Source organism: Cimex lectularius, unplaced genomic scaffold, assembly GCF_000648675.2.
Source record: "Cimex lectularius strain Harlan isolate CLEC.00 unplaced genomic scaffold, Clec_2.1 scaffold407, whole genome shotgun sequence".
Classification (NCBI taxonomy): domain Eukaryota; kingdom Metazoa; phylum Arthropoda; class Insecta; order Hemiptera; family Cimicidae; genus Cimex; species Cimex lectularius.
In genome coordinates, this window is record NW_019392985.1 from 39,009 (window position 1) to 102,970 (window position 63,962).

At 36.0% G+C, this 63,962-nt stretch overlaps 3 protein-coding genes across 4 annotated transcripts; all 3 read left to right on the top strand.

The window, feature by feature from the left end:
- The first annotated feature begins 1,988 nt into the window (after positions 1-1,988).
- Positions 1,989-2,741, top strand: LOC106670991 (histidine-rich glycoprotein-like). Its single transcript, XM_014401715.1, has one exon. It carries the CDS (start codon positions 1,989-1,991, stop codon positions 2,739-2,741), a length of 753 nt encoding a protein of 250 aa, XP_014257201.1.
- A 23,281-nt stretch (positions 2,742-26,022) lies between these two features.
- LOC106671004 lies at positions 26,023-49,293 on the top strand. Its single transcript, XM_014401735.2, has 12 exons — positions 26,023-26,280; positions 28,492-28,617; positions 32,862-33,103; positions 33,181-33,354; positions 35,899-36,302; positions 39,834-40,252; positions 43,573-43,602; positions 45,772-46,047; positions 46,101-46,226; positions 46,485-46,726; positions 48,605-48,772; positions 48,824-49,293. Exons 1-12 carry the CDS (start codon positions 26,023-26,025, stop codon positions 49,224-49,226), a joined length of 2,868 nt encoding a protein of 955 aa, XP_014257221.2. The 3' UTR covers positions 49,227-49,293.
- Positions 49,294-54,639: 5,346 nt separating this feature from the next.
- Positions 54,640-60,084, top strand: LOC106671012. Of its 2 annotated transcripts, none has more exons than XM_014401748.2 (6): positions 54,640-54,739; positions 56,100-56,368; positions 56,422-56,547; positions 56,673-56,914; positions 59,343-59,510; positions 59,562-60,084. In XM_014401748.2, the coding sequence occupies exons 2-6, from the start codon at positions 56,114-56,116 to the stop codon at positions 59,962-59,964; spliced, it is 1,194 nt and encodes a 397-aa protein (XP_014257234.1). In that variant the 5' UTR covers positions 54,640-54,739; positions 56,100-56,113; the 3' UTR covers positions 59,965-60,084. The 2 variants fall into 2 exon arrangements, with proteins under 2 accessions (XP_014257234.1, XP_024085365.1); XM_024229597.1 differs by having other exon boundaries at positions 54,646-54,739; positions 56,103-56,368.
- Positions 60,085-63,962: the final 3,878 nt, after the last annotated feature.

The following is a 63,962-nucleotide window of genomic DNA, read 5'->3' on the forward strand; positions in this document are numbered from 1 at the left end:
TGCGGCCACCGACGCCCCCCTCCCATTGGCTTGTTGTAAGAAGGGAATTAATATCTCCTTGTTTATTTTCAATTATATTTTTATTTACTATTTTCTTTTTTATTTGATAATTTTTAAGGTTTCATCAAATGGGAACGTTACATCTGTATATAAAACATTCCTTGCATTGCTAGTATACCCCTTTTCTCGTTTATCGCTGCTCCAACGTAAACGTACCCTTATGCCGTCAGTAGGTTGCCGGAATATCCACACACATACAAATTGTTACATCGTCCTAGCGCTCAAGTTTCAGCTAAACTGAGGGGCAAAAAACGTGGCCACCAATAATATTTTTGATTAACTCTTAGACAATCCTCCATTAATTATATTTCGACAATATTTGGTCCGTTTTTGAAGGATTAGAAGTAAAAATAAACAGATAAAATCTCTCTCTACTTGTTTGTACTTACAATAGTATTTCGTAAATAAACCTTTGAATAGTCAATCTCATTTTTCTTGGTTTTTCTGTAAGGCTTCTTCCTAACGTTCAGGTGATTTGATTTTTTTAAGTTGAACCATCAAAATTTGTTTGAGTCGTTGTTCCAGATTCGGCCAGAACCAGAGCATTGTTGCAAGATGGTAGAAGTCATGCGTGTGTGGCCAGGTTGCTTAACATTCTCAGAACAACTGCCTTACATCGACCAAAATACTGGATGTTCTTAAGAAGGCATGGATCAGGTCGCCATCGGTCACATCAGAGAGATGAACGTATTATTTTTTCGAATGTACTCCTTAATCGACATTCTGCCGCACTGTAAGGCGAAGACTTTCAGAAGTTGGTTTACATGCGAAAAGGCAAGCCACTGATCTACTCAGTTAAGTTTCCCAAGAAATCTCATCAATTGGTTTGAGTGGAATCGGATTAAAAAGTTTTTTCGGGTGAGTCAGGGTTTTGTTTGAGGCCTTCTGACAGCCAAGAGATGGTTTGGAGAAGAACAGAATGTCCCCGCAACATTTTCTTTCCAGCGAAGCTTAGAGATGGTTTTATGGTTTGACAGGAATTTCTATAGAACGTTGCACAAACTTGATCTTCATCGCAGGTTCTCTAAAAGCTGCGCGGTACATTGAAGATGGTTATCAAAAGAATTTGTTACTTATATACCACTAATTGGCCACGTTTTATTTTTATGTATGAAAATTCAAGGCCCTACACAGCAATTAACGTTGTGATTAGGAATTCAATGTATAGCCAGTATGTATTCCCGACATAAACCCTGACGAACACCATTGGGATGAGTTATCCAAGGTGCAGTGGATTTGCAGGAAACGTGGGTTTTGGTTGCAATCCGAATTGTCCTCCGAAATATTATTCAAATGCATACTTTTTTAGATTTTTTTTTTTCAGAAATGTACAAGACGATCATACAATGTTTCGACAAAATTCTTGACAGCATTATTTTGTAATTGTTTCAACTTGGTATACACACATCCACTTAAGCAAATTAAGTAGCCTAATTGGGTTGCATGCAATTACTCGGTAACGATACGTTTCCCCTCTCATACCAAAAATATTCGTATCATTCAGTGGACAGGAGCAGAGGAGCTTTAACTAATTGGTCGTAGCAGACTAGCACCTGAATTTAAAGGGTTTAAGAGAGATTACACTATTACGAATTGTCTGTTTCTCTATTATTTAAAAGATTTCTCTCCTCTAATAATGGCTGTTTTATTATTTTTTTGTTTATTTAATTTTTGTAGTTTTCTCGTTTCTGATAATTTTATACCTTTCTTCACTTTAGTTTTTTTGTCAGAGTAAGGTACATTTAAAATAATAAAGATATAAGAGAACGTTCTATGGCGTAAAAGGCAATGGAGGTCACAGGTCCAATTGTGCAAAGCTCAATGAAGCGGCTATCACACTGGCCAGTGAGATGAATCCAATAGGAAAATGTTACAAAACTGAGAATATATAAAAACAGAATAGGACAAAGATCGATCAGTTAGTCGCGATGCGGTCTTTAAGTTCGGTTTTGTTCTTTTTGATTGTACTCGTCACTTGGTGCAACTGTGATTTATACCCGTACGTTCGCCGCTCATGGCAGGATGCACTGAGCCACCACGGAAACGCGCATCACGCAGATTCTGATTGGAGCAAAGGGGGAGGAAGCAGTCATCATTCAGACCACCACGAAAGCCAGGGAGAAAAAGGCGATTCCGGGCACAAAAAAAACTACGGTTTCGAAGAGGGTAAGAAAGGCCACCATGACAAAGGAGACAAAAAAGACAATTACGCAGAACACGGTGGACACAAACATAAGCACCACGATGAAGGCGGCTACTACCAGGAACACCACAAAGGCGAAAAAGGGCATAAAGGCCATGAATATGCCGACAAAGATTCATATCACAAAGGCCATTCGGTAAAAGGCAAACACGAAATACACAAATTAGACGAATACAAGAAGAACAAGGAGTTTTACGATGAACACCATGACGAAGGACACCACGAAAAACACGGCGGATACTCCCACCACCACGGTCACAAAAAAGGCGGGCATCATCACAAAGGACACCATCATGGAGGCTACCATCACGATAACAAAGGTAAAAAAGGCCACTTCTCCAAAGGTTCTCATCACCACAATCACCATGGACACAACAACGCCGGAGGCCATGACGAAAAATACAAACACTACGACAAACACGGGAAGAAGGGAGGACACGAGGAACACAAAAAATGGGGTTACCATAAAAAACATTAAATCCTGTCTCAGGACTTTAAAGTAATAAATTCATTTTACTAGTCTGCTAAAGTGTCTTCCTTTGTTGTTTATTTTTCACCTCCTTATTCTTTATTTTATAAACAAATGTTCATATAGCGAGGAAAAATTAATATGAAACTTAGGTGATCTGCGGAAAAGACATACACCAATAATTTTATTGGGTGCGTTTAGGCTTAATATAATGCTATGTGACCACTGTTCCACCTTGAACACGGCGTGAAGCGGAAACGCGTAAACGTGAACGATAGTAGCGATAATAGACGGACCCAGTAAAAATGTTAATTAATTATCCTTTATATGGGTCTTGGTTGAGATAAAAAAGTCAGTGTCACGAGCGGGATTCGAACCCACGACCTTAGGCTAAATAAGCCGCTACTCTACCACTTGAGCTATCGTGACTTCGATCCTCTCGGACACCAACACTCAATCTCAATATACGACCGTTCGAATTTTCCCCCATTTTTTTATGTCGTGTAATCGGATTGTATTCTCAGCGATTTATGAAATGGCCACGAGAGCTGTTTCGTGAAATGATACTTTTTAAATATTTATTCAGATATCGTGAGATGCGGTCGGGTGTGATGTAGGTTTCAGAAAAACATTTTCTTTATCGTGCCAACGTTTCGATCTTTTATTGAAATCATCTTCAGGGCCTGGGATTTACAAACAATGTTTACATTTAACAAATACATTTAGGATGTGGATAAGTGAATTTATACAATGCAAAATATATTTTATATTCAAACAAAGTAATATTAATTCATTTACGATTTAGTGGTCAATTGACCAAGTTACTTCTTTTAATTTAATTATTCTTTCTATGTAAGGTCTTGGTTGAGATAAAATGGCAAAAAGAGGAAAAATTCTAACGGTTGTAGGTTCAGGAGAGTTGGTGACCGAGAGGATGGAAGTCACGATAGCTCAAGAGGTATAGCAGCTGCGTATTTATACGAAGGTCGTAAGTTCGAATCCTTCTCGTAACACTGACTTTCTTATCTCAACCAAGACCTTACATAGAAAGAATAATCAATTAAAAGAAGCAACTTGGTCAATTGACCACTAAAACGTAAAAGGAAAAATATTAATGTAGATCATTAGAACGACGGACATAGTAACATGATTGCTGTTCTGTTTTTTTCAGTTCTACAAAGATGAAACGTAAAGTTTAAATGTGCTTGATTGATTTTATATACGAAGGCTAGCTTCTTTTTGAGATTGTGCTGGCTTAAGCAACAATTTGCCAATTGTACAAATAATCAATTTTTTGTTAGGGTCTATTTGGTGGTATGATATATTATTATTTTTAACAAGGTCGATGTTAAAATTAAAGATGAAAATAAGCAATTCCGCTCTTTATTTGTCATGCTGGAATGCGTGTCCCACAATGAGATAGCTGGTAATTAAGGCCAAAGATGACAAATACAGAAGCGGCCTTGCTAGTTATTTTGTCGGGTCGATTAAGACAGAAACGATGTCAATTGATCACCCGTTCCTAATTAAACATTATGAACACAATGTGTAACAGTACAATTTTGCAGTGATCAAATTACATGTTGGCCTGCACAGCTACAATTTTATTTTAACACCTCAGACAGAACGGTTAACGACATCGGCACTCACATAATGCTAATACTTTGTCAGCATAGAGTTAGTCACAAACAGTTACATCCTGAAATTTACTTTATCGTCAACTAATTGATGTTGAAAATAATTCATTAGATTGAGTGGTCCGATTGACCAAATAACTTCCCATCTCGACCCAACCTTTCGAATTTTCCCTCCTTTTTTTTCCATTTTTCAAATGTCCTGTAATATATTTGCTTCTCGGCGACAAATGAAAAATTGGCAAAAAGAGGGAAAATTCGAACGGTATTAGGTTGAGATGGAGAGTTACTGTCCGAGTGGATCGAAGTCAAGATAGCTCAAATGGTAGAGCAACGTCGTATTTACCCGAAGGTCGTGGGTTCGAATCCCGCTCGTGACACTGACGTTTTTATCTTAACCAATACCTTACATAAAGAAGAATTAATTGAAAGATGTTATTTGAGCAATCGGACCACTAAATATAATGAATGTAATAAGTTAAATGAAGTATATCTTCACTAATCCTCTCCGTGGCCATGTCATTTGTCGCCAAGAATCAAATAGATTAAACGACATTTGAAGAATGGCAAAAACGGCGGGAAAATTCGAAAGGTTGGGTTGAGATGGGAAGTTAGTGTCCAAGTTGATCGAAGTCACGATAGCTCAAGTGGTAGAGCAGCGGCGTATTTAGCCGAAGGTCGTGTGTTGCTGCAGTGCTCAGGAGTGAACTCCTCCAGTTACTGGTATCCATTATATTAAAAAAATATATATATAAAAAAATTTAAAAAAAGAAAACTGATGTTCCTAGATGTCTACAAATGCTTTTCGCTGAATCGGTTTGTATTATTTAAGGATATGTATTGAGGGATTCCTTCGCTTATATAAATGCACATGCTTCGTTGCATGGTCTATAAATGTAGGCAATTTTTGGAAAAATAAACTTTTTTCTCCAGATCGTCAGTAACCTTTTAAAGAATTTTTTCAAATAATTAAGATTTTAAGTTGAGATAAAACTTTGAAAAATGGCAAAAAGGAGGGAAAATTCAAAAGGACGGGTTGAGATGAGAAGTTATTGTCCAAGTGGATCGAAGTTACGATAGCTCAAGCGGTGGAGTAGCGGCGTATTTAGCCGAAGGTCGTGGGTTCGAATCCCGCTCGTGACACTGACGTTTTTATTTTTACCAATACCTTACATAAATATTAATTAATTGAAAGAAGTTATTTGGTCAAACGGACCACGAAATATAATGGTTGAAAATAACTTTTTGAATATTATTAAAGCGTGCAAAAAATTTAAATAAATGTTTCAAAGTCTGTTTAAATAGTTAAACAACTTATCATAGAATACCAGGTCTAAAATTTCAACACATGCCGTCTTCCTTTAATAATTCTCCATGGTAAAACCGTTTTAAAAAATTGTATTTTATTAATCCCCATTAATATGAAATGGGTATATGAATATTATACCAGAAGCAATAATGAATTTATAATAACCTATGTTTTTTAAATGTTAACACACGTTACTTTTGTTACAATATGTTCACCTATTTTAGGTTTAAATAATAATATATCTTATTTTGATCAACTTTACCTATAAAGTAGTTTTTACTTTTTTTTAAATTAATGTCGAAATATTTTTATGAAAATGTGATTTTCGTATTTCCGTCTGTAGAATAGAGTGGATCAAGATAAAAAATAAATTTTAATAACAACCTTTAGAATAAAACAAAAAAATATTTTCATCTAGGAGGATCTGAAACCAGCGATTGGATTGGAGATGCGGACAATTAAGAAAATCTGAAGTATCTATTCTCTTTAAGCCTTAACTAAAGTAAGCTTCTTAAGATTTATCCTTTCTATCCTACTTTCGAGTAAATGTCGATCTAATTGAATCATAAAACCTCTCTTAGAGTTGTAATCCTCAGGCAATAGAATTCTCATGTCATCCACCTTTCCACCTCTGAACGTACTGTTATGGGCCTGAAGATGATCTCAATAAAGATCGAAACGTTGGCATGATAAAGAAAATGTTTTTCTAAGCCATAAGTCACACCAGATCGCGCCTCACGATCTCCAAATAATATTATCTTTAATTTTATGTGTATTTCCTATCTCATAGTTACATGTTACCTAATTGAATGTAGTTATAATACACTGCCAATAAAATAAATTGATCTGGGTTTTAATATAAATCTGGGAATCTTCAAAATAAGGTTCTGGCTTTTTAATGTCCTAAAAGTTGGAACGATCTGTTTTGCATGAAATATCATCATGGAAATGAAAATGGGTCCCGATTCGGTGTTATCGGAAAATCGTAAGGACAAATTATGCCCTTCCGTATATTTTTATCGGTTGTGTTTTACCCCCTTCCATTGGATATTGGCTGAGTACCAATTAATACATCGTGGTTTTGGAAAACGGTGAAAAGGGTCAAATGACGTCGTGAAACTTTTGAAAACCAATTAAAAACAAACCTACATTTAACAAAACGACAATACGATCTAACATAAATATTGATTTGATTAATTGTAATTTCAGCGGGCTGGTAAGCCACTTCAAGAGGAACTGTATGTATATAGTTTTTTGTGCATATAGTACCGGTGGGTCAAATTCAGTGTGTGATTTGATTATTTTGACCACATAAATGGTCCGATTTTTTCGAAGGTGATGTAGCCCCCAAAACACGTCCAGAGAACGTAATATGTTATTTAGCACTACTGAACCAAATGACACAAAGTGATAACCTGTGACATAGAGATTCGCACTATCAATCTATTGTATCTTACCAGAAAGACAAAATGAAAATGAGAAAACAATGGAATTGACTCATTAGACACAAATAATCAAAGTACATACTAGTAAGTTTTGGAAGAAAAGAAGCAACACAATGCTTTAAAGGAAGCAGAAAATAACTTCGAATCTGAACGGGATTCTTAACAAGGCAATAAAGATTAAATGGGCTTATGATGAAAATTGGTATATTCATCAAAGCACGTGCTGAAGCAAGCAGAGAAGACACCAATGCACATAGTAACAAACAGTGGTCCTTCATTTGCCCGCAGGAGAAAATTTTTTGGAATGCACAATGTAACCGTAAACGGGATTCAACCCGTAAAACCGGGCTTACTAATTAAATTTCTTGAAGAATTAAAACTAATTGGTGTGCTTGAGGTACAGAATTGGGATACAATAGCTCGCAAGGGCGCTGTGCATTACTCACGGCGAATATTTCATCGTACATCTTAAAGTGGTGTTGATTAGATGAAATTGGATTTTAAAAATCAATTGATTAAACTCAATTTTTTGAATGTGCGACATGTTGAAAAAAGACAATAGGAAAAAGAGAAAATGAGTGAGATTTTCAATTCGGAAAAACCGTTGTAAAACTCGCGTCGTAATTGGCGTAAAAGTGATTTCAATAATTCGAGTCTGGAAAACACGCAAAAAATCGTTTGTGTTGGTGCTAAATGCAACATGATCTACGGAGATCCGGCATTGGTTTGTCTGGTCTGTTTGGCTTGTTTCGATCGAGTACTGGAAAAACATGGGTCAATCATTAAATAACTGTGAAAAGTCAGCTTTTTTTGGTTTTGTCATTTCGATGGTGAAAACAAGGCTTCAGAGAGATATTGTCCACTTGAAATCATATTTCCAATTTTACTTTAAACCTAGTTTACTAAGTTGTATAAACTAGTATGTTGATACCCTCTATGTCGTAGATAAATGCTCAATAGTGTTTTAAAGTGATGAGAAAAAATTGATACGAAATTATATGCCATTATCATGATCGTCAGTATTATCATTTTGATGTTTGACAGGTTAGCAGTTCTGTTGATGAAAAAATGTTCCCTCAATTAGAGAACATCTGAAGTGGAATGCCACAACAGGGGAAAAGCAATTACGTCCGCCACGAGGGACTCATACGAAATGGATTGCAGTGGCAAATTGTTCATCGTCAGGGAACAACACCACTGTGCAAATTGTTTTTGCTAAATTTGACGATAACAAAATTCTCTTCCATGCATTTGCACGTATATTTACGTTATAGACATTATACAGATGTCTAATTTGCCAATCATGATCTTCGTCTACTCATGTTAATCTCCCAAATTTTGTAAGAAACAAGAAATAGCTTATTCTATTAAATGTATAAGAATGTGGGTAATTTTAATATCAATATTACACAGGATGTTAATGCTATTATATATTCGTTCAATTAATTAATCTTTATGTAAGTATTGGTTGAGATAAAAAGTCAGTGTCGCGAGATTTGAACCCACGACCTTCGGCTAAATACTCTGCTGCTCTACCACATGAGGTATCGTGAATTCGATCCACTCGGACACCAACTTCCCATCTCAACCAAGTTATTTGGTCAATCGGACCACGAACTCTACTGGATTTAATAAGTAAAATGAATGTGGAGTTTCAATCTTCATGGAGGTCATTAGACAGGTGAAGAAAGAAAAAGACTAATTGTTGGGTTCACCAAGCTTTCGGCAACTTATAGTGCCATCATCAGGGCTTTCCCAGGAGTGCAGAAAACGATTAACATAGTAAAACTATTGTAAAAACGTCTTGGGTTTAAGGTTATGAAGCACATGGCCAGAAAATTTCATTTAACATGGTGAAAACAGTCATCTGGCTAATAAAAGTCCATATGATTGTGGTTCAACCATTTGGTTCTGACAAGCAATTTCTTGTTGGTAACACTTATGATCACAGAGTATTTTGACTAGAATTATAGCTATTTATATTAGTGACTAACCATAACAGTCCAATCTGAGGCGGCGGTGTTTGTCGCTCTCTCTCATTAATGTTAATCCGGAGTACATAGTCTTTATAAATAGGTATAATTCTAGTCAAAATACTCTGTGATCATAAATGTTACCAATAAGAAATTACTTGTCAAAACAAAATTGTTGAACCACAATCAGAGATGACTGTTTTTACTATGTTAAATGTAATTTTCTGGCCATGTGCTTCATAACCTTAAACCCCAGACGTTTTTACAATAGTTTTACCATGTTAATCGTTTTCTGCACTATTCGGACAGCCCTGATGATGGCACTATAAGTTACCGAAAGCTGGGTGAACCCAACAATTAGGCTTTTCCTTTCTTCACCTGTCTAATGACCTCCATGAAGACTGAAGCTCCACATAGACTATCTGCAGGTCGATCAACAAACGACATATCTTAAGTAAAATGAAGAATATCTTCCGTAAAGCTTTTCCATTTCATTTGTCGATAATAATCTATGATAATCGAATAGATTACACGACATTTGAAAAATGGCAAAAAAGGAGGGAAAATTCGAAAGGTGGGTTGAGATACAACGTATAGATGTATAGTCCTAAGTAACGAAGACTGTCTGTCAGGGGAAGAGGAATAAGATTGAGTATCCAGTAGGAAGGATTACTTGCCGTAATGTGAAATTGATGCACTGGCATTTATTAGTTTTATCCCCCACTTCTTTAGCCAAGGTTCAAGTTTGGTAATGTGACACTGTACGGAACGAACAGCAAGTACAGGATCATTGTGAGTGGACAGAATTGCGGTGTCATTTTCAAATGCCTCCAATTACTTAGCATCTGCAAACTTGCGCCTTTTCAATCTGGTTTTCCTCCCGGTTTCTACACGAATCCGGCTATTTGTTCAGATGGCTATGGGTCATGTTAAAAGGACTATTCTTGATATCCATGATTTTTCCATCTGCATTGACACCATAAACCGTACTATATTTCTTTCTAAACACAATTCCCTTTCCTTTTCCTACTGTGTTCTTCGATGATTGCATTCCTTCCACTCAGCCCGGTCGCAAATAGTACTCATCCCAGGCAAGCCTTCTCCCTCACTTTTGCCCATCATTTTATATGTTTCTCAAGGTCCTCAAGGTCTCAAGTCCTCTTGTTCTGCCTCCCTCTTTTGTTTATATATTAATGATTTTCCTAATATTCTTAAATATTGCACCTATCGTTGCGGGAGTCTTCCAAATATCTCTCCATTATCTCTAATTCTCTTGAATCCAAATGGATCGAAATGCGATCAGCTCTTGGGCCGTTGAAAACGGTCTCTCGTTCAATATCAATAAGACCCAGGCTATAGTGTGGATCCCACCCTATCTCCAATTCTTATCTCCTATTCCTCCGCTCTGTATTAATAACCAACCGATCTCCTTTTATCCATATGTAAAAAACCTTGTAATCATCCTTCATCCCAGGAAAGGGTCACTTACCCTACCTGGAAACTCCACATTTCCCAAATATTCCTACGACGTTTCTCCACCCTCCGTCAATTCCGATGAATGCGAACTTCTCCCAACCTTGGTGGGTCTCTTTCCTTGTGCTTCTTTGGTCTACGGCGGACTCAACTGCGAGCATGTTAACAAATTCAAAAAAGTCATGAATTACTTTATTAGGTTCATATTAAGTTTTCTAAAGAGATCTCACGTGTCCAATATGTATCGTGAATAGAAATGATCGTACCCCGCCTATCGAAGGCTGTACTTTCTTGGTTTCTTACTCTATCAAAAAAATTCTTACCATTTCTCTTCCTATATTTATATAAATATAAATTTGTTCTGTTAATGTTTAATTCTTCTATTTACACTCACAACACTCATTCATGGCGTTCTGATCTCTACCGTCTCTCAAACAAAAACAACACTTTTAGTCGCTTCTTACATATCCGTTTCTACAATCTCCGGAATTCCCTACCTAACTCGATCTGCTGTGCCTCATCCCTTTCCACAAATGCCGTCTTTTTGACTACCTCCTGGTCATACAATTTTACACCGGAGATGGTTTACTTTTTTGTTAATTTCCCCCTTTTATTTAATTTAGTACGTTTCATTTATTGTTTTTTGCTATTATATTTAAATATTTACTTATGCATTCATTTTGATACGAATCGTGCCAATTGTACTTTTCTATTATTCAAGGAGACTTCCAGCCCTAGAATAAACTCTTCTTTTCAAATGTGAACAAAAAAGTATCGGGTGGTTAGGTATGTCAGCCGTATAGCTAGGTAAACTAAGTCAAAGAACGTAAAATGTAAACTTTAGTGGAATGGTTTAAAAAAAAAAAAACTGTTAACTATGATCATAATTGGAGATCATGAGGTGCGGTCTGGTGTGACGTAGGGTTTAGAAAAACATTTTCTTTATCATGCCAACGTTTCGATCTTTATTGAGATCATCTTCATGGATCAAAGTGTTTGTTTTCTGCGTAATTGTACCATGGACACTCTCAACACTACACACAAGAATGACACAATTACGCAGAAAACAAACACTTAGATCTCTGAATATAATCTCAATAAAGATCGAAACGTTGACACGATAAAGAAAATGTTTTTCTAAAACCTACGTCACACCAGACCGCATCTCACGATCTACGAATTATCATTGACTAACGGTCACTAAACGCCAACATTTCTATGTATTATTTATTTTATAGTTTTACAACTGCATTCTACGACGAAACAAGTAAAACATATGATATTTAAATATAAACAATAATAACAGTAGCATGAAATTTATTTAGAAATCGTGAGATGCGGTCTGGTGTGATGTAGGTTTCAGAAAAACATTTTCTTTATCGTGCCAACGTTTCGATCTTTATTGAGACCATCTTCAGGGCCTGGGATTTACAAACATTGTTTACATATAACAATTACATGTTGGATGTGGAAAAGTGAATTTATACAATGCAAAATATATTTTTTTTATATTCAATCAAAGTATTTCTACTCACTCAAAGTGTTTGTCTTCTGTGTAGTAGAAATACTTTGATTGAATATGTAAAAAATATATTTTGCATTGTATAAATTCACTTTTCCACATCCAAAATGTAATTGTTATATGTAAACAATGTTTGTAAATCCCAGGCCCTGAAGATGATATCAATAAAGATCGAAACGTTGGCACGATAAAGAAAATGTTTTTCTGAAACCTACATCACACCAGACCGCATCTCGCTGTTTCTAAATAAATATCGATTAACGGTCACTAATCACCACACACAGTAGCATGAAAGCATGATCAGCTACCATATAGTGATGGTAGCCGTTAGTCCATCAATTCGATGAACGAGATGGACTCCGTCCTAGGAGACCGATGTCAAGTGTTGGGTACACCGATGTTTCAGTCTTCTCTTGGGATTATTACGTAATGGATACGTTTTTAATTAAAGGGTTCGGATGATAGGGTGGTTTGAAATGGAACGTTTTGTAGCTGCATAGGGCTAGCTCGGTAACAAGAGGGACATTTAGGTCGGTATGGACGGTGAGAATTAGATACATAGAAAGGTGCGTTGACTATTGTTCTGAGGATTTTGCATTGAAGGGATTGGATTCGACTGAGGTTCGAACGCTTAGCAGTTCCGTAAAGTTCAAGTCGGTATGTCAAAATGGGGGCCACGAGGGAAATGTAAAGTTTTCTTTTGTTTGTTACTCAGCGTTTTGATCGTCTTAAGGACAGTATTAAAAGAGTTCATTTTTTATTATACAATAGTATCAAACCAGCAAATAAGTTTTTGCTCAAATATAGGTAAAAAAGGTAAGTAAAGGTTTGAGGTAATGGATTGCACCTAGACCCTTTCCTTGGGGGATTCCTCCCTGGATAGGAAGGATGGGTGAATGGGAAGAAGCGTATGTTACCCAGTAGTCCGAACGGCAAAGCAATAATTTAAGTAGTAGGGAGGATGCCTTTGACGGCATTCCAGCATGCCAGACCCATTTTTGTCACATTTGTACCCTCGAACTGTCGTCTCGTCTGAGGGGATATGAGACATTTTTGTATTTCTTTATATGTCGAGTAGTGTTCCTTAGTAAGTTATTGGTTGTGTTAAATATGGCTGTGTTTGTAAGTTTCGTCCTTAATCTCTTTTTTTTTTTTTACTCTAAATGGTTGAGTTCCCGTTTAGCCTAAGGTAGTCCTTATTTTAATTTTGCCTTCTCTTTTCAGTAATAAGGTCGCGTAGATCAATTGGTAGGTAATAGTCGTTAAGCCTAGGAGTGTGTTGTCTATTTTCCGTGAGAAACTGTACAAAAAATAAAAGTGTACGAACCTGGTGAGTGCCCCCCTACAAAATATATATATATATATATATTTGACCCATTTGTGACATTTGTGTTTTATCTTATGCAGACATAATATTCTGATTTATGTATTTGTAATATCTTCTATTATTCATATGACACAATTTATTTTTTTAAATTAACCAAAAATTTCAACTACATATCGCATGTGTTATAAAAATATTTCTCGAATATAGGTTGAAAGTTATACTTTTTATTTGATATGAACATTTAACAGAGTGTAATACTTTTTAAAAGGCGAGGGAAAACGAAGCGTGACGCACATGATACAAAAGCACGGAGAGTGAAGCTCCTTTTACAAAAAGATAAAGTAGAAGAAAGTAATTGTTATCAACGTTAAATTCTATGGGTCATGTGCTGTAGAAATAACCAGGGAATCCTTTCTTTTTTCAAAAAACGAAACCGGCATGTCCGTTTTATCTCTCGATTTTCACAGGATTCGGTTCAAGCCGATGGTTCTTTTAATCCCGTCTCTTCGTCTGAGGTTTTTATTTTTTCGTGACATTCACAACGGTCTCTGGTCTGGTAAAAGAGAACCGGGCTTCTCCAAAATTGCCTCATCCTACTTAACCGGATGATAAGGTAGAATAGGATAATTTTTTTTTATGTATATCAAACTATTATAACCCGTTAAATGGAAGTTTTAAAAATATACAAAATTACAACAAAACAGTGAGAGGTACATAATCGAATTTTGACGCGCAGTTAAAAATTAATTCGTCTACCCTTCGAACAATTCACCAGCTTCCACATTGTTTTTTTTTTTTGCTATATTTTTATATGAATATTATTTGACTTGGCGTTTTTATAACTTTAGATTTATTATTGATATATATTTATTTATTAATATAGAAGGGCAAGAAGCCAATTTTTAAAAAGTCACAACATCAATAACTAACCTAAAGATATTAAAAATGCCAAGACAATCATTGTAAATATATATACGTCTATCCGTCTACTTAGGTAATCAAACATTTATCAATTTATTTATCAATCTACCTATCCATTTATATATCTATCTATTCATCTGCTTGTTCATCTATCCGTCCATGTATCCATCTACCAATCCATCATATATTTAACTTTTTGTTTATCTACCTATACATTCATCTGTTTTATAACTCAGTCCTATCCTCTATCCCTGTTCCATTATATATCTCCGCACCCCATCTCGTTCTCTGTCTATCTGTCTGTCTGTCTGTCTGTCTGTCTGTCTGTCTGTCTGTCTGTCTGTCTGTCTGTCTGTCTGTCTGTCTGTCTGTCTCTCTCTCTCTCTCTCTCTCTCNTCCAAAAGTCTCTCTCTCTCTCTCTCTCTCTCTCTCTCTCTCTCTCTCTCCACATCGCTGTGAATCTTTTAAAAGACAAACAATAGAACAAGGCAAACTAAAATTATCTGCAATGCCCTAATAATAGGTTTATCACTCAACAGACAAATAAGTCCCACAGCTTGAATACCAATCTAATAATTCGTATTTAATAACTGCAATTAATATAAACTAGAAACTATCATTTTACTTCTTTAACAAATAGTTAGAATTCTCCACAAAAGTTATTCTGTTTGAAGTTATATATTTATCTGATGATTTTTTTTTTTAATTCGGTAATACCATCTTGAGAGCACGGCACGAAGGGCTTACCTGAAAATAGTCCTCCGCTGGAGAGTAAGATAAACTTTAGGGGCTTAATTGAGTTAGTGGATTGGCCGAGGCGTCCCATTATTTTCCCAGGGGTTAGGTTGTCACATCCGGTTTTGACCTGACTTTATTGTAGGGGTGGATTATTTCTTTCATAGCCTGGAATATGTCGAAAAGCTCGGGGGCTCGGTGCCAGCCGCGTCCGAAAAACCGCAAATTAAGAAAGATGTGGGGATTTCTGAGAAATCCTCGTCCTTATTTATCCAGAGAGACCTATTTCTCGAGAGATCTTGTTCAGTTGTTGATTATACAAATGAAAGTCAATAATTACCAGAAATAAATCTCGGGTTTAATTAATTTTTAAATTAGTTTTAGCACTACAAAATTCATTAAAAAAATGTCCCACAACCAACTGATTTAAGCTACAAAATGCTTGACAAATACATTCATATTTCAATAAGTTAGAGACCATTTAACTCTTCAAATTATTTATTACAATTAATTAAGGTTTTTAGTTGACATAAAAAATCAGTGTCACGAGCGGGATTCGAACCCACGATCTTCGGCTAGAACGCCGCTGCTCTACCACTTGAGCTATCGTGACTTCGTCCACTCAGACACCAACCTCCCTTCTCAACCTCACCTTTTGAATTTTCCCTCCTTTTTGCCAATTTTAAATGTCGTGTAATCAATTGTAATAAATAATTTAACTTATTAAATTTACTAGTTTCGTGGTCCGCATGACCAATGAATATCTTACAGTTAATTAAGGTTTTTAGTTGAGATAAAAAAGTCAGTGTCACGAGAGCGATTCGAACCCACGATCTGAGGGAAAAATTCAAAAGATGGGGTTGAGATGGGAAGTTAGTGTCCGAGTGGATCGGTAGTGGTAGAGGAGCGGCGTATCTAGCAGAAGATCGTGGGTTCGAATCCCGCTCATGACACTGACTTTTTTATCTCAACTAAAAATGATATTAACCTATGTGATGATAAAATGATATTAATAGGTCATTAAAATGATATTAATGACCTATTATCCCACCTTCAAGATGGAAGAATCATAAGATCAACTAAAAACCTTAATTAATTGTAAGATATTCATTGGTCAAGCGGACCACGAAACTAGTGATTTTAATTATTTATTAGTGTAAATTCTTAATTAATATATTGTTTTGACTGGTATCAGGTTTTTATAAAATTAATAATAATAATTAAGTTGCAGGACTGCATATTAAAGGGAAATAAAAGAATGTAGAAAGCTATGTTTCTTTACAATTACAATAGATAGAATGTGTGTGCGTCAATTTTTAAGGATTTAGCAATGCACACTGCATCGCTTGATATTTGATGACAGGTTGAGAGGACACGTACTTTGCAGGAAAACTTATAAAACATATTGATCACTTTAGGATGGGGCGGACCTAGAGAACATACTAAAATAAGAAGCTCGAGGTTATTCCATGATTCTATGGCCTAGTCTCGCACGTGAAGCTCGATATGGTCTATTATCAGAGCGTTCCTGCGATCTCAGGCGCGTTGGCCAGCGTGTTCTGCGAGCTGGGAATACTGCCTCCCGAATTCCCGAGAGATCAGCTTGTGTTCTGCATGTGACCGGGTATCTGACCAAGAAGGTCCATCCCTTAGCGGATAGCGTATCCCATGTAGGATAGCCTACTACCGACTTCGCTCTTAGACGACCCCTTGGGACCACTTTGACGAATGTTTCGAGTGGGCTGGAATGGCACTAGGAGCGGTACTCGATCTGGGAAACCAACTCCACTCTGCGCCCTTTCAGCCGTTCTCGTCGGAGGTGATATGGCGATCTTGGCAAAATCCATAACACCATATCACTAATTTATTCTGGTTTTTGTCTCTGTATCCTGAGCCTTATGCAGCCGAGGAGTGTCCACACTTCATGGGTCATATACTCGCAGTTTGTATACATCCGAGATGTTTTCAACCTGGCAACCACGAGTTGTGCATTCCGGAGTGGATTCATTCTAATTCGTGTGTATTGACTCAGCGAGTGCGTTGTGGGCTCAAAGAACAGATTCTCGATGGACCGAAACGTGCTTTTCCTTCCATGTAACATCTATGAAAAATGATAATTGTTATTAGAGTACGGACAGGTCGGGCTGGAAGGCAAGGACGACATGTCGAGGGCCCACACTCCAGACATTACTATCGCGATGCGACCCGCTGATGCTTAAGATTAATAAAGAATTCGGTATGGAATAGGGAGCTGTTTCAATGGACTGGAACGTCCCAAACATTCTTGGGTTTAAACGCCCTCAAAGGGCTACGTGGTTGACACCGCGGGCCGAAAATTGGCTTTAGAAGTAAGATAGAATCAGTCCGTTGATAATATAAATGTTGAAGTCGCTGAGGATAGAGCCATGAGTTAATTTCTGTGAGTTCATTTGATAGAAAGGATTGGACGGACTAGATATTGAATTGATTGGTATCCCATTGTACTGTCTTTGTATTGTCTTTTAATTAGCCAGTTGAGTTTTGACGGTCAATACAGATTTTGGTATTAAACTTATTCAAGTTAATGTAACGTATATATTAAATTTCGTATAATATTCAAAATTTCAACTTAAAGGGTAAACCTGCCTGATAAAAATATATTACGAACACTCCGGATCAAGGTAGGGCTTGAAGAAGAAAGCAAATTTAGTTGCTGCTGTCAAGCATTCAACCTAATTTAAGGTCATCATCAGGGAATACAACCTTAAACAACCTTCATTCTAATTCGTGTGCATTGACTCAGTGAGTGCGTTGTGGGCTCAAAGAACAGATTCTCGATGGACCCAACTTCATGCTTTCCATGTAATGTGTTGAAATGGAATGAAAATTGAAAAGGAAAACATGGAACTACAGATTAACATTTTTAAGTTTTTTTACAGGCGACCTCAAATTTCGTTGAAGTCCGATTCAGTCCCAACATGGCCAAAAACTCAAATATATCAGTGTGTAGACATATTTATGGTTGGTTTGCCCTGATGATGACCTTAAAAAAGGTCGAAAACTTAGCAGCAGCACCTAAATTTGCTTTCTTTTTCAAGACCATACCCAGATCCAGTGTTCGTACGTGAAAAAATGGTCGATACCTCTAATACTATAAACAAAACTTTATTAATAAAACACATTATAAAAACCAAAATATTTCAGTTTTTCTATAAAGATGATTATTATGTGTGGTTTCGAACCCCAATTTAGAAATAAAAAAATCGAGGGATTTAATGACACATTATGATTTTAAATTAAAAATAGATGTTATTATGAAGTTATTCTTAGTTTTAGAGATAATGTGCTTGGATGCGTTAGGGACGATCGAAGCTTTATAAGCTTTTTTTATTTAAAGTCTGATAATAATGGTTAATAATTAAAAAATATTTTATTGGTTATTGGATCCGAAAATTTAAAGGCTTGGCCTAACGAAAATTAATTAAAAATCATTATACGACTTTTTTGTCTGAAAAAAAACCGGGCTGGTGCCAAAGGGGTTGAACCATTCCTCGGCGCGAGTATAAAAGAAATCTGAGGCCCCATTGGCAATTAACCCACATTCGATGAAATATAATACTGCCGGCTCGGAATTGGTTTGAGAGGAAGAGAAATCTCGTTTGATGGCATTAATTAAATTACTCATTCCGGGCACGAAGCAAGACAAAGAATTGAAAATTTGTCGAAGACCTTGTTGCCAGAGGAAGGGACGGTTGAATCAAACGTATCCGGCGAAATAGAACGTCTTCAACCGCAATTTTTTAACAAACAACATGATTAGAACCTGTACGCTCATGAACTATGTAAATTTTGTTCCTAAATTTTTATTGTGAACACTGGGCCGAAAGACAACCGACGTCATATTGTGAACACTAGTCAACTGTAATCAAAAACGTACTTGCATAAACTCTTGCCAATATTGCCAAGAAATCGTTTTATTCCATTTTTTTCTCAACCTATCAAAATGTAACTACTAAATGCAATAACAAAACAACAATAAATATCAGCCGACCAATTACGATAATAGAAGGGTATTGTTTTATCTAGATCTTTTTATTATTTTACACAATTGCAAAGCCTACTCGTACAATTAAGATTTGTAACACATATTTCAAATGTATAATAACATAATCTTTTTGTACGTCCTTTAGCCGATAATAAGTTCAGAGTTGTACAATAGACTTTAATATTTGTATATTGTGTACTACTAGAATATTCACATAAATTATTTCAATGAATTTTACTTAATTTTCAAATGACTATTTTTTTCATCCAGTAGTCTGTGTCTCCTGGTTTAAAAATATGACACAAGGATATGTTATTGGTGAGGTTACAGAATTATTTTTGCGTGACGTTTCTCTCTACCTCAATTTTGCAAGTAGTGCACTTCGGTTAGGTTCGGTTTGGTGGACTAGATTGGGTATGGAAGGTTAGGTCGGGTAGGTTTGTGGTAAGGTAAAGATAAAAAGTTCTACGAATTTATGACTGTCGCTTCACGTAATTGATCTGATCACGTCAGGTATTGTATTGCACGGTTAATGATGGAACGTTAGGGTCAGGTTAGGTAGGGTTATGTTAAGGAGGAACTTTTTGGGTTAGGGTAAGGTAAATTAGGTTGGTTAGGTTTTTGGGAAGAGGAAAGTAAAGTAGATTTAGGGTTACAATTAAGGTTAGGATTAGGGTTTGAAGAGGGTTAGTTATGGTTACGGTTAGGGAAAGTTTACGTTAGTGTTAGAGTTAGTGTTTACGAAGGTATAGCGTTACGGGCGGTTAAGTTATTTGGGATTACAGGTTGTGTAAGGAGGGATTAGGCTACATATCCACAATCCAACCATCTTCGTGACACAGAGCAATTATACGAGTGGAAGTTGAACGTTAATTGTGGCAAATTACCAGGTTATTGAGATAAATTGTAAGACTGAAAAGGAAACTTGCTAATTTGCAATAAGTAACCTGAAGAATACGAAAAGCAAAAGAGGCAAAAATCTACCTCAAACTATAATCCTAACACACAACCAAAATCATACCCTACTTCTAGCCTTTCTAACCCTACCCCCCAATAACAAACCCACCACTAGCCTTACCTAATTCTAATCTTAACTGTCAATTTAGAAAATACTAACACATAATATGTTTCATAAGTACATAATAATTTCGGAACTACATTTCCTAAATCAGCAGATATTCATAACAATCCAGAAATATCTTTAAAAAAAAAAACAATTCTAACGAGATCAGCTTTGGCAAAATTGCGATCACAAAACAAGGAACCAGTTATTATATACTGTCATTATTTAATGAATTATTGACAAAGAAATAGAGGTCTTCATCAACGATTTTGCCTTATGTGCTTCCGTAGTAAGATTTAACGTAATGATTCAATTGCTAGAAAGAGAAAGTACGATAATTAAAAGTCAGTTTGTTTTATATATTAAGTCTTTAATGAAAATTTAAATTTTTGTTTGTAAAACAACAAAATTAGATTTAAGACAGCGCAGAGTATAAACTAACACGTTAATTACCGTATTAAATCTTACAAAACCGAGAAGATGAAAAACAAATTTATTTAATCGAGGTAAAAGTTAATGTTTAAAGATTTGTTTTAAATATTTCAATTATTTTATTGAGAAGAAACAAAATTGTGATATACCAATCGTGATCGTTATGGCATTCAACTTTGATCCTCCTACACGGAATTGAAGATAAACTGTACTGTATGGTTTCAAACATGTCTGTATTTTTATAACGACTGAATATACGCAGAATTTATTTATTATTTAAAAAAAGTATTTTAGTGTTTCCTGGGTTTTTGCTTTTCCGATTTTAATTTTATCTGATGGTTTAACAAGTCAAAAAATGTTGTTAATAAACAAAACATGAAATCGGTTTAACGAAGTAAATAAACTTCAGTGACGAGAGGGGCGGGCTGTTTTGGACCAGTAAACCTCCGATCTCGTTTCTATCAATGCCGGACTTCTTTCTCACTACGATATGACTACGTAAAGGCGGGCATAAATCTTCACGGAAAACACATTCAAAATAAAACAAAAAAACAATTAAAATAAATAGGTATAAATCAATCAATCTTCTTTGATTAAAAAAACATATAATTTTAAATAATAAAGAAAAAATATAAATAATAGATTTCAACTTCAAGTAAATAAAGTAAAATAAATTGTCAACATCGAATAAAATAAACTATTGTAAACTTCAAATGAATGAATTTAAAAAAAATCCGAATCCAAAATTCAAATGAACTTAAATTAACAATCGATCGATACCACAAGCTACCAAACAGTCCAAATATTTACTAAAGTGGTACCACTTCCCTCATAAGACGACGATCCAACGATGAACAGGATGGCGATGTTATTGATGACGATGATGAGGAAAAATAGTGACGATGCGATGAGAAAAACGAAAAAAAATTTACTTCGACAACAACGAACGAAAGACGACTGACTCTTATCTGCCGTAATCCGCCGACGCCGACTCACTGACCCAAACAATAAACAGGTGCGGATTAATGAAACGCGATCTCTTTTATAAATTCAGCAATTAATTGGCGTTAACAATCAGCATATCTATTGTATTATCTGTTTTTTCGTATGGAGCACCAATCAAGTCTGCCTTCGATATTCGGTTTTAAAACCGTCCCTGGCAGGCGGTGCTACCCTGGCAAAAGTAATTAATTTTTCTTAACTTCTTCTCTCTAATTAACTCTCTCACGAAATTTCCTCTTCCTGGTTCGACTCAATTTTAACACACTTGCCAAAAAAACTTTACCCTTGTACGAAAAGGTTTACGCCTTTTTGAACAGTAAGAATTTAAGACAATATTAAAAACACATTGAGAAAAAATCGCATATCTATCAAAAAAGTAGTGAGTTACAAGTGGACCATATTGTCAATGTATTACATAGAGCATTGAAGTGTAAAGTTGCTAAACAAAGAAGGTTGGTTTTATGTCGGTGATGACATCAATTTCAAGGCGAATAGAATTACGACTTTAATTACACCTCTGCCATCGCGGCCTTGCTAATTTTCATTTTATCCACCAGCAAGCATTCATCTCACTGGATTTGCTAACGTATTGCACATAACTCTTTTTATCGGTGTACAACTTATGAAAAGAAATGTTTTTGACAGCAATTGAATTTCAACATTGTAATAAAACCTATTAATACAATGATACCAGAATAATTATATATTCTTTGAAATTGAAGTTTTTCTGGATCATGTGCTTTAATATTGTTGGCGTCAAGGGTGAAATTGTCAAGCGCGGTCCAAGTCCGCCCACCTAATCGAACTCATTAGGGAAGAACTTGATTTTATTAAGTTAATTTTCAAAAAAGATTACACTGATACAATGAAATCCCCATAGGATCATCTAGCAGCCCTAATAGCATTAGCACTTAAAAAGGTTAAAAATCTCCAAAAGCTGGGAAAATCGTGGGTGCAGTAAGAAATTCTGGGTCGGATAATCTGAACAAAGAACTATCTCAATATATAGGCCAGAACTTACAATGAACTAACAAAGAGAAATATGAACTCCTTTATCTCGGAATAGGTCCTCAAAAACAATGACAATTTCAACAATGACCTCATTTGTAAGTTATGCAATGTGGAGAACGAAACTTCTACAAGTTATCTTAGAATGGGAGGAAGTAATATATTAGGCTACTAAGAAAACCCGGAAAAATAATTAAAGCAATGACCTACTATTTAATAAATAGAAGGATAAAGATTGAACTGAACTAAGATCTTGTTAAATATCAGACCGTAGTTTTGTAGGATCTTTTTTATCATCATAATTTTCTACTTGCTGTGTTTTCTGACAACGTGATTAGGCTTTTAATAATTTTGCATTGTGGGTTTGCCTCTTGAGAATCACCGTGCTATACCCTAGACCAATCTCGGAATTATAGCTGCGCAATTGTCTGCAGCAAGTTTTAATGAATAATTGTATACAATAATTATTTGGAGATCGTGAGATGCGGTCAGGTGTAACGTAGGTTTAGAAAAACATTTTCTTCATCGTGGCAACGTTGTTAACGTCTTTATTGAGATCATCTTCAGGGCCTGGGATTTATAAATATTGTTTAAATTTTACAATTACACGTAGGATGTGAAAAAAAAAGAATTTATACAATGCTAGAAAATTTTAGATTAAAAAATGAATTTATACATTATGTTTACATATTATGTTTATATACATAAATAAACATTTGATCTACATCAGTATAAATTCATATTTTATCTAAAATTTTCTAACATTAAATAAATTATTTTTTTTCCTACATGTATTTCTAAAATTTAAACAATGTTTATAAATCCCAGGTCCTGAAGATGATAACAATAAAGATCAAAACGTTGGCACGATAAAAAAATGTTTTTCTAAACCTACGTCACACCAGACCGCATCTCACGACCTCCAAATAATCATCAAGTAACGGTTACTAAACACCCTACATTTGCATACAATAAATTGTTGTCATTAAAAACTATTACCTCATAACTCATTCTCGTATTCTTGTATAAGCTGTTTTGGTATGTCAGATGTGTTACAGCTCCTCGCTGACTTGAGTTATTAGTAATTTCGCCTACTCGATATCCAGAAAATGGAAAAGTAAAATGAACCAAAAAGCTACATTCCTCTCTTGTACCATAATCAAATGGAAGATTTATTTTTATTTTAGTCATGAACCTACTACAAATTTTTTTAAAATGGATCGAACCAATTGAACTGAACTAAGAAACAAGGAAAAATAATAAGCCACAAGTCTGCTTGACTACTTGGCCACTTCTAAATCCTCATTTTTTAATAATTCCTCTTTGCAGCAAACTCTTCATCATCATCACTATCTGACCTATTTGAGCTAATTAATGGTTATACAAGTGAACAGTGCTTTGGCGAATTTTTTCAAAAAGAGCAAAAATACAATGTGCAGAACCTGCAGTCAATTTTCGAGGGGGCGGAACAAAAAAGTTCTCATAGTTCAGTATGGAGAGAAGGGTGGTTAGGGATGGTTATAGATGTGGAAAGCTGTTACAGGCATTTCGAAGTCAAGACCTACCAATGGCATGCTGTTGTCTGCTGATTAGACCGAGCATGAAGCTTTAAAACACAGTAAACAGGGCCTTTGCACGTCTATTTGTTGTGGCCATGTGGCATTTCTTGCAGCATGATTCTAACTGTTAAACAACATGTGACCTACGCTACCTTAAGAGAAGGAAACTTCGGTTTTTCATGGTTTTACAAAAAACATGCCTAAGTGGTTTCAGGGTGTAGTATACTGCGCCCTTTGAGAGCTATTGTATCCCCCGTGCTTTGCCTAAAGCACATCAGTGAGTCCTTTTCATCAAGAAACTTTATTAATAGGCCCGGTTTCAAAGGTTGAATATGGTCGCATTATACATCTCAAAACATTTCCTCCTGCGGGCTAGTGTGGCTCCGCAGTTTGTTAGTAAATGTGTTGGTGTTTTTTCTCCCTCCTTGCAGAATATGCATGTGCCACCTTGGATTATTCCAATTTTCTTTAAGTGTCCATTTAATATGCAGTTTCCCATTTGGAATCCTATTAGGATTCGCAGTTTGTTCCTGCTTCCCTTGACAATTTCTGTATTTTCTTTTCTACCAAAATTGGTTAGAAGATTCTTGGATTGTCTCTGTCCAATGAGTGAATTCCAAAGTTCCCTCATTTTCTTTTTGTCCTTCTGTCTAAGATTCTCGTTAATAGTATCAGTTCCTATGCCACAGAAGGGTTCAGGTCCTATCACCGGTGTAGCAGCCCCTTTTCTTGCAAGGATGTCCGCTTTCTCGTTGCCTTCTACTCCCATGTGTCCTGGGACCCAGCAGAGGCTGACTTTATTCTGCGTACCTAGTATGTTTAGTTTGGTTTTGCAGTTCAGCACCATCCTTGATCTAATGATATTTTAGCTTAGTGCTTTGATGGCTGCTTGGCTATCTGACATGATAGCTACATTCTTGGTTTAGTACCCTTTACTTAGGTTGAGTTGTTAATCTTTCGATGGCATGAATCTCAGCTTGGAAGATTCTGGTGTATTTTCCCATGGGTTCTGAGTATTTGGTTCCAGGTCCAAATATTCCTGAAAATAATAAAGATACTGGACTTAATTAACGTTTTCGAATATCATAAGTTTTGTAGACTTATTTTTATTTTTACTAAGCTTTGAAGATAATGGTGGTAAGATGCTCAACCATAGAACGTTTCATACATTAGATAATTTATGTGGCATATTGGAGTTTTTCCACAGCAAACTTTTCTTTTTTCAGAAATGTCCCGATCCTTGAGGCAACTTTCAAAGAAATGGCGTTTGTTTTATTTTTTCACAGAAGTAATTGTAATATCAAATCAACCTAAAATAAACAATTATAGAGGCAAAGGGGGTTCGTTGTAGAGGTGTTTATATTAAATAGACCTTGATGCCCATTTAAAAAAGTAATCAGTGCGAATGAACGGTGTGACCCATTCAGTTCCAGTCTTCTCTGACGCTGACAGGTTTCTACACTCTCGAGGTAACGATAGCATGTTAAACGAAAAACTTTGAAAGGGCCGATTCAGAAAAAGATTTTACGTTTCGCACCCCCTTTTTCCTCGTTTTGAGAGCTGTTGATTTTGTTCAAAAAAGAGTAAAAACGGTTGGTCTTGATTAACGTCGTAATTAATTATCGATTTAAATCGCCGAATTTAGCAATTGCCAGAACGTATTAACGTACGTATTAACGTAATTAAATACGAATAAAAGTTAACATTCTCCATATTCTTTTCAATCCATGGTTAACAAATATTATACCAGGTCTAACCTTACGTAAATGCTTCGTTCTTTCCATAAACTTTTACCATCCATTTATTGGTAACTATTGGCAATACGTCTATATTGCCGTAAAATGTGTTAATTTTTGGTTTTAGATGAACAAGAATTGGTTGGAGACAGTTTTAAAGAAGTACGACCGCGACAGGAGCGTTGCGAATTTGGTGAGCGTCGAATGCGAGCCGGCTGCACCCAAAGGTGCCAACTACTATAGCCTCATTCTGCGCGCAAAGTTCAAGTTGATACTTCGTTCGGGCCGTGAGACAAGCAAAACCGTCATCATCAAGAAGGTCATCGAGGCTGAAGAACAAGTCGAGCTGCTCGCTGAGTACACTGTTTTTAAAGTCGAGACCAAAGTAGGTATATTTTTGAAATTAAAAGTAATTTTCAATAATATTTTGTGTTTTGAGTTAGAAAAACAATGTTTTGCAAACATTTTTAATAAAAATCACGTTATCAACGCTTATTATTAAACGTTTTCTTTGCATGTTTTTAAATAAGTTTTGTAAATTTTATCTTATTTATTGGTTTTACAACATGAAATATAATATAAATGGAAACTAAAAAAGGAATTGCTGGAAATGAGACTGCCAACGCCAAAGTATATTAGTTATTACGCTCTTATGGCTAGATTTCTAATTTAAATTTTTGGAAATAGATTAGTTTTTTTTAGAAAGTTTATCAGCTTTTTCTAGTGTTATTTGCTAGAATTTCTGAGTGGCAGTACGGCATATTATTACTTTTCCTACCGTTCTCATTTGCTTTGCTGGCGAATATGTTTCATAGTAATGGTCACGTTACACATTACACGGGCAGGGCGATCTTTCTTGGCCATGATTTGGCCATGTGTGAGTCTCGTGTGTCCTATCCTTAAACGAGTTATAACGGACTCTTCATGTCTTAAGGATCGAAAAGAAGATCCCCAAGATTTGACTTGGGGTTTAACTTTTCTCGTTTTAGCATTTCTATTTCCATACCAAACTCGTTGTCATGCTGGCCTTATCATTTCTTTCAAGTCGCACTTGAAATCCTCATGGAGAGTAAAGTCTGGCCGTTTACCATGTTCTATCGCACCAAATATTCCCCTATGCGCAGGTATCCAAAGGAAGAGAGCTTTTTATAATCCGGCACTGCTTATAAAATTTAAACGAATACATTATTGACGTGAAGGAATCATCGGTTACCAAATAATGCAAGGCAGTTTTAATCTCTGGACCTAGAGGTTTTTTTTTTTTTTTTTGACATTCTTGTACAATTTTTGAAAAGCGCATTATCTTTGAACCGTAATTCTTAGAGAATTTGCACATTTCTATTTTCGTGATTTTGCCAAAATACTTAAAGCAACGCCTACCATAGAAATTTGATCGCAAACATCCATCATGATATCGGTCGATGTACTAATGTGGGCACACTGGAGCATGCCCTGTTGGGCCGTACCGCTCCGGCATGCCTCAAGATGCAAATGCTGCAAGACGAAGGACAAGAACTTCAGGAACGTTGAAGGAAAAGTGGCATAAGTATGGGCACATTGACGTAGCAAGAAGGTTTTGCGAAAGATTGCGCAAAACAAATTATAAATATCGTTCATCTCTATTTCCCTGATTGTGTTTTCTATTTCACATTTTTACATTGTTTTTTCCAGTATAATGAGTTTTTCTCTGGCGGTTTTTCCGATTCAAGCTCAAGACGGTTTTGATATGAGAACATATTTTACATGATTCCTTTGGTTAATGGCCAAGTTAGGGTGACGTTACATGTGTCTTAGTTTATTCCATACTATGCTACAAAGATGTTTTTCAATTGCTACATTTTATGTTCTGGCACGTGCTCCAGGTTGTCGAAATTCTTTTGTCATTCCTTCTGAAAAATTGGTAATTTGTTCAAGATGAGAAGGTTTCATCGACCCATTCACTTTGCACGACTATTTTTGTTTGTTTATCTTAGCCTTTTAACACTTACTTGTTTTTTATAATATAGTTGGTCTGTTTTTTTTAAATCAATCGTGCACACAGTAACATAAACTATAAGTTGTACTTTTAATGTAAGGTCTTGGTTGAGATGAAACAGGAACTGCCACGAGCAAGATTTGAACCCACAACCTTCGGCTCAATACGTCACTGCTCTAACGATAATTAAAATAACTAGTACGGCAAATTATAACTATTAAATACATGGATTAATAAACTATAAGCTTCAATAATGATTATACTTACAAAAACAAAAAATGTAATGCCAAATTTTCCTGCATAAACAGCACAGATAAAATTGTAAACCGTTTGAAACTATCTTAGATGTATTTTATATGCAGCATAAACTTCATAAAATTTTAAAGTGGGCGGTCCTTTTCTGCCTATGGTTAGTTAAAAAATGAAGTATCTGTTTTAAAGATGTGGGAAGAAAATATCTTCTGACATAACAACTGTGGTGAATATCAAACATTTTGCATAAATGTATCTACCTCAGACTTAGGGAAAACCTAGTAACCATTGCATAAAATATAAAATTCTATTGTTTAGGATAAGAGAGTCGATTGAGAATACAGTCCGTTTATTCAATTCTTGTTGCAGCTTTTTACAGAAATCCTGCCCCACATGGAACGTCTGATGGAGGATCACCATGACGGGGGAGAAAAACTCTGGCCTGAGCTGATCGGCTACAACCCTTACGACACAATTATATTTGAGGATTTGAACGTGAGTAGAATCCGGGGCTTCGTCATACCCTTCCACCCTCCACGGCACTTTCTCATACGTTCAACTGCCCGACCAACTTAACGATACCACATCCGAGGGAAAGTTATTATCACCGTCTGACTTTCGGTTTTTGTCTACACACTTCAATTTTCTTTTGTTAAAAAAAAACTTATTATATAAAATGCCAAACGAAACGGGCTGTTTGATTGAAAAAACCAGGATTATTATTTTACTTCCATAATATAAATAAATATCAAAAAAAGAATAAGGAGAAAGTAATAGCCGTTTGAATAGATATATATATACTTAAATATAGCTATATAACCTATTTTACCAACTTTTTTTTCCAACAAACGAAAAAGAAAAAGTCTAACTATTTTTTTCTATTTTTTCTCTACTTCGTGTTTAGCCTTATAAGATGATCTTTAATCAAAATGAGGAATCTATCCTATCAGTTTTTGATATAATAAATTTGTTCCCGATGATAATGAGCGTGATTGTGTATATTATTAAGAAGTGATGGTTTGGTGTACCTCAAGCATGTTTATGGTATATCGTACTTTTCCAAGTGTACTTCAGTAATTCAATTGGCCCGATTCGTCCTTTTAGCGCCAGTTGAACACAGTTGGCTTAAACTAAGTTCAGTACTGAACAGAGTTAAGCTCAAAAATTGGCGTTTTTCAATTTGTCTTGAACCACGTTCAAACTATCCTGGTTCAAATCTGAACAGCCGTCGAGCTGTTACATAAAACGAAACGGGCTTTCCGATTGACAAACCCAATTTTATGTAACAGCTGTTATTAAACGGAGTTCATAGTTTAACGACGTCCATTTAATAACATTATAACATGTTATTAAAGGAGTGTTTTCGCGATTCAACTTTCGATGTTTTTGTTCATCCGTTACAATTAAAATTTATCATCTTTTGGTTTGAAAACTATTGTTCTTTCTTTTACATGGTAATCGTCTTAGTATTGTTTTTCTAATCAGGAATGATAAATTCGGCGACACGTGATTCTTTTGAAATAGAACGCAACTCATTTTATTTATACTCACCAAGGCGTGTCATCATTGAGGGTTCATAAAATAATAAATTTTGCGCCAGACATAAATTTTACAACAGTGGATCCCATAATTCCCATTCTTTGTCAATATAAATAAAGCATCTAATCTGTACTTCTTTTATATGTAGTATAAGTCCTTGATTTAAAAAAAAGTAATGCTTATGATAAAATACTATAAGTTTTATAAAATTTGTCATTTCTATTATTATAAAACATGTGAACAATTTTTATGCCAAAAACGCTATTTAGTATGGCCTGGTAATCCGAGTCAGAAAGCAAACGTCTTGATTTTGCGATAACACGTCGGGCAATTCAAAAGGCAATAATATTTTAGATAAAATTCTAATAATTTGAGCATTACAATTTTTTTGTCCCACTGCACTAACTTTTTTCTCTAAGGTTTTCTCTAAATTTGTTTTCTGTTACATCATTATTTTTGTTTTGTTTTTTACATTTGACTATAGTGTTCCAGATTGATCAATTTTATTTACGTTAGATGCAATAGATTAATTATTTATAATACAATTAGTGATATGAAATTTAAATAAACTTTAAAGTTTATTGATATTCAATGAAATTCAGGAAGTGTTCTTTGTGTTCCTCCACTAATCAGAATGCTCTTCATCAAGGGGAACCTATTGCTCTCCTACGGCCCACACTCCTGGATGATGAGTGTCCATGTCTGTTCCGCAATACCACAAGGATAGTCTACATTTTCGTTGATGTGCGTTTGTGTTTCAAATATAGTTTTTTTGTCTGTTGTTTTTTCCGTGTCCCGTGAGTGCGATAGTAGTCTTGTACATTTCGTCCAAGATGGTGTTCCTTATGTCAAGAACTGATGGAAAATAGCTTCTTGTAATTACTCCCTAATCTGCCTTTGTCCATATATAGTTTCGTTTTTGTAAGCTCAGCTTTTCTTCTTGTATTTTAATGTAGGAAAGAGTTACTTTTATAAATGAAATAGCCAGATTTTCATTTTTTGCCGCATCTTTCGCTAGCTAGTCGGCTTTTTCATTTCCCAGGTATCCCACGTATGGTTTGAGCCACTTCAAGGAAATCTTCCAGCGTCGATTTTTCCGCAGTTCCCACAGCGTATTCCTAATTGATTCTTCAGTTAGGATGGGATTTATGTTGTCTTGAATCATAGGAAAGGAGACTAAACTGTCTGTTTTCAGCTGTATTGTTTTGTCACCATGACCGCACTAGAGTAAAAATCATCCTAAGTCCTCATCAACTCTTAGTTGCCCCGCCTGATAGTTGGTACACCAAGATGACAACTTTTTTTGTAAAACTTGTATTTGGCTTCCGTCGTGGTAAATGACCGCTTCCCAACCCACCTTTTCGTCAATGCGACTACCATCTGGGTATGCCTCGAAACACGTGTGTCGACGTGTTTAATCCGTGGGTAAACATTGAGTTCAAACTGACGGTGTCTACCCATGTGTGGAGCTTTTATGGCACGATATAACTTTTCCAATTGCTTTACTTTGATATCCATTGTAATATTGGCCAGGACAGTGGCTGCTTTAATGATATTGTACGAAACCCCTTGATGATCTGAGAGTAATTTTGCGTTGCTAAGTCCGTTTGACGAAAGAAAAATAAGTACATACACAAAAATAATAAATACTAATAAGTTTACGGATAAGTTCAAGGGACTTCAATCAGTTTTACCAACCGAGTGGTTAAGGCGTCAGACTCTCGGCTAGTAGATCTCGCGGTCGTGGGTTACACACGGCACACCAAGGGCTCAAATTCACACTTATATATATATANAAAAATTTAAAAAAAGAAAACTGATGTTCCTACATGTCTACCACTACTTTTCGCGGTATCCTTTTGTATTATTTAAGGATATGTATTAAGGGATTCCTTCGCTTATATAAATGCACATGCTTCGTTGCATGGTCTATAAATGTAGGCAATTTTTGGAAAAATATACTTTTTTCTCCAGATCGCCAGTAACCTTTTAAAGAATTTTTTCAATTAATTAAGATTTTTAGTAGAGATAAAACTTAATGGCAAAAAGAAGGGCAAATTGAAAAGGTCGGGTTGAGATGGGAAGTTAGTGCCCGAGAGGATCGAAGTCACGATAGTTCAAGTGGTAGAGTAGCGGCGTATCTAGCCGAAGGTCGTGAGTTCGAATCCCGCTCGTGACACTGATTTTTTTGTCTCAACTAAAAGCTTTAATTAATTGAAAGATATATAATTCGTCAAGCGGACCACGACAACAATTGAATTTAATAAGTGCTTTTAAAGAATTGTCACATCGCGGATTTTTTGACCATGTTTGCTATGTCTAATACCTAATATATAGTACATCTAAGAAAACCAATCTTTTCTCCACTGCGTCCTATACAAGTTTATTGACCCTTTGATTATTATGATTATGACCATACCGTGAATGTGCAATTTTTCTTCAAAACTAAACACTGTTCTTGAAGGGCCGCGGTAGCCGAGTGGTTAAAGTGTCAGACTCTCGACTATTAGATCCCGCGGTCGTGGGTTCGATCCCCACCGTCGCCTCTGGACTTTTTCTGACGCCTAAGGGGACCGGTGGCCGCAATTGAAAGAAATTGACACGGCACTCATCAATGGAAGGGGCGGGATCGGATCTCAGCGACCCTGAATTTGGTCCCAACCCCCTTCAAAAATGAGTTTCTTCGATGGAAGAACACCGGTACAACGGGGGCTCAAGTTCACATTTGTGTTGCGAGCCCTCCCCCAAAATATGGAGCCAGGGATAAAGTACAATAAGCTGTACAGCTCAGCTGCAGTACTCAGGAGGGAACTCTTCCAGTCCCTGGTATCCATTGAAAAAAAGAAAAAAAACACTGTTCTTGGTGCTGTTTTGCCCACCTTTCTGAGCACGAGGGTTTCTTTAAACTGTTGATACTGTATCCGGGCTAGCGTTTCACGTTCACAAAGGTCTCTAGAGACTCATCCTTTCTCTGCCACTGCGTTTCCCATGTTTTTTTAGCTGGTAGTTTAACGGGCAGTGAGCCGTATAGAAGTCTATAGTTTTCCTGATAAGAGAGAAGAAGAAGTGGAGTAAACATTTATGTAATAAGTAGGATGTGTTGCTTTCATGTCAAGCTTTCCCATTAGGGTAAAATTAAAAACACAATTGGATCAACATACACTCGGCATTGCATCAAATTAAAATACATTTATTTTTAGGAATTAAATTATTATGTAGCCGACAGAAGAGAGTGTCTTGACCTAAACCACGGTCTACTCGTTTTGAAAAGTTTGGGCCGTTTCCACGCCATGTCTCGAATCTTGCTTCATAAGGGAATGCTTTCTAGCGACGATCTGAAGCCGATGTACCTAGCATCCGATTCTAAATTGACAAAGAGGATCGTAGAGGGCGGCCTAACTCAAGTCTCCCAGGTCATGGCGTCTTCCTGGCCTCCGGAATGGTGTGTTTCCGTTCTCAGGGCTATCGTGGTCCAGTTTCACCGGTCTTTTCTTAACCTTGATGTATATGTGGGCGCAGGAAGGAAACCGCTGACAGGATAGCTAACGATGTCGAGGGAGCATGCTTGCGGATCAGGGACCTGGCGAAGATAAACGAGGATACCTTCCTGGTTCTCAACCACGGGGATTGTTGGATTTGCAACATTATGTTCAAGTACAGTCCAATTGACAAAAATCAACCGATATCTTTAAGGTAATAATAAACTATTATATTTATATTGCGTCAAAAAAAGTGTGATTAAAAGTATGTTTTATTTTATAGGAAATTGTAGTTAGTTGCTATATTTAATTTCTTTTGTTTTAAAAATCAAAGAGTCTGGTAAATAAATATTAATAAGTTACATAAAAAAGTTATTTAATGTTTTTAATTGTTTTTTAAAATTAAAATGGTTCCTTCTTTTGAAAGATCGTGTAGGTTTACTTTTTATGGAGGACATATACAGCCAAATTGTTTTGTAAGATGTAATAAGGTGAGTCATAAAGAATGACTGATCTCATTTTCTTGGCTATAGGCTTTATTTTTTTCAATCCATTAGATTTTAGAATCTGATACCATTTTATCCGTAGACTTTTCTAAATGAATGTATAAACAATTTACCACGTTTTGCCTTCAGTTTTGTCTCAGAGTTTGGCTAAAGAACATCACTGTAAATTTTGAATTTTTTATAATAAATTCATTATTGGAAACGTAAGTTTTCCGCCGTCGAAACAACACTTTTCGTGCGACAATTCGAAGAAGAGGATGCTCTCTTTGAACTGACAGTGTGCAGATGGTTCCAGAAATTTGAAGCCGGTGTCATCAGTCTCGAGAGGAAAGAGGGTTCCGGACCAAAATCATCAATTGATGAGGAACCTCTGACGGACTCTGTTGAGGCAGTCTCAACGAAAATTACTGAGGAATTGGCAAGCGTTGGAGTTTCCCAGTCGACCATAAATCGTGAACTGCACAACTTGAGGAAAGTGAATCGTTCATTAAAAGTGGTTTCTCATGAGTTGACCATTGAGCAGGCACGACGCCTTGTCGAAATTTGACATCTTTTGAAAAACCCAAATAACCTTGGGATTAACCTTTCAGTTAATCAAAAGAATAGTTACTTATGATGAAAAGCGGGTATATTAGAGAAAGCCCAAGACCAAGAAATAATGGCTAGACTGCTCTACTTTTCGCTAAACAAGGCTTCTTTGTGTTTTGGAATTACGAAGGCATGATTCATTATGAGATCATACTAGACAAAAATTGTATGATATTTGGACCAGCGTTACCTAAGATTAGGGATGGTTAGGGAGTCAATTGGTAAATAGAAATCAGTTGTTGTTACAAGATAACACCAAGAGGCGCGTCGATGGTTTAGGCGTTGACACGGAGCTCATCACTGTAAGGTGAAGGTCCCGGGTTCGAATCCAGCGGTCCTTCATTCGAACCCGACATACTTACAAATGGGCTTTTTTCAAAAACACCGACACGCGAAAGTTGATACGATCTCTGCTGTTGCAAACCCTCGTTAAAAAAATCACAGATAACAACAGGTGACATACTTCTCGTTACACAAAATTAAAAAAATATAGAATCGGATGGAATTGAGCTTCTCCCTCGCTCTACTTACAGACCAGACTTACTTCCGGTTACCATCTGCTCTGTTCCTTGGCACATTACCTTCAAAGGAAAACTTTTATTTACTGGATGAGGTTCTAAATGGCGTTGCAGAATTCTTCCTTTCAAATCTCAAAGAGTGGTCTGTCAAGGAATTGAACACCTGGCCTCGATGGCAACAAACACAACTGTACATACTTTGAATATAAAAAAAAATTTTTACAAAATAAAATTATTTTTAAAATATGAAGAAGAACGGTCATTTTTTATAAATCACCCTATTATTTATTTTGAAACACCCTTGCGCCTCTCTTAATATTTTTTGATTTTTTTTATTCTGTTTTATTCTGCTAGGATATGAAGTTTTCCCGATCATTTTGGTCTGTCCGATTGTGGTCATATTTTCGGTCCCTTTCTCTATCATGGTATTTCATCATACTCCCGAATGATCGTGGAATTAACCCTTTACTTAAAACTTACTACTTACAAGATATTTGTAATACGATTTTGCAGAATTGAAATATGGAGTTATATTACAAGAAATAGATAAATCTTTCGACAATCCTGTGAAAGACCTTGACTAATCCAAACCCTCTAATCCCTTCCACATCGTTTCGTTTGATTGATTAAATCCTGTAATGATAGCAGCAAAAATTTAAAACACTAACTATTAGATCTAAAGCTTTGTCCCCAGATTTCTATAGAAATTGACCAACATTATGCTACATTTTGTCATCACTGGGTTGTGTTGACTACAACTATCAGTCAATCATAATTATAAGGGTAAAAAATCTCAACTTTTCTTTCAATTATAACAACAACAAAAATATAAACAATAGCATAAATAAATTAAATAATAATATTAGTTCTATAATGTTATTTTAAAAAAATATTTGAACCACTACCTTACATATAGATTAATGAATTGAAAGAAATTATTTGGTCAATCGGACCACAAAATATAATGGATTATAAAAAAGGCTTACTTTTATACGTATATCGATTGTCCAAATAGTTCAATTTTTTCGAATTATAATAAAGGTTGTTGATCGGTTTGTTTAAACATTGATAATTTCAAATGTTGTTTATGCAATTATTAAATAAATATTGCACAATTCACTTAGCGATTTATCTTTTCGATTACAGATTTATCGATTTTCAAATGAGCCATTACAACTCGTACGGCTGGGATCTGGTCTATTTCATTTACAGCAGCATAAAAGCCGAAGATCGCCGTTGCAGCTACGACAAATTGTTGGCCTCTTACCACGAGTCTCTGGCATCGACTTTAGAATTTTACGGCATGGCCGAAGACGTGCCTACCCTCGACGACGTCAAAAAGGAGATCGATCGTCTTGACTACTTCGCTTTTATGGTCATCACATGCATATATCCGGTGGCCTCGGCGGACACGAACGAAGCTTTCGACATGGAAAAGATGAAAGACGTAGATTTTTCAACTGCCTATAACCCCGAGATATACAGAGCGGAAAAATACAGGGAAGCCGTCGGCGAGGAGATAAAAGGATATATTAAACAAGGGATTATTTAAATGAGAAAAAGAATAAAGTCGTTGTTTTCAAACATTCCTTAATCAATAAATATAAGAGCTTGGTCCTTTCTTATCATTCTGGACAAACTATCCTCAATGATTTGGTATTTCGGACATATTTCGGTCATCTTCATTGGTGAGTTTTTATCAAAGCTTCACACTGCTTATATCCGAGTATCGCCTGGGGTATCATCAACTCTGAAATATACAAACATAGGTCAATCCATCTACTAATCGAAGGAATAAAAATATTTTCCGAAAGCCAATGATAAAAAGGATTGTTTCCAACTGATATGTAATGATAATACATTGTACTAGTTTTACAAGACTATCTAGCTAGCACTGGGGTACCTTGGGTGCCTTCGAAATACCATCCTTGTTTGCCCTATTCTTAAACTTCTTAACCTTTGTCGACCAGGCATCCGCTACACAACAACTTTTAAATTTATACATTTCATGATCTCGATTCGAGTCTTTCTTCTTAAACGTCTTTCACGTGGATAAAATGGATCTAACACATTATTGTTCCCACCACCTTCCCGTCTAATACTTTTTGCAATAAATGCAGTAGAAACGTAAAATATATACGGGTTGTGATTTCAAGACCTATCTTCGTTTATCATTTTTTAACTAAATTAAATTAGTTATATTAAATCGAGAAAGCATAGAACATAAGCAGACCAGAATGATAGGTAACGACCAAATTACGAGTTCATAAAACAAATTCCCAGAAAAAATCTTGCAGTATAACCATCTTCATTTTCTTCAGTTTTCATAATATTTGTATGTTACAACGATTTTATTCTTTTTCGCTATTATCCATAGCACAGGGTATTCTAAATAATTGTTTCTATATTAACTATCACTGTGTTAAATTTATTGTAATTTATTGTATTTATTGTATCTAATATAAAAAAATACCTGTACAACAATTTAATCAAGTAATAAGTAAAGTTATATTTGCCACCAATTCTTATCATTCCTGTCGAGTATAATTGATGTCTTCCTACTACTAAATCGATTTTGCATTAAATTTCGAGTTTTTTGTTTTAAATCGTACTACCTTGTGACGTAATTTAAATGAAGTTGTCGATTGAGATTAGATAAAGTAAAGCGTCACAGTGTACTAGACAACAGAATTAATTTTCAAAAGATAGTGGTGGGGACTGAATTGGATATGGATTTGAAATTATTAGACTCAAATCAAAAATCTTTGAAGCAGCCTACAAATTTATTCAACACTCCAACAATTCTCACAATCACAATAAAGAACGACTATGGTGGCCTGCAGAATACAGTATAAATTCATTAACGAAAAACAGCTCTACATAGATTCAAAAGAAGCCCACGCTCAAAAAAACTAGAAAATTATTTAAAAAGTAAAAACATGATAGATGGTTTGTCAATAAACAAACAAGCGAATAATGGCAAAACTTTGGTCAACAAATAAATACCCTTTGCTCTGAGTTTGGAAAACAATAAAACGCATTAAATGAGTAGTAAGTAGTTATCCGCTATCCTCAATCGAGGACAAAAATACCGTTGTAACAATATATATATATATATATATATGGCATTTTTTTCAAACTCATCTTCTTCCTCATATTCTACTTTCCAATTCACAAAAATTCAAAGTGTAATTAACCCTTTGAAAAACCCAATTGATCCTTCCAATCCCATGATCCTCCCTTTTTTGCTACATGAAATGACTGCCGCTTTTTCTCATAGGAAAGACAGTGATTTTATAACGAAAGGGATGAGATAAAATCTTTACCATACAAATAAAAATATCTTACTGAACCTATTAAACAAAAAGTAAAAATATTTATTAATTGAAATAACTAATTTGGTCAGTAGACCATTAAACATAATGGGTTTATCAGATTGTTACTAAACTAACTCCGTAGCAATGAACTTAGCGCTTGTTTGGACATATCGCGGTCACTTATCCGCTGCTTGATTGTTAACCTACTTAAAAGAGAAAACAGTCCATTATTTTAAAATAATTACAGAAATTATTATGATTATTGGTTCTAGAAAAGAATGTAGGATCTGTTCTTCTCTCAAGGCCGTGAGAAGAAAACATTTCTCCAACAAAAGAGCGAAATTGTATTGTCATAAACTCTTTGATTTATTTCACACCAGACGATTGTTGCATCAACTAACTTTTCGGAAATAGAATATGTTAAAAAAAAAATTTGTACTGTTTTGTGTTAAGATGCTTTGTGCGAAACAATTGTTGTATAAAGATAATCTTATCTATATCGAAATTTAAAGACCTTTTGTAAGTCTCTTGTCATTACCCAAAGTAATCGGTAAGGGAATTGAACAGTAAACAAACAATGGAAATGAGAATTTAACTAATTTTTTTTTAAAGTTGGAAAGTAATAAAATGATTATATTTATAAGAAGGGCTTAGAAAGGAAGGATCGTAATGGACACCAACTGGTTTGAAGCGATTTCGCTGACGACGTCGAGTTGGAAGACCGTACCATTCGGTGCCAACTATTTTGATATTAAACGTATTAAAAGTTCTAGGATCCGGATGAACGGTGACAAAATAGTCATCATAAAGAAGCACACAACAGAAAATAATTCGAAGTCGCGGTAAAATCTGACGATTTCAATATCGAAATTAAGCTGGGATAAGGAATGAATGATTCAGCGACTTTAACTCTAATGACCCTCAATTTGAAGTTGTATCGCGATGTGCTGACTCACAGGGAAGTCCTACTGGACCAGTTTAACGACAGGAGGAGGAAAATGAAGTGTGGTATGTTGGATTACATGCCATACAAGGCCATCATATTCTCAAATTTAAAGGAATGTCCGATGATTTGGCGACGTTTCAAATAACTGTTGTTATGTAAAATTTGGGTTGAAATGAAAAAGTTAGTGCCACGAGCGGGATTCGACCCCATGACCTTTTTTATCTCAACACATAGTATTTGTGCAATTCCATTTTTTTTTTTGTCCATCTATTACATGATTACTGTGGGTTCGAATCCCGCTCATGAAACTTACTTCTTCATTTCGACCAATACCTTACATAAAAAGATTAATTAATTGAAAGAAGTAATTTCGTCAATCAGACCACTAAATATAATGGATTTGGTAACTATTGTTTTTAATTTTTTTCAGAACGAAGGGGATTCTTTCGTCACGATATCGGAGAAAACATCTTCTTCACCAGGACTTTGAAACTATTCATAATGATTTAAACGTTTTACATTATAAACATTTCCTTACAATACAGGGAATTTTGGCAACAACTATAATAAATACAAGAGTTCTGCTTTGAACAGTGAATGAGAACTTTTTCCATCCCCTGCCTCGTATCATTTACATTAGAACAATCGATTGTTCTTCTCTAATTATAAATATATTCGTCTTACTGTAAGGTGTATAAATAAATGGATTTTTTTTAAATAAATGTAAAATATTATATAACAATTAAAAAAATAATGACTTTATTGGTCATTTGATAGTATGGTAATGCAGTTTTATAATACAATTTAAAGGTTTCTAGACTTCCAAGTCAGCCACATCAATTCGTACATCTGGGACATAATCTACTTCCTTTACTCCAGCGTTAAGAACGATGTCAGGAAAAAGCACATGACAGATTTTTACAAAGTCTACTGGGAATCGTTGAGGAGTAACTTGGAATTTTTCGGTTTCGATGGCACCCCACCTACTTTCGACGATGTACTGAAGGAAACCAAAAGAGTGGACTATTTCGCCTTTTGCGTCGTTGCCGTTTTACGGCCTATCATGATGTCGAAGACCGACAAAGCTTACGACTCGGAAAAACTCAGTAACTTGGAAGACGCAGTCCATGTTGTCCAAACGGAAGTCATTGAAACTACCATAGAAAATTGCGCATACGTCTTCATAGCCTTCATGGATAATGGGACTATAATTCTACAACATTTTGTTTTAGAAATCGTAAGAATAATGAACATTTTTTTTTTTTGGTAATAGCATGAATAGAAATACCTGCTCACTCAGAAGGGCATCATAAGTATCGTGTAATTGTAAGTTACATATCACACCATTTAATTGACATATGTTGAAATGAGAAGTTTCAATGCTCAGCTAATCCGATGATATACTCTTTTAAATAATAGATGTAATATTGCAAATTATCCAGTTTGAGAGAAGACAAAATCCTTATGTATATATATGCATGTACTGTAAACTACAAACTAAAACTAAAAAAGTTGGCTTGCATAAGATATCTTTGAAGGAACTCGATAAATAAATGTCATGCAATTATGGAATTTTTATTTGTTTGTTATCAGTACCTACTGTTTCCATCAACTGACACTAAGTTCTACACCATTTCCACTCACGAATTTAAAAATGACGTCAGCTATTTTTCAATATATTTAAAAACACATATCTGAAACGTTTGAAATACAATATATTTAAAAAAATTTCAACTTTTAAAAATATTTCAACATTACGCACAGACAAGACATGCAATGCTGAAAAAGGATCATGGCAAATACATAGTGAAAATTTGTTTTTTATTGAATTTTTGTAGTATTATTGTTGAACTTTCTTTAAAATTGTATCATTATCTTCATTAGCACCTCTCTCACGTACCTTCTGAATCATATATCTTTAGCTTTTCTTACATCAGCCGATCTTCTGTACTGTACGTACCTAATATCAATTCTAGGTTTTGTCCGTTTTGAGATGGTAAGAGTATTCTTCTCCTTTGTTTTTTTCAAATATTGCATTAATCATCTGTTTGATTCAGGGTTATGGAGTGGACCAAAGTTATACCTATGAAGGCCAGATTCTACTGGCATACTCAACTGCTCAAAAACGGATAAAGGCACCAGACTCCTCGGGGTGAATCCGAATACCGAACTGATTTTAAACTTACATAAATACCCTACAAGATTCCGGCCTGAAATTGTATCAATTGCAGGATCTTCAATCAATTGAAGGACTTTTAGTCTGAAGAAGCCTCTCATGTGATATTTTGGGTGATTGTCCATTTTGCGATCTTGAATATTTTTATATATCACGCGACACTGAAGTGGGGACTTCCCTCCAACCTCGGAACGATTTAATTCTTCCTCCTACAAGTCTCGGCCAAAGAGGAAATCCATGGACCAAACCAAGACCAGCGTCTAACAACCAGGTGTTTTCTTTTTGTTTTTTCTCATTGTTTCTTTCTTCTATCGACTTGTGTTCTTTTCTTCCTCTTCTTTTTGCCTTTACTTGGTTGGTGACGCTGATAACATACGGCTCCTGCGTCACAGCCTTATTACTCTTTGATGAGAGCGTCCACTCATTAGTTATATTACCTGGACCTGCCCTCTCCGCCAGCGTTACCACCGTTCACATTATTCACGCTATTGGAGGACTGCTGTCTTACCATTCCAAGGTACAATCTATCTTTTCATCATATATTTTACAAGCTTTATAAGTCTATCTATCTGAGCACTGGGTGCACATTGGTTTCCCTATTCTTAGACTTTTCTACATCTTGACCAATCCTCCGTTAAGGTCTTTCTAGTGGTTCTATATGGTATATTATTGTACCTATCACTTTCCTTTCCAATATATTTTGGCCAGTACAGCAGAAGAAACGAATATTCCTACGGGTTTAGATTTCATTCAAAAACATTCCTCGTTTATTAAGTAATATAAAAAAAAGTTTTCTGAATATGTATATGAACTTTCCCCCGGGAAGATGATTCCAAATAAAAATGCGTTTGAGTAGTTTGATCCCGTCATTTTAGATATTACACTGGATCACATTCATTCTAATTGATTCTGTTAGAGCATCAACGATTTCAGTAGCTTCCTGAATTAATGTTTCCCCTGGTACTTGGATATTTTTTTACTAACTCTACCAACAAACTTGACAACATGCCGAACTTTCTTATAGAAAAAAAATAGCTGGAAACATAAGCGGATCAAAATGATAGGAAATGACCAAATTACCAGTTCTTAAGATGCAAACTTTCACAAATAATTATACAGTATAACAATCATAATTTCAGGTGGACGATCAGCATAGATTTTTGGAGTACAACGATTTCATTCTGTGCCGTTATTATCGCTAATACGAAATATTCTATTTTTATTTATATCTAATTAGTAATAATAAATCGTTAAATAATTTTTTTAATCAATATTTGCATTGTTTTATTAAATTTACCTTTTTGTGTTTCATATGTATATTTTCTAAATTTAAAAATAGTAAATAAATTTAAATTAATTAATCTTTATGAAAGGTTTGGTTGAGATAAAAAAGTCAGTGTCACGAGCGGGATTCGAACCCACGACCTTCGCCTAAATACGCCGCTGCTCTACCACTTGAGCTATAGTGACTTCGATCCGCTCGGACACTAACTTCCCATCTCAACCTCATATTTTGAATTTTCCCTTCTTTTTGCCATTTTTGAAATGTCGTGTAATCTATTGGGTTGTCCGGAAAATAATGCAGGATTTTAAGTTTTCATTAAAAAAAATCTATATAAAATATTCTGTTTACGTTTACAGGATTACTCATTTGTATNTTTTGATTAAAGAACATTGCTTTAAAGTAACTAGTTTCTTTTTTTTTGTTTAATACCAAAATCCTGCATTATTTTCCGGACAACCCAATATTTGATTCTCGGCGACAAATGAATTGGCCGCGGAGAGCTTTAGTGAAGATATACTTCATTTAACTTTTTAAATTCACTAGTTTTCGTGGTCCGCATGACCAAATATTATCTTTCAATTAATTAATCTGTATTTAAGGTATAAGTATATTACGACTTACTTACAATTTTTTTCAAAAACACCGGCACCCAAAAAAAGTTTAATGATTTCATTATACCTGTCATAATCCCTAGTACAGGATATTCTAAATATTTATTTCCATGTTTATTATCAACGCTTTAAATTTATTGCTAACAAAGTTAAATTTAAATTCGAAAAATACCTGTACGATAGTATAATTAAGTAAAAAGTAAACTAACATTTGCAAGCAATTCTTATCTTTCCGGTCGAGTGTAAATGATGTGGTCCGTCCACCAAACGTTCCTCCAGAAAGTTTCAATTGCCTAATGACCCTCAATTTGCAGTTCTTAATTCATATTACCTTGTAAGTTGATTTAAATCCAGTTGTCGAATGCGATTAGATACCGTAAAGCGTCTGCACAGTGAACCGGACAGCGGAATAAATTTTCAAAATTTAGTGGTGGGGACTGAAGTAATTATCTCCGGAGCAGGGAGCCCATTTTATCTCATAACTTTGGCCGAAGCGGATTGCTCTCGTCAGTCTGGTACGTAAATTTTATATTCAATAGAAACTAAATGCTAAACTAGACCTAAAACCATTCCCAAAATTGAATCGATTTGCGTCCAATCAAAACAAAAATATGATCTAACGTAATTCATCATTGCATCTGGTAAATATTGCATGAAATAGTCAATGGTTATAACACACTAGTTCTTTGTGTAATTTATGGATTACCAAAAAATAAGTACGTAAAAAATTGTGATAATACATCAAATAATTTTTTAACCAATTATTTGCTTAGTTTTATTATACTGACATAGTTTTTCAGACATTAATATATATTGTTTTATGATTAAAAAATAGAGAAAAACTTTATATCTGCCGAAAAAGGTTTATTTAATTTTATAATTATTAACCAACTAATATTTTAATATTATATAGTTTATATAATTTTTTGATATTATATAATTTTAATATTGTAATAAATATTAACTAATTTACAGTGTAAAAATCATAACTTCAGATGGACGATCAACATTTTCGAAATATTTTTGGGGTACGACGATATTATCCTGTCTCGTTATTATCCCTAATACGATGCATTCTAAATTTTTATTTAAATATCGATTAGTAAAAATAAATTGTTAAATAATCTTTTTTAATCAATATTTGATTGGTTTTATTTTTATTTATTTATTTATTCATTTATTTTTTTTTTGTCTGGGGCTTCCGACATCTAGGTCATTTCAGCCCCCATCTAAGTCTATACTCTATTTATCCTTTCAAACACGACATTCATAAAAATAAATACGTTTTACACATAAATACATCCATACAGTACACTCATTCCGTTTGGTCGGTGGAGTACTTGATATTCGAAGTGATACTTGATATTAGAGTACTTGATATTAGACTCAAACTAATCTAGATTGGGATCGATGGAGTACTTTTATAAATATTCGGCCATCGACCCTGAACACACACTCATACGCTCTCAACGTTCAAGGTGTGACGATGACGTTATATTTCACCCTCACCCATCGCCATTCACGCTAATAAATACATGCACTCTGACAAAGCAGACACACAACACATAAGACATATTATATACAATAAAAAAAACCCATTTCCCCTAAAAAGCGGAACAGAGGACCCAGAAACCCGCTGCAGTGCTCGAATACCCTTTTCAGATTGGATGGCATGCCTACACGCTCCCCATAGGGAGCTAAGGCATGACATGTTTTCAGTATGTGGGACATATCGAGTAACCTTTCTCTGCAGAAGGGGCACCTGAGCGAGCTTTGGCCCATTTGGTTTCATTAAATTTACCTTTTCGTGTTTCAGATTTTCCCAGATATTTATGTATATGTTCTAAATTTAAAAAAATAGTAAATAAACTTTATATCTGCCGAAAATGGTTTATTTAGTTTTATAATTATGAACTAACTAATATTTTAATTTGATATATTTTATATAATTTTTTGATATTATATAATTATAATATTATAATAAATATTAACTAACAATTATCGTTTTGACAACCCATTTTTTATATTGTTTTTTATCATAGAACTTTATTACATTCTCTATTATTATTTCGGCTACGTATTGATCAATATAAGCCGTAGAATTGTTTCATTCATCAATTTTATTTGCGTTAGACTGTAGAATAATGCGATAAGTTTATATTCCGAATCACTTTGGAGAAAAAAATATCGCTAAATTATTAACGCAGCGAGGCACATTGTATGCACATATCGAGTTTTAAAATTCGCCGCGTCTTTGTTAATCAGCTTAAAAGACAAAACGTTCGATTTATTTAAAATTGTTATAATTATTGGTTCTAATAAAGAATGTTCTCTCTGTTCTTCCGTCAAGGCCTTGAGGAGAAAACGTATTTTTCCAATAAATGAGTGATATTATATTATCGTAAAATGTTTGTATTTATTTTATTTGTATTAGTCGACTGTATAAACTCTTCAGAATTATATGTTGAAAAAAAAAGTGTTTAAAATTTTCTGTTAAGATATTTTATGAGAAACAATTGTTCTATATAGGTAATCTTATCTTAAATTTAACGTTCTATTGAACGACTCTTGGCGTTGCCAAAATAAATGGATAAGGGAATCTAGGCTATTGGTGGGGGGAATGTACATTTATCTAAAATCCTTTTAAGTAGAAAAGAAAGAAAATAATTGTATTTGTACCGAAGGGCCTACAAGGAAAGATCGCAATGGACTCCAACTGGTTCGAAGCCGTTTTGAAAAAGCAAGAATATGAAAAGAGCACCTTACGTGTCGTCAGCGTCGAGTTGGAAGACGCCGTACCAGCGGGTGTCAACTATGCCAGTGTCATTAAACGTGCGAAGCTGACTGTGGTTCTAGGTTGCGGAAGGACGGTAACAAAAACGGTCATCATCAAGCAGTCCCACATCGGAAAAAAAATGGACGTTATGTTAGAATTTGATGTTTTTAGAATGGAAACTAAAGTGAGTTAATTTATGATTCAACAACTTTCAGCATAATGACTCTCAATTTGCAGTTGTATCGTGACGTGTTGAGTCAAATGGAAATCCTACTGGACCAGTTCAACGACAGGAGGGGGAAAATGTGGTGTGACATGTTGGGTTACGTGCCATACAAGACCATCGTATTCTCAGATTTAAAGGCGAGCTTTATGGAATTAACGCTTAAAACAATCGATTATGTTTAGTTGTCTGATTGGCCAAATTACTTCTTTCAATTAATTTTTTTTTTAATGTAAGGTCTTGGTTGAAATGAAAAAGCGTCGCGAGCGGGATTAGAACCCACGACTTTTGGCTTACTTCGAATCCCGCTCGTGACACTAACTTTTTCATTTCAACCAAGACCTTACACAAAAAGAATAATTAGTTTAAAATAATTATTGTTGATAATTTATTTTCAGAACGAAGGGTTTACGATGGTTGACAGAAAAATCGGTCAGGACGAAAACCACGCCAACCTTGTCCTCAGATGTTTGGGAAGGTACCATGCAATGTCCAAAGTCCTGTTGGACAAACGGATTATAACTGACAACGATACAAACCAGTTTTTCCTCGGAGTGGAATCATTAATTTTGGAACACATGGTGAAAGGTGGAGTAAGAAATGTTGCCAAGACAATTAAAGAAATTTCGTCTGGAGAGAGGTATTTAATATATCAAATTTATTTTACATTACAGTGAAAAATTTCCAAATGATATAGTTCATAAGTTTTGTTATAAAATTTCCTTGTTAATATACTATCGGCCGACTGTTTGCTTTTGGGATACAAGTTCGCTCACTAGGCCGACTAAACTGTTGGGTTAATTGGCGCAGTGCGCAACAACATTAGGGCGATTTCGGGGCATGTGGTCTATGTTGTAGTATTTATCCAATTTTTCGATCTCTAGATTAGGATCTATGGCGTTAATTACCTCTCTTGGATCTCTCAATGTAGAATAGGTTCAAAAAACTTAATGTAAGCTTAAGTTAAAAGAATTTAAAAGAAAAAAAGAACTGGTTGCGAAATGATTAAATGGCCTTTTATAAAAATGTAAAAATTTATTAAAATAGAAAAACAAAATGAAAACATTGTCAACAAATTGGGGAAAACACTTAACAAAATAAAAATGACCTTTTAAAAGAAAATCGAGCTAGCTCCATTATGTCTACTCTATATTTACAATGAAATAATAAGTTCAACTAACTTCAGTTTCTGTACAAACGCAAAAAAAAAAAAAAATAACAATAACCTTCTTTTGGGGGGAAGCAAATGTTGAAGGCTCTTCTTTTTGTTTCTTCCAATTCTTGGTTGTTTTATGTTCGGCTTGCGTCCATTCTTCTTCGAAACGTCGATCCAACCTGCCGCTGCTCCCCCTTCTCTTCACCATTCCCGGTTTTGTTGCGCCTCCTACCGGTTGGCGGGAGTTTACAAATTTTATTGTCATAGATCCAATTAGATGTTCTCTTAAAAAGAATCATTAATTAATTACATTTTACAAACCGGCTTCCGCGGATAACTTTCGAAGTAGTTCAAAATAATTGGAACATCACCTACTCGGCGCGAAACCGACCTAAAAAAAATGCATTGAAAGGAATGTAAACCCGCACACTAGGCTGGTAGGGCGGAGCGGAGCCGAACTTGGAAAAGGAAAAGACTTCTGGAACCCGGCTCCGCGCCGCGCCGCGCTTCCGCCCTAGTGTCCACCAGATCGGAAATCGTTGAGTTCGGGTATATTTGGCTGCCCTCGGACGCCATATTTGTAAAAACGAAGCCAACGATTGTGACGTGGGGACTCCCGGAAATGCAAAATCAACACTAATCTGCAGCGCTAGTCAGATGAAGAGGGAAAATTCGACCAGCGCGGCCGAGAGCGATTCCTATATAGTGTGCGGACCTTCTCAATTCCGCGCCCCGCCGCCCCATTCACCTAGTGTGCGTCCAGGTTAAAAGTCTGCTGTGTGTGCCCTTTTTGGTGACACTTGTTTGGCCCCTATTCAAACAATCATGCTTATGGGATAGTTAATTACAATTTTTTAAATATGATTTTTTATCATTATTGTGTATGTATTGCAAAATTATAATACAGCGGTCAATTTTTTTTAACCTAAGATAAGGTCATTATGTACAGGATTTTGTAAAAATAAGATTATATATTTTCATGTAATTTATATCAGATTTAATAATATAATCATATATAACCAAATTCAGTGATTAAGCAAATTTGAAAGAAAGAAAAACACTCAATTGCTTCGTCAAGCTGTCGATTAAATGGCCCCTCACCAGGATTTTGAAACTATTCCTAATGATTACAACATGTAAATAGGTAAGGGAGTAATGGACGGAAAAAGGTTTTGTGTAAAAATAAATGTAAAATATTTTTTCTTTGATATTATGGTAGAAGGACCTTTACCCATTCTTTGTATGTTTTCATTCAAATTGTGTAATAACTGTTAATTTTACGACATGTAAATTAGCACATTTTACCTCCCGAAAATTCTGTAAATTTGAAACGAAAGCAAATACTGTTAACATATTTTTTAGGGTCAAAGTTGCAGAGCGAGTAGAGGCTCAAATTGAGGTCGCTCAAGAGAAGTTGAAAGCGATCATCCACGAAAAATCGGACTTTAAAGTACTAAACCACGGTGATTGCTGGAATTGCAATTTGATGTTTAAATACGACGAGTCTGGTCAGGACCCGACAAGTTTAAGGTAAAACAATAACATCTCTTCACGAATTCATTTTTGTAATACAATTTAAAGATTTCTAGACTTCCAAGTCAGCCACATCAATTCGTACATCTGGGACATAATCTACTTCCTTTACTCCAGCGTTAAGAACGATGTCAGGAAAAAGCACATGACAGATTTTTACAAAGTCTATTGGGAATCGTTGAGGAGTAACTTGGAATTTTTCGGTTTCGAAGGCACCCCACCTACGTTCGACGATGTACTGAAGGAAGCCAAAAGGGTGGACTATTTCGCATTTTTCGTTGTTGCCGTTTTGCGGCCTATCATGATGTCGAAGACCGACAAAGCTTTTGACTTGGACAAACTCAGTAATATGGAAGACGCAGCCAATGCTGTCCAAAAGGAAGCCATTGAAACTACCATAGGGGATTGCGAAGACGTCTTCCTAGACTTCATGGAAAATGGAACTATATAATTTTAAATTTTCTGTTAAACATCTTAACAATAATATAAAAAATATATTTTTTGCTAACTAATCTAAATAGCATGAATAGAAATCTTATAACTGCCCGTTTTTAAGAAGGACATCGTAACATTCCTCGTAATTGCATCATCAGAAAAAATTAAGTATGGTGTAATTTTAAAGCTAAGTTACATAACACCATTCAATTGACATATGTTGGAATGGTGGAAAAACAAGTTTCAATGCTCAGGTAAACAGATGAAAATTTCTTTTAAATAATATATGTAATTTTGAAACTTAACGAATTCGGGAGAAGAGGAAAACCTTATGCAAACTGCTTAAAAATGAATAGGGATATATGTAATTTATTCTTATCTTTTTAATTTTAATTAAATTAATCGATATATTCTTGTAAGTTGGATAAAGCAAAATGGAATATACAAACCAAAAATAAATAAAAATGTTAATCATTATTTTTAATTCTCCATTTTAATCCGGTTGTATTCTCTTTAACCGTGGAAATGGATGTCTTTCCATGGATAAAAAGGTAGAGAAAAGAAGAGAAAAGATGTTTATTTATAAAATGACTAATGTTCCTGTTTACTATTCTTAACTAAATCCGTCATTAAAAATAAGGATTAACAATTTTTTTTTTAACTTTCGGTTTGTATTTTCTATTTTGCTTTATCCAGCTAACAAGAATATATTGGTTAATTTAATAAAATTTAATTCGTTGAAGTCGTGAGCGGTCAAGAATGAGGTAGTTTAGAAAAACACTTTTTTCATTTTTTCGACGCGTTTCGACCTTTATTTGGGTCATCTTCAGAGCCTGGGTAAATTGATTGGAAAAAAACACAGTTTAAGTTGTAAATATAAATTGTGAACCAAGTATTTCACATAAAGAGTTGTGCTATTCTTGTGGTGCCATATTGGTTTTGAGTGAAAATGTTATGAAACGTGAATTTGTATTCCGCTGTTTTTATATGATTCTGACTCGGTGGGGGACGCGGTAAATCTGTGAAAATTTCTTTCATCATAAGTTATTTATTTAAATCAAAGGAAGTCTTAATTCTGCAATTTTTTTATTTCCCTTGTCAGTGACCACCATTTCCATCTACTGTCACAAAAATTACGTCTGCGGTTTCTTAATATACTTAAAAACACATATCTGAAATGTTTTAAATACAGTGTATTGTATTTGAAGGATCATTTCAAATACACTAGTGCAAATTTGTTATTATGATATTTTTTATAATATTACTGTTAACATTTCTTTAGTGTCATCATCATTGTCATTAACACGTTTCTCACATAGCTTGAAAATTATATATTTTATGCCCTTCTTCATTTGATCAGTGTATGTTCTGTAATGTAAGTACTTAATGTAAGATTAATATTCCATTTTGTGGTTATCCAATGTTGTATGTCTCATCTGTAGGATTTAGGGTGTTGGCTGGGCCAAATATTACCTCCGATGTCCAACTCCTACTGGCATACTCACGTCTTAAATACGGTTAGAGGCACTGGAGTCTCAATATATCCAAATAGGTTGGAAGACTGGAGGAGGTGCAAAAGTCAATACATTCCTCGTCAGACACTTCGAAGGTGGATGAGTGGCAGAAGATGGGACCATTATCTCTAAATAATGTGAAGGGTAGGGGAGGTGCAAGTTCGGGCGCGGAGGTGCAAAGGTCTATACATTGCCCGTCAGAACCCATGAAGTTGGATGGGTGGGAGAAGGTGGTCTCAGCAACTCCAAGTATGGTGGAAGGGGTGGGGAGGTGCAAAAGGTTATACATTCCCCGTCAGACCCCATGAAGTTGGATGGGTGGGAGAAGGTAGTCTCAGCATCTCCAAGTAAGGTGGAAGGGGAGGGGAAGTGCAAAAGTTTATACATTCCTCGTCAGACTCGATGAAGTTGGATGGGTGGAAGAGAGTGGTCCCAGTATCTCTAAATAATGTGAAAGGATTGGGGAGGTGAAAGTCGGACGAGGAGGTGCAAAAGTCTATACATTCCCCGTCAGACCCCACGAAGTTGGATGGTGGGAGAAGTTGGTCCCAGATGCCCCTATTTCATCCTACTTATATTAGTTATATTCCTAATATCTTTAATCATTACACTGGGCACCTCTATTTAGATGACCTCCAAATCTATCACGCTTTGTCAATTTTGAATCGGAGGCGAGGTACATTGGCCTGAGATTATCGGTTTCCCTATGAAGCAAGATTCGGGACATTGCGTGCAAACGGTCCAAACTCCGTGGTCTAGGTCAACACACTCTTTTCTGTCCACTACATAGTTCGGATCCTTGAAATAAATATATTTTAATTCATTCACCAACAAACATATCAAGGACAATCACAGATTCTTTACCATCAGTTACACTAAAAACTGCAACGGCATTGACCAATCCAAAAATAATCAATCTTTTCAGGATACCAATGAAAACGAAAAAGGTTAAGATGGTTTCAAATTGCTAATAATACATTGCATCCAGTTTTATAAGTCTATATGGCCGGGCCAGTTGGGTTCCTTCACAACGCCATCCCTGTTTTCCATTCTTAGACTTTTCTACATCTCAATTATTACTTCTTTAACGGGTTTCTGATAGTCATATCTGGTACATTATCATCCTCATCACCTTCCTTCTAATAATTTTTGCTTAGCACACCACTAAAAACACATACCCATATATATGGGTTTAGATTTCATTCAAGATATTTCCTCGTTTGTTAACTAATATAAAATAAGCTTTCTGAATATATGAACTTCCTCACTGAAGAAAACTCGAAATGAAAACGCGTTCCATCAAAACTTTGCAATACTCCATTTCATTACTACATAACATCCATCCTAAGTGATTCCGTTAGCGCATTAACGATGTTTCAATAAACACCATCCTTGGTTTCCCTATTCTTGAACTATCCTTGAACTATAACTTAGACTATCCTAAAATAAAATGGATCTAGTACATTATTGTTTCCATCATCTTACTTTCTAATAGTGTTTGCTCAGCGCAGTAGTTTCGGGTTCAAATTTCACTCAACAACTCGTTTTAAGCAATTTTAATATCAAAATTAAAATAAAATTGTTTAAATATATGAACTTTCTCACTGAAGGTGACTCGAGGTTAAACCTCAAACCATCAAAACTCGAGAGTATTGACAGACCCTGTGCCGGTTCAACATGTCTTCACTGACTCGCAGATCAATACCCATATTCAAGTTTAGGTATTACACTGATTTACGATTTCATTAAAGGATCATATCCATCTAATTGATGTATTAAGAGCAGAACGGTTTTTCAGTAGTTGAGTGTTTGGTCTAGTCCTATCCCGTTCTTTAGCTATTACTTCTTGTACTTTGATCCTGCTTCTAAGTGGTTCTTCTTATGCTCATCCAATTGCTTCTTCCACTGCTGCGGATTGCTTTAACAAGTGTTGCAATCTTGCTAACGAACATCATATCATACCGAACGTGCTTGGGAAAAAAAATATTCGGACCGGAATAATAGGAAACGACCCAATTACGAGTTCATTAGACGAAAACTTGTATAAGAAATCTTGTATAAGAAAGTACGACCATCGTCAGGTGGACAATCAACAATTAGGCAATAATTATTTGGAGGTCGTGAGATGCGGTCTGGTGTGACGTAGGTTTTAGAAGAACATTTTCTTTATCGTGTAGAAATGTGTAGAGATTAGTGACCGTTAATCGATAGTTATTCAGATATCGTGATATGCGGTCGGGTGTGGTGTAGGTTTCAAAAAAACATTTTCTTTATCGTGCCAACGTTTCGATCTTTTATTGAAATCATCTTCAGGGCCTGGGATTTACAAACAATGTTTACATTTAAAAAATACATTTAGGATGTGGAAAAGTGAATTTATACAATGCAAAATATATTTTATATTCAAACAAAGTATTTCTACTCACTCAAAGTGTTTGTCTTCTGTGTAATTGTGCCATCCTTGCGTGTCGTGTTGAGAGTGCCAGTGAGATTTTACTGTTTTATGTTTATGTAGTGAGTAAAAATATTTTGATTGAATCTAAAATTTTCTAGCATTGTATAAATTCATTTTTTTCAATCTAAAATTGTCTAGCATTGTATAAATTTTTTCTCACATCCTACAGTCCAGGGGTGCTCAAACGGTCGATCGCGATCGACCAGTCGATCGCGAGTGCTTTTTGAGTAGATCTCGAGAAGAAAAAAAAATTTAATAAGTAGGTAGGTAACTAAACTACAACTTCTGTTGAAAATGAGTTGGTGCAGATTATATCAGATATACATCTCAAAGCTACAGCATCTGATACACATTTCTGGTGTTTTATATCTGAAGATATATATCCGAATGTAAGGCAAATCGCCCTTCAACTGACGGCATTTTTTGGGTCAACTTACTTGTGCGAGTCTGCATTTTCTGAAATGAAGATAATTAAGTCAAAATATCGCAATCGACTAACTGACGATCATATGTCATCATGCTTGCGATTAGCACTCAGTGGTTACGTACCATCTTATGAAAAGTATGCTGAGGACATGCAGTGCCACGCTTCAACATCCAAAGCCACTCCTTAGTTAAGTTTAACACCATATGTAACTCTTTTGTTTTGTAACAACCAATAAACTCGCAATTTTGAATAACTATGAGTTTTTTCATTGATATTGTAGAGAAGAACCTAACTAAACCTAACCCAAACCTTGACTAAGATAATGTACCTATATTGTGCAGAAAGCTAATATCTATATATGCTACGGTACACCCTACCTAGGTAGGTAGGGTGTATCGTGTATGTACGACAACCCTGCATCACACACACTTGCAGCCTCTCAGAGTCGATCGTAAGTAGTCTAAAAATATTGAGGTAGATCGCCAGCAGTTCAAGTTTGAGCACCCCTGTCCTACACGTATTTGTAAAATTTAAACAATGTTTATAAAACCCAGGCCCTGCAGATGATCTCAATAAAGATCGAAACGTTAGCACGATAAAGAAAATGTTTTTCTAAAACCTACATCACACCAGATCGCATCTCACGATTTCCGAATAATCATCGACTAACGGTCACTAAACATCACACATTTAGATAATATTTTTTGTGCCATTTTATTTTATCGTGTTATTATCTTTAGAACAGGGTATTCTATATATTTGTTTCCATAATAATTATCAACGTGTTAAATTTGTTTTAAATAAAATAACAATTAAAAAATACCCGGATGACAGTAATATCCTGTAAGAATTAACCTAATATGCAAGAAATTCTTCTCTGTCCTGTGTAAGTATAATTGATATGCCACAACTACCAGTCGGTCATCTTTAAAAAAAATGCCTTTTTTTTTTTTAATTCATAGGTAGGGTTATTTAACTCGAGTTGTCGATTGCGATTAGATACAGTAAAGCGCTTGCAAACTAAGTGGGACAGCAAAAAAAATTTAGTAGTGGGGACTGAAATATCGCCTCTGGGAGAAGGAGCCCATTTTATCTCATAACTTTGGCCGGAGCGGACGGCGCTTGTCAGCCTGGTACGTAAATTTTAAATTCAATACAGACTAAATGCTAAAAATAATGCTTGGCACACTGATTTAAAAGATTTACAAACGTGAATTGACTCGGGTTCAATGAAAACAAAAATACCATCTAACATAAATTATCATTACATCTACTCCAGCTGATACAAGTTAAATTTGTAAATATTACATCAAATGCTCTATGGTAATAACACATTAACACTTTGTATACATTTAAAAAAATATCACAAAAGATGTAAATATTTAATCATTCAAAAACAAAACATTAAATAATATTTTTTATAAATAATTGCATATTTTTATTCATACATCTATCAATATGTAGAATTATTTCTTTCATCACTTTGCTATTATGACATTAATATTTGTTTGCTGCTGCTTTATAGAAAAAAAGTTTATCAGATTGTTACGATACTACTTCCGTAGCAATGAACTTAGCGCTTGTACGGACATAACGAGTTCTCGATTTCGCTGCTTTATTGTTAATCAACTTAAAAGGAAAACAGTCTGTTAATTGAAAGTAATTAAGAAATTATTACAACTATTGGTTCTAATAAAGAAGGTTCTTTCATGTCTGTGAGAAGAAAACTATATTTTTCCAACATAAATAATAATGATTATTCGGAGTTCGTGAGTTGCGTGAGATGGCGTGACATAGGTTTTAGAAAAACATTTTCTTTATCATGCCAACGTTTAGATCTTCATTGAGAACATCTTCAGGGCCTGGGATTTATAAACATTGTTTAAGTTTTACAAATAAATGTAGAATGTGAAAAAATGAATTTATACAATGCTAGAAAATTTTAGATAAAAAAAAATGAATTTATAAAATTCGAGAAAATTTTAGATTACGAAAAAATTGAATTTATACAATGTAATTTTTTTATTATATTCAATCACTGTACAATCACTTTGATTGAATATATTTAAAAAAAAGTTTTGCAGTGTATAAATTCAATTTGTTTCTAGGCCCTGAAGATGATCTCAGTAAAGATCGAGACGTTGGCACGATAAAGCAAAAGTTTTTCTAAAACCTATGTCACACCAGACCGATCTCCGAATAATCATAATAGTAATATTATTTAGTCGTAATGTCTTTGTATTTATTTTATTTATACCAGTCGATTGCATCAACGCGTCTGAAATATAATATGTTGAAGAAAGAAGTCTGTTTTGAGATAGTTGAGATAGCGAAACAATTGTTAATCTTATCTGCGTCAAAATTTGAAGTTTTATTGACGGACTCTTGTTATTGGCCAAGTAAATCGATAAGCGAATCTGGGCCGTTGGGGGGAATGTGCATTTATCTAAAATCGGTTTAAATTGGAAAGAAAATAATTATATTTGTACCTAGAAGGAAGGATCGCAATGGACGCCAACTGGTTCGAAGCTGTTTTGAAAAAACAAGAATATGAAAACAACACCTTACGCGTGGTCAATGTCGAGTTGGAAGACGCCGTACCATTGGGTGCCAACTATGCTAGCATCATTAAACGTGCAAAGCTGACTGTAGTTCTAGGATCCGGACGGACGGTGACAAAAACGGTCATCATCAAGCAAGCCCACAGCGGAAAAGAATTGGAAGTTATGTTAGAATTCGATGTTTTCCGAATAGAAACTAAAGTGAGTTAATGAATGGTTCAGCAATTTTCAGCCTATTGACTCGACATTTACAGTTATATTGCGACGTGCTGAGTCAGATGGAAGTCCTACTGGACCAGTTCAACGACAGGAGGGGGAAAATGTGGTGTGACATGTTGGGTTACGTGCCATACAAGACCATCGTATTCTCAGATTTAAAGGCGAGCTTTATGGAATTAACGCTTAAAACAATCGATTATGTTTAGTTGTCTGATTGGCCAAATTACTTCTTTCAATTAATTTTTTTTTTAATTTCAAATATTTATTGTTCATAATTTATTTTCAGAACGAAGGGTTTACGATGGTTGACCGAAAAATCGGGCAGGACGAAAATCACGCCTACCTTGTCCTCAGATGTTTGGGAAGGTTCCATGCAATGTCTAAAGTCCTATTGGACAAACGAATTATAAATGACAACGATACCAATAAGAATTTCCTGGCATGTGATACAAAAATTGTGGAACTCATGGTGAAAGGAGGATTAACAAACGTTGCCAAGACAATGAAAGAAATTTGGTCTGGAGAATGGTATTTAGTATATCAATATTTATTTTATATTACTATGAAAAATTTTCAAATGATATAGTTCATAACTCTGGTGTTACTAAATAGAAGGGAAAAAACAACTTATCCGTTTAAAAATCTTAAGTTTTCTACTAAAATAAATTTGAACTTTTTCTTATAAAATTTTGTTGCTCATATTTTAGTTCAGTAGGAGACGGACATGGGATCAGAAATTTCAACGAAAGTGCATCCGAGCACTACAGATTAAAACTATCGGTCGACTGTTTATAGTTGGGCTGCAAGTGTGCACACGAGGCCACCTACATTGTTTGAACTTCTATTAAAAAGAATCATTGATTAACGAAAATTAACAAACCGACATACGCGAGTAACTTCCAAAATTGTTCAAAACACTGGAACTGCTGTGCAGCGATTTAAAAGGACGGACAACTCCTTCCGGGTTGCGAGCATCAGTTTAAGCTTTGGCCACGTATGCTAAAAGCGGCAGCAAACATTTGCTTCAAAAGGGCTAATTAAAATCAGAAATGTCGGAAACTTTTTTAGTATAGAGGTTGCAGGTCCTCTCAGGCAATATCGGAAGAGAAAATCCCAGTTGTTCAAACATTTTAAAGTTATTATAAATGCTGACACCCTTTGTGCCAAAGAGAGCATAGCATTGTTTCATAAACCAAGGCAATATAGTACAAATAGGGGCTCCGACGTTCAAGGACGGTTTTTAGAACACGGAAAAGGAATTTTTATAAAAAAGAAATCACTTTAAATTTTTTATATGGTATATCTTTTTACTTTAAAAACTATTTTCTCCATAAGATAAAATGAATTTTACATGCTCATCTCATCACTTTTTGAGAAAATTCGTCCCAAAAATATCGAACTCTGTACCATTATGTAAACATAAAAAAATATATTATCTCATATTGATAATAATGTTGTTGGTATTTCATTTTGTGGAAATGTGTATTATTTAGTAACCGTTAATTAATCATTATTTGGAGATCGTGAGATGCGGTCTTGAGTTATGTAGGTTTAGAAAAACATTTTCTTTATTGTGCCAACGTTTCGATATTTTTTTAGAAGATCTTTAGGGCCCGAGATTTACAAAGATTGTTTCAATTATATAAATACAAATAAAATGTGAAAATGAATTTATACATTGATGTACACAAAGAAGAAATTTTAGGTTTAGTCATTTTAATCACTCAGGTATTTGTACACACTCATAGTATGTATTTTCTGTTTACATGTGTTAGGGTTGTGTGTCGTGTTGAGAGTGTTAGTGTGATATTTTTTTTTGTTTATATGTGTTAGATTTTGAAGGAGTAGGGAAAGAAATTCATTTTTCTATGAAGAGTAAGGCGTAGAGGTGAAATTCCCTTTCTTTGAGGTGAATGTAAAGTTGGGGGTCGGGCGAGGTTAGTCATCTTTTCAGGATTATTACAGACGGGAAAGGAAGGATAAAGCGTAGGTTGTCAACTCTCAACACGACGCGCAAGAATGGCACAATTACGCAGAAGACAACACTTTGGGCCCTGAAGATCTCAATAAAGATAGTTGGCACGATAAAGAAAATATTTTTCTGAAACCTACATCACACCAGACCGCATCTCACGATTTCTGAATAATTATCGATTAACGATCATTAATCACCACGCATAATATAGTTTGTTATATGTGCGCAATTCGATATGATATGTGGCCAACTAAACTGTTCGCCGACAAAAAATCTGCTACGTGCAGTGGCCCTTCTTTGCGACACAACTTGTTTCGCGTCTGTTCAAATTCTTGCTAATTGAATTATTTAAATTTGATTTTCTAACTTTATTGTGCATGTATTGCATGATTATAGCATAAGCCTTAATAATATAATCATATATATATATATATATATATAAATATATATATATATAATAAAATTCAGGGATAACGCAAATTTGAAAAAAAAAAAACTCTGTTCCTTCATCAAGCTGTCGAGGAATATATCTCCTTCATGAGGACGTTATAACTATTACTAAGTTGTGGGGTCGTTGATGTGAGAGATGTGGTACCACTCTTTCGTTGACGGTCGCGGGTTCGATCCCTGCCTTATCCACTGGTGTTTTAACATAGTTAGTCAGTAGGTCCTTTCAAAGCAACCGTTGAGTTTAATAAAAAAAAAAAAAATAAATAAATAAAAAAAACTATTACTAAGTAAGATTTATTCTAAAATGGCATTTAAAAAAAATGTAAACTATTATATAATACTCGGAAAAAGTGGTGAATTTATAGTTCTTTTGATGGTATGATAGCTAAACATTCACCCACCTTTGCATGTTTTCATTTCAATGTAATTCGCGCATTGTTGATTTGACATAACTCTCACATTTTACATCGTGACAATTTTGGGAATTTAAAAAGAAATCAAATTACAATTTATTGTATACATATTTTTTAGGGTCAAAGTTGCAGAGCGAGTGGAGGCTCAAATTGAGGTCGCGCAAGCGAAGTTGACAACGATCGTCCATGAAAAACCGGACTTTAAAGTACTAAACCACGGTGATTGCTGGAATTGTAATTTGATGTTTAAATACGACGAGTCTGGTCAGACCCCTACAAGTTTGAGGTAAAACAATAACATCTTACCACGGATGGAATTTTATAATACAATTTAAAGGTTTCTAGACTTCCAAGTCAGCCACATCCATTCGTACATCTGGGACATAATCTACTTCCTTTACTCCAGCGTTCAGAACGATGTCAGGAAGAAGCACATGACAGATTTTTACAAAGTCTATTGGGAATCGTTGAGGAGTAACTTGGAATTTTTCGGTTTCGAAGGCACCCCACCTACGTTCGACGAAGTACTGAAGGAAGCCGCAAGGGTGGACTATTTCGCCTTTTTCGTCGTTGCCGTTTTACGTCCTTTCATGATGTCGAAGAGCGACAATGTTTTGGACTTGCAAAAATACAATGACTTTGAAGTTGCAGTCAATTCTGTCCAGACCAACGCCATTGAGTCTACCATAGAGGATTGCGCGGATGTCTTCATAGCATTCATGGATAGAGGGACTATATGATTTTACAAGATTATGTGTTAAAAACAAAAACACAAACTTAATAATAGCGTTATTGAAATATACCTTCAATTGTGTAATATTTATTTACCGATATTCCACAATAAATATATATTTTTACCACGTAAATTGCATCAATAAAATACCTTACTCGTTAATAAGAAGTTACCATAATCTTCTCACGAACTCATCATCAGAAAATTAAGCATGTGCTTTTTAAAAAGATAGTTCCTACTCACAGTAAGTTGTTTTGCAGTGATCCGGATTTCGAGCCTTTTACCTCATCATCAGGTTGAAGGACTTCTACAACCACGTCTCTCGACATGAATTGCCAAAAGTGAACCCGCTGATACCTCCGCCAAAGCGACGTTCCAATTAGCAGCTCAATTTGAACGTGCGAAACGCGGAAATTATAACACAAATAAATATTATACTAGTAAATACTTAATATTATTAAATTACTATAAAAATAATAACAATTAAAATAATTAGTTTAATTATTTGGATGTTTGATATTATTTATGTACATATTTAAAATGGGAGGTAGATCAATTTATCATTTCTATTAAATTAAGCATGTGTAATTTCCAGATCACATTACATAACACACCATTTAATTGAAATATATCGATATAACAAGTTTCAATGCTCAGATAGGTAAATCAGGACTTTTTTACGGTTACTATAGAAAGCATAGTTATACAATTTGGTATCCCCCATCTATTGATATTTGGTAAGTGATTATTCCAGGACAAACTATCTCTCGACTAATAATATACTAAAAATACGATGCAACACTATGCGACGCTACCCGAGACAAATCCAAAGTCCAATTTTCCATAAGATTGTATACCCCCGTGCATATCTGCCCGATGCTATGCTACCCTAGCCTACGCTCTGCGATCCCCACTGTCCAGATTTTGGCGCTATTTGTTAGCAAGTGAAGACTTTAAGTATTTTTCAGAGATTGTAGATGTTTTAGATTCAGAGATTTTCAGAGTATGTACGACTGTCTTTCAGCTACATTCCAGGGACGCACGTACGTTACGAGTGCGGCCTTCTTCGGGGATACGGAGAAGGTATATAAGCTCTGCAATAAGCGAGAATTACTGCACACCTTTCAACTGCGTCGCCGAGGAATGGCAGTTTAACTTACCTGGAGAAACACCGGTCACCCTGTGTTGCAGAAATGCGACGCATTCCGAAACGAGGGTGGTACAATTGGAAGGCTGAGGGTTCCTGCCAGATTCTCGAACATGTGAAATATCTACATCGTCACCTACTCATCGTCAACAAGACAAGAGGATCTTTAACGTCCGCACCTTGCCTATGCGGCCTTATCGGACGTTTTGATTCTCAAGATGAAAGCTGACGCACCTCTGCATACGACGGAAAAGTGTTACCGCCGCAGCATTGGTGTAGTGGTGTCCCGGCCCCTAAGGGTCAGTAGCCACGCTCTCCGCTTGTCCATTCCGAATGGTCGGGCCCGCATTGTGCGTCGGGTCGTACGCCGCACGCGAGGGGTTAACGGGCCGAAATACATCAGCCCGTCCCCCCCTCGCGTACTCACTAGATAGAGAAGGCAACTCTATCTCTCTGAGTGTAGAGGCTCCTCCAGCGGAGAAACTTCCGGGAACGCCCCGACAACGGTTTCGGATTATAGTGGGATTGCTACCCACCCCCTAGATGAGCACTGTCTACGGTAAAAGGTCTCTTATCGAGCTCAGCCTACACCTGCTGCACGTTATCGAGGGACTACATAGGTCTAGCCTAGGTGGTCCGATCCTTCGCTTCTCCAAGGGTACCACGCCGGTCATACGCACAACAATGCAAAGCATACTCGAGTCAAAGACCGCCGATATCACTACCCTTTTCCAATCGCTTACTTACGCATTCGAGGGACTGTAGCATGATCATGACGTCCTCCGGTCGCAACGTCTCCCGTGAGGAACGGGAATAATACATTGGCCATACGCAAGCTTCACGAAAGGTCCCAGATAGAAGACATTTTGAAACGTTGAGTCACCCCGTGGTACAGATGGCCATACAACTCTCCCCCATCTTTGTAGACAGGATCTGGTGCACTGGCCCTCGTGTGACTCTGCTAAGGCCCCGCCGCCCCTGCAGACCCTGAGGCCGACATAAGACAGCTTGTGCTTTAGAGAGGTTGCCACGCCCTCTGGGCTGCACCATTATTTTGTGCCCGGACACCCCCTTGTAACCAAGGGTTAGGAGAGGTCACAGGATAGAATGAAGGAATTCGGACTGAGAAACAGGGCCGTGGAAGAGAACACGAGGTGAGCCGTTTCGGGGTCTCGAGTCTCAACCACATTATACCACCCGTTGTCCCCGTGGTTCCACATAGAGTGGGCCATGACTCCCAGGGTGGGTGAGGCGATATGACCGTTCAAAAGCCGAACTAGTCGACCGTATCCCAGCCAGTCGCCTCGGGGGGTTGAATCCGAGTCCGCGGAAAATATATCCCGCGAGTCGGATTGGGATCCTCAATCGCAAACACTCACTCTTCACAATCAGTGCGCTCGCGGTGGGCGACCGGTTCCTCAGGCTTTCGCAGTTTCCGTTCAGGCTCCCTGCTACTCCCCGAAGGCCGAATGTTGCTCACACCTGGGCTTGAGAGACTCTTCCTCAGCGATTCGAACCCCTGAATCGCACATTGAGGCAAGGGGGAGGTGGTCAGGCTCTCCCAGCGTCAGAAACGGGAACAGTCGAACAGTCGAGCCCAGATAACGTGGGGTACGCCTTCCGCTGCCTCTCTTGAGACCCAGAGCGGTCAGATAGCCAACTGGGAGCGGGGCACCCCCTGAAACTACCCGCCCTCATAGGCTCCCTTTCTTCGCAATAGCCCTTCATGGGTTCGGAAGCCCAGTCGAGCTCTCGCAGGCTCCCGCAGGTGCCTGTTACTACTCAAGGGTTGTTCCTACACCCACTCCGGGCTTGTTAGAATCTTCTCCCACACGAGTTCGGTGACTTTGGTGACTTTGAGGATATTTAATCAATTCAATCTCCTCGTAGGTTGCCCTTCGGTGAGCGACGGGGGACCCTAGAATATAGAGCCAACCGCCGCCCCCAGGGCCAAGATACATTACTCCGCCACTATGCTCAGGCCACTTTGGAGAAATGTGATCGGTACAATACCAATCTTTTGTCTTTGCGGTTTCCATTTGGTATTTGTTTTTGCGGTTTCCATTTGGTTTTATTTACATTGCGGTTTCCATTTGGTTTTATTTACTTTGCGGTTCCCATTTGGTTTTATTTTTCTCCGTGGCCAGGCCAGCAGCGAAGATTTCAGAGATGAATGGATGGACCGAGGTCCCTTACACACGCTCGACTTCTTTTGGTAATAAAGGCCAGGTGAAGAAAATCATCTCCCCTTCTGCGGCATCGCGCCGAAATCTACAAGCCTTCTCCAGTCGACTTACTCTCGGGACCCCTACCGAGAGCTATTCCTCAGCGATTTGCACCCTAAAAATCGCACATGGAGGAAACAAATGAGAGAACCCTCACTCTCAAAGACAACAGTCTTTAACATAGTCGACCACACGGGAGAATCTTCCCTCTGCGGAATTCCGAACGAGATCCTCCAGGGAGCGACCCCACACTCAGTCCCCTATCGCCCGCTTCGGAGCACCCACACCTCTTCTGCGGTATCCTACCGAGATCCTCCAAAGGGCAACTCCCCGCCGGCCTATTCCCTTTCAGTTCACCTCTGAGATTTCTCCCTCAATGACGGGAAGGGGGAGGTGCACTACTTCTCCCCCGGTGCAAGATCGACAGCGGTCAAATATTCGGGCTCAGACCCCGGGGACACCTGTCTTGGGCCCCTGTCCGAACCTCGAAGTCCTTCCCGCTGCCGTCCGCCACCTCTATCTTAGCCGGTCGCAAGAGCAACCCTTCTTCTGCGGCATCCCCAATAAGATCCTCCAACGAGCAGACGCCCATCACACAAGCCAATTTCACAAACGACCGCCGGGACCACACGA

Excerpts from the sequence above, each read along its gene's own strand:
- LOC106670991 (XM_014401715.1), top strand. The coding sequence starts at position 1,989 with ATGCGGTCTTTAAGTTCGGTTTTGTTCTTTTTGATTGTACTCGTCACT.
- LOC106671004 (XM_014401735.2), top strand. The coding sequence starts at position 26,023 with ATGAACAAGAATTGGTTGGAGACAGTTTTAAAGAAGTACGACCGCGAC. Across the intron at positions 26,281-28,491 it reads TTTTTAAAGTCGAGACCAAA|CTTTTTACAGAAATCCTGCC; the intron begins GTAGGTATATTT and ends TTCTTGTTGCAG. Across the intron at positions 43,603-45,771 it reads GGATTGCTCTCGTCAGTCTG|GGCCTACAAGGAAAGATCGC; the intron begins GTACGTAAATTT and ends TTTGTACCGAAG.
- LOC106671012 (XM_014401748.2), top strand. The coding sequence starts at position 56,114 with ATGGACGCCAACTGGTTCGAAGCTGTTTTGAAAAAACAAGAATATGAA. Across the intron at positions 56,915-59,342 it reads GAAATTTGGTCTGGAGAATG|GGTCAAAGTTGCAGAGCGAG; the intron begins GTATTTAGTATA and ends CATATTTTTTAG. Across the intron at positions 59,511-59,561 it reads CAGACCCCTACAAGTTTGAG|GTTTCTAGACTTCCAAGTCA; the intron begins GTAAAACAATAA and ends TACAATTTAAAG.